The sequence below is a fragment of the Mytilus edulis genome, chromosome 4 (assembly GCF_963676685.1).
Source record: "Mytilus edulis chromosome 4, xbMytEdul2.2, whole genome shotgun sequence".
Taxonomy (NCBI): domain Eukaryota; kingdom Metazoa; phylum Mollusca; class Bivalvia; order Mytilida; family Mytilidae; genus Mytilus; species Mytilus edulis.
Window position 1 is genome coordinate 31,366,912 of NC_092347.1, and position 72,089 is coordinate 31,439,000.

At 32.4% G+C, this 72,089-nt stretch overlaps 3 protein-coding genes across 6 annotated transcripts; 2 read left to right on the forward strand and 1 right to left on the reverse strand.

Moving 5' to 3' along the window:
• Window positions 1–237: 237 nt before the first annotated feature.
• On the forward strand, window positions 238–15,166 carry LOC139519430 (hillarin-like). The gene is made up of 8 exons (XM_071311524.1): window positions 238–343; window positions 3,225–3,404; window positions 6,836–7,024; window positions 7,562–7,797; window positions 9,263–10,400; window positions 10,847–11,024; window positions 12,473–12,750; window positions 14,880–15,166. The coding sequence occupies exons 2-8, from the start codon at window positions 3,225–3,227 to the stop codon at window positions 14,934–14,936; spliced, it is 2,256 nt and encodes a 751-aa protein (XP_071167625.1). The 5' UTR covers window positions 238–343; the 3' UTR covers window positions 14,937–15,166.
• A 1,185-nt stretch (window positions 15,167–16,351) lies between these two features.
• Window positions 16,352–28,493, reverse strand: LOC139519431 (NFX1-type zinc finger-containing protein 1-like). 3 transcript variants are annotated; one of them, XM_071311525.1, is made up of 4 exons: window positions 28,078–28,493; window positions 27,390–27,449; window positions 18,771–24,797; window positions 16,352–17,984 (listed from the first exon to the last, which is right to left on the reverse strand). In XM_071311525.1, the coding sequence occupies exons 3-4, from the start codon at window positions 24,757–24,759 to the stop codon at window positions 17,281–17,283; spliced, it is 6,693 nt and encodes a 2,230-aa protein (XP_071167626.1). In that variant the 5' UTR covers window positions 24,760–24,797; window positions 27,390–27,449; window positions 28,078–28,493; the 3' UTR covers window positions 16,352–17,280. The 3 variants fall into 3 exon arrangements, with proteins under 3 accessions (XP_071167626.1, XP_071167628.1, XP_071167627.1); XM_071311527.1 differs by having other exon boundaries at window positions 28,190–28,280; XM_071311526.1 differs by lacking the exons at window positions 27,390–27,449; window positions 28,078–28,493 and adding an exon at window positions 25,913–26,088.
• Window positions 28,494–50,693: 22,200 nt separating this feature from the next.
• On the forward strand, window positions 50,694–69,228 carry LOC139519432 (G-protein coupled receptor daf-37-like). Of its 2 annotated transcripts, none has more exons than XM_071311529.1 (2): window positions 50,694–50,877; window positions 67,925–69,228. In XM_071311529.1, the coding sequence occupies exon 2, from the start codon at window positions 67,925–67,927 to the stop codon at window positions 68,978–68,980; it is 1,056 nt and encodes a 351-aa protein (XP_071167630.1). In that variant the 5' UTR covers window positions 50,694–50,877; the 3' UTR covers window positions 68,981–69,228. The 2 variants fall into 2 exon arrangements, with proteins under 2 accessions (XP_071167630.1, XP_071167629.1); XM_071311528.1 differs by lacking the exon at window positions 50,694–50,877 and adding an exon at window positions 51,901–52,101.
• Window positions 69,229–72,089: the final 2,861 nt, after the last annotated feature.

Consider the following 72,089-nt stretch of genomic DNA (forward strand, 5'->3'; position numbering starts at 1 on the left):
AAAAAATTTAAAAAATACGAAGATTTGACACAACATAGCAAAATTATTGACATTATTCATTGTATATTTAAAGTATTATACTACTGTACTTTAGCCATTCCTCTTTACATACAAAAGGCAGTAATTGTGTTTTGTTAAATGCTAAATAAATTAACGTGACTAACGAACCAATCAATAACTAAATAACCATTTATTTAAGTATGATGCACATGCTTAACCGTAAACAAAACAACTAAACAAAAAGTATAACGATTCACTGTCTTATTTATCAAGTTTATTGTGAGCATTTATACTTATGTGACTTGGTTCCAAGAACTCGAAAGAAATTTTATTGATACTGAAAGTAAGTATTTTATTTATTTATTTATTTATTCGTTTATAAGCCGTGTATAATTATTTTTATTCAGATTTACGTTTTTGATTGATACTCGGTCCTAATGGTTGATTACACTAAAATTCATGGTAAGTTATACATGTATCATGTTTTCAATTTCAGTTTGAAAAAGAAAAAAATCAAAGGATGAACGTCTAAATGACCAACCCCAAAATAAAAAAAAAACTTTATATAATGACAAGTCTTTAAAAAGACGGTGAGTATATCATTCATCTCGATCTGCTTCATTGTTCATGTATAGAGATATAAAAAGATTACATGTAGGTATGAGTGCCAATGAGCCAACTCTCCGTCCAAGTCACAATTTTTAAAAGTAAACCATTACAGGTCAAAGTACGGTCTTCAACACGGAGCAGTGTCCCATGCCGAACAGCAAGCGATAAAGAGCCCCCAGACAATTACTAGTATTAAACCATTCAAACGGGAAAACCAACGGTCTAACCTACATAAACAACGAGAAACGAGAAACACTTATGAACCACATCAACAAACGACAACTACTGAACATCAGATTCCTGACTTAGGACAGGTCCAAACAATTGCAGTGTGTGTAAACGTTTTAATTGTACGTACCAAACCTTCACGCTTATCTAAAACAATAGTCACTGAGTGTTACAACACAACATAGAAGGATACACTATAAAACATCAATGGAAATAGCTTAACTCAATCAAAAAACATAATAAACCAAGTGAACATAAACTGACCGAATAAATTTGATCTATGATACATAGACAATAATAGTGCATCGACTTGACATATCAACGATATAAGGATGAGACTTAAAAACGAGGAAATGCGAGGCTCTGCCGAGCTTTTTCTCCGTTTCGGGCCAAAACCATTTACAGTAGTATTATACAAAGATAAATGAAAATGATTTTGTTGTTAGGTATACGGTTTAAATGGAGAAAGGAAATATTTTTACGGTTAACTACTGACCCCCTACGAACCATAGAGGTGAAGTAAAGCCATAGGGGATTCGGCCTCCGGCCTCACCCCCTATGCATTTTACTTACCTTCTATGGATCCGTAGGGGGTCAGTTGCGAACCATATAACTTGTTATATGGGTAGATTTTTTTTTTAAAGAATAAGGATTTTGCTGAAAAGAAAAGCAGTCAGAGCTTTGTTGACAAAAAAGAAATTTAAATCGGAATCGTTATCCGTGTTATTTTTTTTTAGGCAAACAGAAATCGAAAATCCATGGTGACAATTATCAGAAGCTAGGGTGTATCAAGCCTCGGTCACACCTTAACGGATAGCTCGAACGGATGCCTAACGGATAACTTTTTTCAATTCGTTCATGTCCGTTAGACGTCCTTTCTTATCCGTTAGACGTCCGTCCATATCCGTTGCATGTCCGTTTAGCGAACGTTTTATCCGTCGACGTCCGTTCTGTCCGTTGGAAATTTTTGAGCATGTTCAAAACTTTGAACGGACGTGCAACGGATGAAATGTCCGTTGAACGTCCGGTAGGCGTCCGTTTTGTACGGTACTCGTCCGTTTCGTTTCCGTTTTGTAACCGTTACGTGTCCGTTATACATCCGTTGGAGGTCTGGCAGACAAAGTAAATTCTTCAAAATCTCTTTATATACTTGAATTAATTGAAATTTTAATTTGTAAGAATTGATTTCGAAACAGTTCAGTCTTCCGTCAATTTTCTTTTACGTTGTTATTTTTCTTCCATTAAATGATTTAGTTTGGATGACAGATGCATATAGTTATGCATATGATCGGTATTGCACACAGATTTTTTAATATGAATTGGTTTTTTTAGCAATTTTATCATACTTTATTGACATATTTGACATTTTTAAGAGAGATATAAAAAAAAATCATCAATAGCAGTACCTTCTGTACAATGTATTTACACAGCTAATATGATTATTCTGCTATTTGGTCTCGATCTGCATCAATTTAATGCAATCGTGACTGTTGTCAGTCTCATGCTACCCGTTTAAACCTATGTTAGCAAACATTTGTATTTGATTTGTTTTAAAACTTATCTATATTTCTTTGGACTTATCAGTGGCGGATCCAGAAATGTTCATAAGTGGGGGCCCAATGACTGCCTAAGAGGGCCCCCGCTCCAGTCACGCTTCAGTGATTCTCTATATAAGCAACAATTTTTTTTTTCTAAATAAGGGGGCCCGGGCACCCTGCACCCCCCCCCCCCCTCAAATCCGCCTCTGCTTATAGCTTGAGATATAACAATAAACATTTGGCTATTCTAGTAGTTGAAGTCATTTATATTATACTGTTGTAGGCAACATATGATTATCATACATAAACATTGGAAAACCTTACCATTATTAGTTACATAGTTTTCTAGTGACTTAATACGGTATATATGGGGTGAGTTAATTCCATATGGGATGAGACCCCATATATACCGTAAATACGTCACTAGCATATTATGTAACGAATTTAGCTTACCGACTATCTTAATATGTGGTTATTAGACTGGTTACCTATAAAAGTGAGCAAGACATTAGTCTTCAATATCGTTTATAGCATTATGAAACTACATCCATTAGTGATACAAAAACAAATTCTAACATTAACAACTTGTTAGCTTTGAGTGTGTTATATTACTTTTTTTAATATTTCATAATCAATTTCTTTGTTGGTTGAAACCTTTACAGTTTTTTTCTCAGTACTGTTTTGTTCTTATAAAGGAACGTAACACCACTACTAACCGTGTTTTGAAATAAGCCCTGCATACTTTTAACCTAATATGGGATATACACGGTCTCCACGCAGTTGCTTTTAACCAAATTTATTCCAGGAAATGCATAGGAGGAAAGATTAACAATAATATTCCTATTGCAGATGGGACACATTTTTTGTAAACCAGAGATCCAAACGCCGCAACAAGAAGAAAAAGAAGAATCTATTTTAGATTCAGAATTCATTAGGGCGCCTTCAAGTAGCTCATCTGATGATATGAACAAAACGTCAGATTTCGAGAGTTTCATTATCCCTTTTGAGAGTGACTCTGACGAGCTATTGGTAAGTATGAATTTCAAAAAAGTGTTATGGCAATTGTTATCTTATAGTTCGTTCCTGTGTGTGTTGCATTGTCGTTTGTTTTTGGTTGTACATCAGTTTTTCTGTTGTTTCCATGTTTTCCTCTTAAAGTTGATGTGTTACTATCGGTTTTAGTTTGTAACCCGGATTTGTTTTCTTGCAATCGATTTATGACTTTTAGCGATATACTACTGTTGCCTTTATTCATTCAACGACAAAACTTGATAATTTGAAAAGGAAACAATATAGATGAGGGAATTCTCAGCAGTGAACAAGTGGAAGTGTTTACAGCTTTCATTTCACTTAACCAGTAAAAAGATATTAACCAGAGTAACGCTACAAGATCGGTCAACCATTAAGTTTTACATGTTTTGAAAAAAAATAAGATAAAATAATTTAAAAGATAATATTGTAAGTGTTCTTCTTAAAACTATAATTATGAGCATTTGCATAATTCACGTATCAGGATACGTGCACGGATCGACCTATACGTATCGAACAGATTTGTTTACAATAATGATTTTGCCCCGATCTCAATTAAAATTTAATGCATTATATAATATTTTCATCGGGACTAACTTGACTTAATTTATCTTTTCCTCATATATGTGTTATACGATACGTCGATACGGATACGCCAGCAAATACTTGATTAATGCAAATGCTCTAATTGTTGGCGTATCCGAATCGACGTATCGTATAACACGCATATGAGGAAAGGATAAATTAAGTCAAGTTGGTCCCGATGAAAATATTTTATAAGGCATTTACTTTTAATTGAGATCGGGGTAAAATCATGATTGTAAACAAATCTGTTCGATCCGTATACGTCGATCCGTGCACGTATTCTGATACGTGAATAATGCAAATGCTCTATTATCCATCAATATAAATAACCAATACGAAAGTAAACTTTTATTAGACCTTTTCAACAATTGTCTACACTTACAGTTGAGCACGACTACGACAGGTAAGATGGGAGGGGTCGTCTCAAAAATAAAAATTGAAAATAATACTACACATCACTAAGAGATTTAATGCTTGAAATTTATTTGAGTGACAATGATAACCTTCCAACAGAGTAAAATGGCATTTTTAAATTTAGAAGGAAAAAAACAAGGATCAACTCATTTTCTGTACGGTGAAAAAAAAAACAGATAAAAAAAACCCAAAAAAACAACAATCTCTGATCGACTAAAAAGGAATCAAATATGAAGGCGAAAAAAACAGGCGACGGGATTTAACTAATCTAATTAGATAAAAAAAAAAAAAAAAAACTCCCTTATGCATGGTCATAGACGAAATTTAAAAAGAATCATTAGTAAAAAAAATTAAAAGATTATAAAACCGGAAAAGATTTGTCAAGGAAAAAAGAAACAGCGAAATAATTTCTGACCCGTTGACAACAAAATAAAATATAGCAATGACAGTGTAACATATAAAAACCAACGATACTTGATCAACACGGACTCCATTTAACTCTATAACTAAGCAATTCCCGCTTCTTGCAAGGAACTCAGAGGTAATTTTCGAGAACAGGGGAATGGCTCTACGATAAAATAGACAACGTTCTATAGTAACTAGTATGTTGAATTATAAATTCCATACGCACGTATGTACTGTTTAAATGTTGATAAATCTCCCCTTATTCAAGAAGGAAATACACCAACTTTAACAAGGTATCTTGATCTTTTCATTCGACTTTTGAAATCAATATGTTTCTACCCCTCCCAAAATTGAATATGTACATCGGGTAAGGTTTAGATCGTTAAAATAAGTCTCGACCGTGTTAACAAATGTGATAATAGACGGACAGACAGTCCAGTATTAATATTGTTTCAGAAATTCTCAGAAATTTTCAGAAAAACTTTTACAGATACACATTTATTCGTATTGGCATGCGGCATAATCATAATGTTGAAGATAAAGCTGATCAGGATGCGGAATGATTGTGTAGGATTTAATAATGTCCTCCATGAAAAAATGTCCACCGGACACATTTTGAAAATATTTACTTATTTAAATGTGTCCTGGACACAATTTCCTATGAAAACATGTCCTCAGGTATGAACAAGTGTCCATGAACATGAACATTATTCACTACCATAATATTGTCCAGAGGGACATTTTTTTCACAGGACATTGTGTCCGCCAGGGCATTTTTTGATATGATTAAAGTATTAAAAGATATCCATTGCCTTGTTATTACTGGAGGCATTTAACTTTAATTACGAACTTGAACTAATTGTTACTTTGACATAAAAATTGTCTCATTGGCACTCATACCATACTTATCTTCATATCTATATTTTTTTAATATAATTATATACAAGTTAGATGCTGTTCTATTTTATTTTCCTTTGAGGACACAATTAAATGACATTCACTACAAAAATTTGTTCTGCAGATGGACCATATTTCATAACTGTTGCTGTAAAATGCTGTCCACTTAGGAGACAATATTTCATGGCAATGGACAATATTTATTTTCTATTGCCTTTTTATCTGACATAATAAATATTATAAAGTTCTTCATATTTGATTTTACACTTCCTTCTTATTGTTATTCTTTCATTGTCATTACCATTTGCTGGGAATTTCTTAGAACTTAAATTTCTCTTTATTCACTTCCATCCATTATTTATTTGTTTACATTTGAATATTGATCAATTTCTCATCAATCCTTCATATTTTAAATAAAATTCAAGTATAATAAAACTTTGTAATGACCTTTGTATTACTTCCTTTGGAGGACACAATTTAATAGCAACTACTATGAAAATTTGTCCCGTGAGTGGACACTATTTCATATTGTTAGCAGTAAAAATCTGTCCTTTTGAGGGACACCATTCCATGGCAATGGACATTATTAAATACCAAATTTCAATGAAAAAGTGTCCACATAGACACTTTTTCATAGGACACTATTATGTCTTACAATTGCAGTAATTTTTTAATCAATCAACGTGAAATGTGTAAATACATGTAATAAGAATATTGTATGATAGGGAAATATTTTTATTTACTTTTTATATTTTTTATATCTTCTGTAGCTGTATATAACCGCCAAACCGAATTTATGTATCGTAATGATAATCAGACGTTTTTGTCTATGAGACGACCCCTCCATTTTACCTGTAAACTGTAGGTGTCATTAGTCGGTTTCGAGAGTTGTTGAAAAGGTATATTAGTAAAATACTTCTGCTTTTACAATTAATCATTTCCGGGCAAAACTTGATAAGCATGAAAACGGTAACAAGAAAACGTATAATAATCTACATCTGACATTCTGTAAAAAAAAATTATTGGCAAGCGTAATTAAGAATTGCAAAAAATCGCAAATTATCCCGTAAACAACTTATCAATGCATGTCTGGCCAATAAAAAAAGAAGAACAAATATTTACGTTTTTAGGTGAAGATTCCAGCCACAGAAAACGACTACCCAGATGCGAGACCAGTTAAAATTGAAAAAAAGTTAAAATTACCTGATGGAATTAAAATGTTTGATAATTGGAATCCTGATACAACTAGTGACGATGCAATCAATGAGGAGGAACTATTACCAATTACTCAGGCAGACTTGGATAGCCATGCTAGAAAGGTTAGATCATTTTGTCTATTTCACTAACTACCCTGGTGGAACTACAAAGGTCTATTAAGGTGAGATGCTATCAATTTCTCCGGCAGAACTTGATAGTCATGATAATAATGCAAGGTGCTTTTAGTCTATTTAACCAATTACTCAGGCAGAACTATATAACCATGCTTGAAAAATTTTGCGCTTTTTGTCTATTTTATCAATTTGAATACTCAGAACTAAAAAGCAATGCTAGAAAGGTAATTACATGTGTCTAGCACACAAACAAATAAGAGAAAACTACATGTAGGTAGCCATGCTATATCGGTGCTATTATGTCGATTTTTCAAAATTACTCAGCAGAAACAAAATAGTTAGTATACTGGGATTGTGTCTATTTTATCCTATATCTGAAATTTGTTAGTTTTACATATAAATGACTGGACTGTTCGTATATTGGAAGAAGTACAAGTCATACAAACTAGATTTAGTAGTATATATTAATCTATTTCATCTTTGCTGAAAATATCCAAATTGAATGTATGTGATATCTCTTTCAAGGCTCCGGCATCAGTATTGAATCAGTTTGAAGACCTTATTTCATATCTCGATAAGCCAGCACGTGGTAAGGAATCCCGAGATGAAATAATGGTTCGAGCAATTTTAGTCTGGTTAAGTAATCAGGAAGTAGAAAACTTCACATCTATGAAAGGAGATGACAACACACCAAAAGGATTTCTCAGTCTTCTTGGACATAAACGAAGTACATATCCTTCATTGTTCGCTCTATTTTGCAGGTATTTATCGGCCATGCTTATTGAATGTTACGTCATATATATACCTTTACGAAAGTATTAATTAACTAAAACTATTATTCTACATTAGGTAGAAATTGTTGTTCATTCATGATAGTGTATGAAACTGTCACACAATATACCTAGCGCTTTGAGCTAAGGAAAAAAATGTGAACAGAAAAATAAACACATAACAGGGAGGCAAGAAATACATGAGGGATATTCAAATTCATGAGTTGAAAACAAACTGACATCGCCATGGTCAAGAACTGAACACCTAAAGACAAACAGCAGTGAGCAAAACAAAACATAGATAAACTAAGGAAACGACCCGGCCACACGAACCCCACCAAATACCGGGCGTGATATCGAGTGCTCCAGAAGGATGATGAGATCCTGTTACACGTGTGGTAACTGTAGTATTCCTCATATAAGTAAAGGATAAAAATCATTATAAAAACTATGAAAACCACACCTTGACAAAGAAAATTTATAACTTAGACAACTGCAGTTTAATTTCAAGAATTATTGTTAAAGTTTGCATGCATAAATTCAAGCGTCTAACGTTAACTATATAGAAGTGGCAATAAATAACTTTATAAACTAGAACTAGTTTCAGAGAATTTTTTTTAAAAGAAATTAAATTTTTAAAACAAAAACAAAATTAAGAGCTTTTCTAACAATCTGTGTCATTAAAAAAAATCACTGTAAATACTATATAATGGTTTGGAAGCAAATATACTAATGATGTTTTAACAATACACATTTGAGTTTAGATTGATATGAACTTTCATGAAAATAGACGATTCCCATTATATTTCGAATAATGTTAACAAAATTGTTGAAATGTTTTTCATTTTTACTTCATTTGTTGATCTTTATAGTTCATCGGTGTCAATATAAGTTTTCAAAGTACACAAGTAAACACAGACAGAGAATGTTTATGTTTTTGTGTTGTTGATTTTAAATGCAGTAACATGTATTTGTCTAAATTGGTTAACTGTTTGATGTTCTTTATACTCAAAGGCTCAATAAATGAAAACACACTTTGCCTAGACCAGTAATATTTATTCATTAATTTCACTAAGTTACTTATATTTCGGACACACTCAGGAATTCGTCTTCAATAAACTGACGGCAAATTATTCATATACGACGTAATTACTCGATGCTTTGGTAGCGTCTAGTTTCAACTGCGAAAGTCTTATATTAGACATACAAGATATAATTACAGTCAGTTTAAAAAAAAAGTTATTTGGAAACAAGACTATTCTATTAAATCCCTCTGCCTCGCAAAAAGAAAGAAAAAAATCATAAAGAGCTCACGTAATGTTTACTGCAAAAAACTAACCAATCTAATCTATCAATTCAATTCGAAAAAGTACAGATTAAAAAGATTAAAAAAAAAATCCCATGTGCAATTTTGTAATATGCCGTTTGACTAAATTGAAGATTCACTTATCTGTAGAAAAGCCGACATACAGTGTGTTCGGATTCATGGTGTCTGTAAGGCTGGGGATTACCAACCTGGAGACAGAAATGGTGAAGACCTGACATGTTTTTGGAACGCTGTTTATTTGCGAGATTCATGGCATATTATTCATCCATTTTGGGTTTGTCGGTCAGTATTTGGAAAAAGGGCAGGTGGCTGGATAAGAATAGAGGAAAGTGGAAAATCCATTGGACAAAAACAAAAAGCTCATGAAGGAGTGCTTAGGAATGCCTTTAAAGAATATTATATAATGCCAGATCCAAATCAATTTATTTACAGATGTCATCCTGACGAATCAAATTGGCAATTAGTATCAAAGCCGATTTCAAGAGATAAGTTTTTTGATCAAGCATATCTTCTACCACCTTTTTGGGCATTAGGGTTGAAACTCTTAAGTGAAAATTCCTGCTCATTGATAGCTGCTGGAAACGCTGTTACAATAACATTTCAAGGGCCCAAAGAAACAGCCAACGAACTAAATTTGGACTATGACTTTTTATTAAAAGAAGAAAGCGCAAACGAGAAAGATAGAAATGAAATGTTGAAACCAGAAAATATGCCTCGACTAGTAGCTAAAATACGAAATGGGTCCGAATGGAATTTTAATATACAATTTCCTGTAGAAGGAATATATAGAATAGTAATTTATGGAGCTCCTGAAAAACAACCATTGCTAAGACTTTGTGAATTTCAAATAAGATGTACTACCAGAACACAAAATTGTCGATTAACGCCCTTCAATCCCGGTATGTTAGGATTTGGTCCCAGCCTTACAAGCGAACGAGCAGGACTGCTTCTCCCATCTCACCGTAATGGTCTTGTAACAACAGACAAAAATAAACCAACCAAGTTAAGTTTTCTCCTTGACAGTGAAATGTCAAAATCTATAGAAATAAGAACAGAATTAATTGATTCAGATAATGAAGACCAGTCATCATTAGTCGTAACAACAATTGAGAAAAAGGAACTTAAAATCACGACAACGCTTATTAAAGAGGGAGATTACGGTATCAAGATTCTAACCGGAAAACGTAGGAGTTTAAGTGATGAAAACATTTCCATGTGTGTTGTTTGCAACTACTTCGTTACAACATCGTATAAATTCTCACATGAGGTTAGTGAAATTATACAGAAATTCAAACTCCGTTTTCGTTAGTTACTCAGAACAAGTTCAGGGCTGACGTTAGTTTGTTTTCAATAATTTTTTCGTAATAACGACGAGGTGAAAATTCCTAAAGGGACATTTATATGCTTAAGTTTAACATAAACCGTAGCAAACTTAAAACTACAAAAAGATAAACTAAAGGCTATCAGTTTCCTCTTTGGAATCGGTTCGTATTAGTAACTAACTACATGTATAAGGTAATAGTTCATTTCTGGTTGATTTCGCTTTATACCTTTGTAATCAGTCGGGTTTTTTTTTTTAAGTTCTGGTTACTTAATTTATTATTGTCTTTTTTCCCCAACTATATGATTTTCAGATATACATTTGAAGTTATTCAAATTTTATTCGCGAGATATTTTTGATATTTATGATTAAATTTTATGTCGATTTAATAGAAAACAAACAAGCGTCTTGCACGACACAATCTTCTAGCTTTTATTGAAAATGCTGGGATTGCAGAAATTGGAAAAATTGAGGAAGGCATTCAAAGATGTAAGAAAGAGAAAATTCCGGAAACAGATTCAGACATTGAAAATGCAGAAAGAAAACTGCAAGTTCTACTCTTTAGGAAAGGTACGTGTGTAAAACTTAAGTGCTATACATATCAACGTCCACATACAATTTAGAATGGAAATGGGGAATATGTCAAAGAATCAACAACCCGACCATAGCAAAACATAGCCAAACGCCACCAACGGGTCTAAAAACAGTAAGAAAATTCCTTACGAACCCGGAGGCGTGCTTAAGTTGCCCCACAAAAATGTGTACTAGTTCATTAATAATGGACGTCATACTAAGCTCCGAAATATATAAATGTATATGTAGAATTATATTATAAACAAATCACCAAAACATTCACAAAAATACCTGTAAAAAAGATCACATTGTATCAATAGATAAATAACTAATTAATACCTCTTCGAATATTGCCATTTTACCTCGAGACTAGGTACATTCAAATAGAAGTGTTGGAGCGAGTTGAACACAAAGGTTGGCAGGTAGGTGCAACTTACATAATTGGAGAGATAAATGGAAAATGAACAGATTGATGACCGATTTATATAATTCCAAGGCCGCCAGTCGGCACCAGAAGCGACGAAGCAGCGCATCTATTTTGGGTGGGCAAATATCCACTTTTTGATATGGGACGAGCTCTGACGTCCCACGGCCCCAGCTTGCCTGGCAAAACAGCCGTTGGACGTCAGAGTAATCTCGGACTATTCGTCAACATGTTCTTGGAAACTATGCACAACTTCAAATTTGTTATCAGCTTGATGAGTTGTAACGTACATGAACAGATTTGTTTTTCGAATTTTTGGTAGATGCCTACTTCCTGTTTGTAACTCATACTTACTGTTTATTTAACTGTAGATTTCGAATTTAGGTACGGGCATTATACTTAGCAGAACACTATGTTCATTTTTTTTTAATTTTCAATACCATAGATATAGGAAGATGTGGTTTGAGTTCCAATGAGACAACTCTCCATCCAAATAACAATTTATAAAAGTAAACCATTATAGGTCAATGTACGGCCTTCAACACGGAGCCTTGGCTCACACCGAACAACAAGCTATAAAAGGCCCCGAAATTACTAGTGTAAAACCATTCAAACGAGAAACACAACGGTTAAATCTATATAAAAAAAACAAGAAACGAGAAACACGTATAAATTACATAAACAAACGACAACTACTGTACATGAGATTCCTAACGTAAGACAGGTGTAAACATTTGCAGCGGGATTAAACGTTTTAATGGTACCAAACCTTCTCCCTTTTTCCGAAACAATAGTATAACATTACAACATAGAAAAACACGATAAAAGATAAATTGGAAGGCTTAACTCAATCAAAAAACGTAATTTAACACGTTATGAACGAATAAATTTGGTCTTCGATGCTTGAATGCAAATACATAGTTTATTAAATTTATACACATTGTATAAAAATTATGTAGTTTGTAGAATTTAATTATTTTTTTCATCACACCTGTCTCCAACACTTTTTTTTTTATTTCAGATATCCATGATGCTTATATGAGAAGACATTTAATTACAACAGAGAAAACAATTCAGAAGCTACACAAGTCTCAATATGAAAAAATATTCACCGAAAGCATTAGGCATTTGGAAGAATTCGCCTCACAACTAAAATCGCTGGAAGGGTTCACACAACAATTACCAGATATCCTCCATGCTGTTGGTGAATTTAACCATACACACGTAACTAATGAGCAGGTCGCGAATACTCTCTGTGCTTTGTCTGTACTTTTTGGTGACAAACAGAAAGAAATAGAGGTAATTGTATAGGCAACATTTGCATTAATTTCTATAGCATTATATTATGGTACCGATTTCTAAAAAAGATACAAAGGATGTAGTACCTGTTCAATGTTGTCAAAGGACAGTCAAAAATAATAGCAGAACTCTAAAATTTTAAACAACATGGATGAGCTGACAAGATTTCCAGCTCATATCATGAACCACATGCTATTGTTATTATCATACTTAACTCAATTTTATTATATCATTTATTTCTCTCATAATACAAAAATGTTTGATAAAGTTTTAATTAGTTAAAAAGATACATATATAAATCAAGACTAATTGAGTGCATACGTGCTTATTATTACTCATTTGTAAATCCTGATCCAGTCCTCAATAATCTTCCAAAAGTTACCTAATAATAAAATACGGCAGTCGATCACAAGCAGTTCAAATGACACCATTTGAAAAGATATAAAAAAAAATTGAGTATGTGTATATAAAATCTCTATTGCTTCATATTACGACACAATTCACTTCAAATTTATCGGTTGCTCCAGCGAAACAGTTAGATCCACGTTGATTCGATATTTTGGTCCAAAACCATCATTTTAGTTTTACCTTTAATTTTCTCTTAAAATTATTGAAGTTCCATTGAGTTGTTTTAAGTGTGCCAATTTAAAAAAAAATGTACGTAAACCCTTTCATATGGGTCTTGGTCACGAGATTAATTATGATGATTACTAATGGCAGACTTTCACATGTACAATCCATTTATTTTTTGGGCCAAATTTGATTTTTAAAAAAAAGTCTGCATATTCCTTGCCAAACTTTTCCCTTAAAAACTTTTTTTTTAATATCAAATCTGATTGAGTAATAGGGTCTATGACAGAAGAGAGAAGAATACCAGGATACCAAAGGAACATGCAAACCCAGAAATCGTAAAATAAACTGGAAATGGCATGCCCAACAAAACAAAATACAATCAGACAAATAACAGTACACACAACATAAAATAGAAAAAACTAAAGACTGAGCTACCACTTTACCCAACCAAACACTGGGCATGATGATCAGACGTGCTCCATTAAGGTTATCAGATACTTCTCCGTATAGTATGTGACTTCTGTAAGATATATAAGTGGTTGTTGTTTATATTTTGGCCTTTACGTTGGTTGCGATCGTAATTAAAGCATACATAATAGTTCATTTTGACGATGAAATGTAACTGTACGATGAAAAGCAATGAAAGATATTTTGTATTTATTTTCACAGACAGTAGATGATTTACAAGCTATTTCAAGAGAAGCTAAACACAAAATTGCAATCCAAAATAACACTGGAAGTGCAAGTTTAAAACCGGAAAATGCACAAAGGGCAATGAATATTATAAAGAAGTATTCTTATGAGGAAACAATGAAGAAAAATGCAGCAGCGGCACAGATACATAAATGGATACGTTTTTATCCATTAGTCTGCTGTGCTATTTATGTCGATGGGTTGTTGTTTTATTATGCAAAATTAATTCTTTCCTTTCATTCATAATAATATCAGACAGCTGTGAAAAGTGAATGAGTCATTCGACATTTAATGTTTACGATGTTGGCATAATTTGAAAAAATATGATATTATTATAGAACTACTTTCCAATTGTAAACCCTTTTGCGTAATCGAACAGTTCTGTGGGTAGCTCGTTCGTTAGAAATTACCGTTTTAAGATAACAATTAGACTTTTATATTGCTCTTTATAATTATATTCTTATGAAGTAAGCTTCTAAAAGAGGTCTGCAGGAAATGGCAAGCATATAATGAAGAACAAAATATAGTAAAGATGAAGGCCGATTGTTTTCTCGTTTGAATCGTTTTACATTTGACATTTTGGGGCTTTTTATAGCTTTATATATGACATAAAGAGACCAAATCTTCTGCGTCATTTTGTCTCTTGTGGAGAGTTGTGTCCTTGCCAGTCATTCCACATCTTGCTTTTTATACAACTTTGATAGTGTTTAATTTTTGTTTACACCTTTCCTTACCTCGAAGAATTTTGTAATCACTTTCATTTTGTGAGCAACCTTGTATGCTATTATTATAAAAGGATATAGAAATGTATATATCATGTCGCAGAATAAAATTAATGCTTTTGTAATATTTTTGTCTTTCAGGTGACTGATGTTATCTCCAAATTAGAACATAAGAGATTAGACCAGGAGGACGTATAAATTAGATAAAAGGGGGTCCTTTAAGACATAAGGTTGCTGGTTTCGTAGTTTGCAGTTCACTCGCAGAACAGAAATATCACATGCATTTCCATTTGACAGTAAAACCAAATGCATCAAAATAAATTAAAGATTTTCATTTTTCCTGTTGAAATAAACTTCTGTGTCCTTTTACATTACTTGGATATATTTAATTTACATGTTTCTAACAGAAATAATAAATCGTGCATGGAATTGAGAACATTGTCAATAAAATATTGTTTTAAAAGATAACATCTTCAAACTGTATGCTTGGATGATGATGTGATTTTTGTTGATTTTTTTTTAGAACAATTGTTAACATTACTGAATGCTACTTGTCGTGAGGATATATCGTAAAACAAGCAAGACGATGGTTGTCCTCATGGTCACTATAGCAGAGCAGGTACCGCATACCGATTTCCCCGATGGACCTGAGTCAACCATCGTTTTTTAATGTTGTTAATGATGCTGAATGATAAGTCGTCAGCGTAGTGTTTTTGTTAACTGTAAAAGTTGATTCTTTGTCTGTTTGTTTGTTTTCCTTTTTTAAATGGTCATATCAGTCTTCCTTCGACATGTGGGATTTTTATATCCGATAAGTATCAACCCTCATTTAAAAACAAATATTTGAATACCGGAATTACAAAACATTAACACAAATCAAATAAAAGTAGCTTCAGTTATATATTTAATAAAATCAATAACAAGTGAGACTTGATGAAAATATGTTTAATGCTTGTAAACAAGATATTTTAATATTTAACAAACTCGTGTTCACAATGTGTATTGATTGTCATATGACAAAACACAATGCCAGTAATACAGATACATTGATATTTAACAAATTCAAATTGAAACTCAAATGTTCATTTTCGTTTAAATTTAACAAAAAGTGTGACAAGTGTAAACCAAGTATACAATTTAAATGAAAATTAACATATGTTTATTTCAATAAAGAGCCACCGTCCTCAGGTATAATGACTTTTTTTTTTGTAAATAGAGAACCAATTTTGGGATTCCGCTATCATGTTTAACCCCGCCACATTATTTATGTATGTGCCTGTTCCAAGTCAGGAGCCTGTAATTCAGTTGTTGTCGTTTGTATATGTGTTACATATTTGTTTTTTGTTAATTTTTTTTTATAAAAATAAGGCCGTTAGTTTTCTCATTTGAATTGTTTTACATTGTTATATCGGGGGCCTTTTATAGCTGACTATGCGGTATGAGCTTTGCTCATTGTTGGTGGCCGTACTGTGACCTATAGTTGTTAATGTATGTGTCATTTTTGGTCGCTTATGGATAGTTGTCGCATTGGCAATCATACCACATCTTCTTTTTTATATTATTTACTTGAGCATACAATCACCATTTCTTCATCAGAAACATCATGAACAGAAAAATTTTCAACTTTATTTTCAATTGATTAAAAATGTTGATAATCAGTTCCATGTTTTATTCACAATATTTTTAATACTACACTGCATATAGTATTTTAAGGGTGGTCAAAATTACGGAAAATTGAATCACACTTCATACCCCAAACATTTAACCATAAATATGAAAATACTTCTTCGACGAAACTAGTTATTGTTCAAAACCAAGTTTACGATATAAGAAGAGGAAACGAAGAAAACGGTTCTATATGTATTAAAACACCTATATCTGAAATAATTTGGGCATATTCACCAAATTTGTCATGATGTAAAGAATTTAACAGATCCATATTTGTTAAAAAATATGCGTTCATTTCAAGGGTCATTTATTTGTTACATGTACCGACAAATTTGTAGCATAATATTGATCTACAAATCAATGCCTATCTCTAAATATTTATACTAGTTCCGTTAAGCCTCATCCTAAATTAAGAACAATCTTCATCAAATGTTGAATAAATAAAATTATTAGACAATTATTTAAAGTCCTATATAAGCAAAGGACGAATAAAGTGTATCACAAGTTATTAATGGCACATCAAAACATCTTTCAGTAAGTTTTGGCAAAATAAAAATAAAAAACGAATATCTGAACCTGACCTGTACAAATAAATTGTTTTAAAGAAACCTCAAGTAACAGTAAATCTGTAAATTGTATACAAAAACATGGATAAACAAAAGTGTTCCCTTAAATTAAACATTTTAACAAATTTGTACCAATGTTCTACCTCAGATTATATGTAACAGTTGTTTTGTTTACTTAGTGGCATCACTGCGCAAGTTAAAATTGACTATAACAGCGAACATGACTTAAACCCTCACAGTGAAAAGTATTTGTTTACTTTGTTTTTCTACAGTCAATAGTATGGTTCACTTTAATAATGTGAAAATAATCATCGTCTCTTATTTCGTTTCTGTTGATTTGTGGCTGTTATTGTCGAATTGTCTTTCTTTGGACGGTAAAATTTGAGATTGCCTTCTGGTTTCCTATCAATTTTAGTCAAAGTTGGAAAGTCTTCTTGTTCCTCTGCGCTAATCTTGTTTTGCTTTGTGGTTGCTATGGTCGGATTATCTTTCTTTGGACAGTTCCATTTGAGACTGCCATTTGGTTTCTTATCAATTGTAGTCAAGATTGGAAAGTCTTCTTGTTCCTCGGCGCTCACCATGTTTCGTGATTCATCGGAAATTCCAGTTGATTGATTCGGTAGGGATTTTATTTTGATACGTTCACTTGATGACGGCGTGATAAAGTCGTTAAGTGACATTGAACGATTTCCACGTGTTTCTTCATTGGCTGAGCGACCTCGACCTCTAAAGTTACCTTTTGGTCTTCTCTGGGGTGTACTACTTCTTCCTGTTCGTTCATTAATTGCGAATCTAGATTCTTTCATTTGTCCATTACCTTTAACTGATCTGTCCCATTCTTTTTTAAAGTGAGTCTGGTCTGAAACTTGCTTTCTAACTTCGACCCTTGTATCTTTTTGAAACTCCAATTTAGTTGCATCTCGTGTCACGGACTCTTTGGGTTGCTTTTTCGTCCTTGATTCTCGGCATACACAACACGTTATACCATCGTTGGTTATAGAGAAGATGTGACCTTTAAAGGGAAATCATGAGCAAGTTATATAGAATAAATTTTTATGTTCAAATGAATTACAACAATTGAAGAGAAATCCGTCTTTCAGAATAATAAGTACGGCATCTTGTGGACTGTTACGTGTACCTTGTGTAGTACAACTTTAAAAATACTCATCGTCGTCGTCTTTATTTATTAACCTTATGTTTCCAACGTAAAAAAAAACACAAATAAAGTCCGATAAACGCGAGTTTATAGCAAAGTAAAATTATGAATATTATCTTTTTTCTTCAAAATACCCATTTTTACAAATGCAAGTGATTACCTCGATTAAATTAGGCAAAACCTTACGAATTTTAAGACCCTAAATGCTTTTCAACTTCATACTTTATTTGGTCGTTTTGATTATTTTATTCGAGTATTTTGTAGACGAAACTCTCGTGTCATACATTTTTATCCTTGTATCTATGGTGATTAAATCATAAACTCTTTCGTTGAAAGAAGTTAGAGTTATTTTCTTCTACTTTATATTCTACTTTTTGAAGGTTTGACGAATGAAATAATTTTTCAATCAATTATCTATATTTCACATTAATTATATTATAGTTCGTTTCTCTGTGTGTTACATTTTAAATTTGTGTTTCTGTTGTGTCTTAGTTCTCCTGTTATATTTTGATGTGTTTCCCTCAGCTTTAGTTTGTAACCCGGATTTGTTTTTTTCTCAATTGATTTATGCATTTCGAACAGCGGTATACTACTGTTGCCTTTATTTATGAATACGCGTATATGTGTGTGAACTGTACTGACCTTTTCTACATATGGCCCACTCATCCTGATGAACTCCCATCTTATCTCGTAGGACAGGGTATGCTTCAGCATTAATTAAATGCACATCTTCCTCTATACTCTCAAGGCTTGCGATAAGAAAGGAAAGTAACTCATCAATATGTTGGTGATCATATTCAGCTCGAACAATTTGTGCTTTTATGAAGTGAACTACATCGTTCCCCTTAATGCTAATGTAGGTCATGTTTTTCGTTTTTGTTATATCTTTAGGTCTCGCTCCTGCAGCGGTAAAGGAGTCATGTTTTATATCAAGAGGAACATCACTTTCAATCAAATGACTTTGCATTTTGCTGTCTTCGAGAGGTTTGACTCCTTCAGCAACACGCTTGTCGTCAAAGGCAGCTTCCAAAACATCCGGTTTACTTGAACATATTGTTACGACCCAAAGAGTATGTAACTTATAGATTTCCTGAAACAAGTCTTCAAAACTATGTATATCACTTAATCCCTGGTTAACAGTATCGTATATCCTATTAGCAATTGAAGTTGTGAACGATAAATTGTCAACAAAGTTTTGATCAGAATTTAAATACTTAACAATTTGTCTGTAGGTTGCAAATTTTTTCAAATACGTATTTATAAGGTTTACAATGTCTCCACTATAACAAGGAAATGTTATTTGACGATTGGTATTCCTTTCCAAAATGTTGCTCTTAGCTGCTTCGATAAACTGCTTCTTACATTTGAGGACACGGTCATATCGTGGATGTTTATGAATGATTGTTTTGCAGGTTGGGCATTTTATAACAAGAGCATCCTTTGATTTCCTCATATATGCATCTAAAATTGTATCCGTAAATGTGTGACCACATTCTTTCAGGGTTACCGTTTTGTAAAATTTTGAATACGGATTGCTACTATCGCCCGGAAACTGATTTGGTTTGCATTCTATACAGATATCTGGACAAGGCTCGCCACAATATCCAGAACATATATGTCCACATCCCAGGATACTTTTGCATGGTTGACTACATTTTTGACGGTCGCATATTTCGCTACATAATTTGGAACATTTGGAATGTGGACACTGCCAGACGCACGGTTGTTTACACGGTTTACATGGTTGACTACATATGTTGGTACACTTTCTATGGTCACAAGCGTAAGTACAAGGTTTGTTGCAAGGTTTGCAATGTAGACAATTGTAACCGATGCATTTATGTCCACATAGCTGCTCCTTTTCGCATTTTCTTTGGCATATTTTGTGGATCAAGCCGCCCTGGCATTCAATGCACAAATGCGTACAAATATGGCCACAGGAAAGCCGTTTTTGGCATTTTGAAGTACATTTTATAGGATGTCCAGCTCTATAACATTCAATTTCAATCGAATGCCCACAGGGTAATTTTTGCGAAACGTGATGACAACATAAAGGTATATCATTCGTATTCATCGGGTTTTCTGCCGTATCGATTTTATCGATTGCTTGTTTCATACTACATGGGATATTTGTTGTGTGGTTACATGACGGATAAGTATATGGAACTGCTACATTGCATTGCAAAGCTGAACCTTCTCTTTCCTCTTTGGATTCCCAACATGCAACGCTTAGAGTATGGCCACATGTTTTTAAGTATACGTCAACGTTTGACATACACTTAATACTTTCTAATGCCGGATCTACACCACATGAAATAATTTGTTCGTGTTGACATTTGGGCATTTTCTTTTGAACATCATATGAACAACAAATCTGTTCCGGGTTTTTATAGCATTCTACCTTGTTTGTATGGCCACATTTTGGTAAAGTTTTCTGTACAAATTCTAAACATTTAAATGTGTTTAAGTCCTCTGAACAAGACATTTTCTGCATATGCTGACATCCCGTTATAACTCTTTCTATAATTGCGGAACAATAACAAGAAGACGGAAAATGACATGTCCTGTTACATACATGAAGTTTGTCGCAAAGCTTCCTACATTTGTCTTTGCAAGTTGCATGTTTTGCCATAAAGCAATCTGCTTCAACTGAATGTCCGCAGTTGAACTTCTTTGTGACGGACTCCATGCAATTTATTTTATCTAAATCAGTATGACATTCTACGATTAGTGTGTGTTTGCACATCTTGAAAGTCTTTTCTGTTTGTATCAAGCATTTGATTTCATTTTCGAATACACGCTTAGATTCGTGACATTCTCTTTCGTATTCATGACCGCATTTAGATCTTGTATCGATTACATTTTCTTTACACTTATAGCTGTCAACTATTGTGTGACAACGCATTAAAGCGGTATGGCCACATTTGAGAAGTCTCTCTACTTCTGTATAACATTTATGCTCCATTGGCTCAATATAACACTTTACTTGATTAATATGCCCGCATGAAAGTTGTTTTTCTATTTTTACCCAGCATTCACATGGATTTGATTCGTGACATCTTCGAGGGCATTTGTGTTCGTTTGGACATGTCTTTGGACAGTTTTTCATACATTCGTATTCTATATGATCCCTATCAAAACTGTGACATCTAAATCGACAAGCATGACCACAATTCAACCTAAACTCACACGGAATACCGCATCCACCATCGGGGGCTTTCAAGAAGTCTGTTGGAGATATTGCTTGAATTTCCTGCTTTTCGGGGTGATTTTGACAATACAAAAACAAACCTTTGCCGATACTGTTTTTACGTTTTAGTGTATCTGATATAACCTGCCAATGTTTAGATTTCCTTGTTAGGGTATCGATGTTGCCTATGATGTACATTCCCTTTTTGGCACGAGACAATGCAACACATATCCTGTTTTCTTTATTAAGAAACCCAATCACCCCCTCCTGATTGCTTCTGACCAAGGACAAGATGATGACTTCATTTTCCTCGCCTTGATAGTTGTCCAAAACACATATGGTGACACCTTCGAATTCTGCTTTTGGCATTTCCTTTTGAATGCAATACATCTGACCCGAATAAGCTGCTAAAATTGTTATTTGGCTAGGCTTGTAACCCTGGTTCAGCAAATATCTGCATAATTCTCTTGCGTAGTCAGCTTCGAATTCATTTGAATAACTTCTCCCTTCATCGCTGTAAACCTCAGGGCTTGAATGGTTGATAAAATAAAGATTCTGTCGAATTCCTCCAACATCTTCATAATACGTTACATTTTCGTTGTCTTCCAAAGCAGGATAAATATGTCTCACCAGATCTGCAATATCAGGTCTCATTCTGTGTTGTCTTTGTAGGCAATAATAATGTAATTCGTTATTTATCATTCTTTCAAAAAGAGAGACTGACAAATTGTATTTGATTGCAAGTTCGTGAACAGCTGGTTTAGGTTCTAGTTGTTTGTGATCACCTATGAGAATGACGTGTTGACAATTTTGGCTGAGGGCTGTAACAATGTGTGCTTCCAATACTTCAGCTGCCTCCTCAATAATTGTAATTGTTGGTTTCAGTTTTGCTAGAGAATCGTAATATCGAGCTGCAGCCGTTGTTGTCAGTGCAATTACAGATGCTTTGCTCATAATAAGTTCATCAATTTGAAGTTTGGCTTGTTTGTATCGATCAAATAATGCACTGATAAGTCCCTCGGTGTCTTGCAGTTGTTGCTTTTGTGATTCTATATACTGGGAGACCCAGAAACGATAAAACTTCCATCGATCTTCTAAAGTTAGTTCCCAGAGATCTGTGATGATATCTGCTGTTTCTCTGATCACCTTTTCTCCAAATCTGATGTTTTGTTTTACCTTTTCTGCCTCATTGCGCAATACGTCACGACATCTTTCCTCAACATTTTTCTTTTCGTTTTTCTTGAGCTGTTTTATTATGTCTAAACCTAAGTTTTCGGTACTATATACCTCGTTGTATTCGTCATCTTCTATGTGTCTTTCAGCATATTCGAATTCTGCCTCACTTGTAATATCAATATATACAGCATCATCGTTAGCAATGTGGTTGTGTTTGTACCGGCCTGTTGAACCATTTTGGCGTCCTTGGTAGATTTTCTCAACTTCTTTGTACCAAAATCCTTCTGTAACTTCAAGCCATCGGTAGAAAGCTTTGTCTGGCTTTTCTCCGAATTCTTTTCTATGATCGCTAGACATGACAGTCTTTAAAACAATGAAGCCAAGAACAATTTGTTCATTTTGAATAGCTGTCAATCTGGATTTGATTTGCACCATGCGTAATTTTAATCTGTCCACGAGTGTAATGGTGTTGCTATCTATATTTTTTAAACGTTGTAGTTTGTAGGCTGTTTTACGATAGTTCGATAGGAACTTTGATCGATGTTTGAACAAGGTAAACTGCTCAACTGATGGATTCTTACAGCGGCTCCCTATTCTAACAATATCTTCCTTCGGAATTGACCCTTGGAATTTTATTATTCCTTCAAGGAACTGGTCTAAGGCATGATTTGTAAAACAGACAACCATGATAGAATTTTTACATTCATATTCAAACATATCTTCCTCATCTGGAATTCTCCTGTATAACCTACGTTCATCCCTTAAAACATTCCTATCACTCCAAACGAGCTTGTTGTAAAGTAGTATTTTAGCAATTTGAAGTCCTATGTAGGTTTTACCTGTACCTGGAGGACCTTGTATAACAACGAACTCTTTAGTTAAAGCTGCATGAAATGCTTCCCATTGAGCAGCATCAAGGTGAAGATCGTCCATACTAGGCCATTCTTCAATATTCAAAATATTCACAAAAGTTCTTTGTTCCGAGACAGGCATGAAGTCATAAGTTTGAGACCCTTCTCTTATATAACTCGGTGGCAAAATATCTCTTTCGCAATCGACAATGTATCTTTTGAATGGTATGTGCCCTTTAACTTTTTTTAATGCCGCTAAAACATGGCGATAAGATTCAAAATATGCTGATGATGACTCAATCATTACACCGTTAATGTTACGTGATATATTTTGATCCTTTCTAGTTATGAATATTTGGGCTTTGAATACACCTGACCGTTCCAAATCTTTTCTGTCAGAATCAACTATAACTGCGAATAAAACTGTGCGAAAATTATCAAATGAAAGACAGACAAGAGACCCATAAATTAGTCTTTTTGAGGTAAACCAGTTTATTTTCTTAACATGCTGATAATCGAGCTCGATTTCATAAACCGTTCCAAACTCATGTGATAACGTTGTGCCCATAATTTTTACATTACGATATAACCGTCCATCTTCTAAACGAATATGACGACAACGCGGTTGATTTTCGTCATGATTTATTTGTATGTACTCTTTCACTGCGCTTCTAAGTGGACAAATAAAATCCTCTCTGTATAATCTAAATTGAACATCAAGATAGTGTTCAAGGTTTGTATACCGTCCCTTTGATTTGTTTCGACGAAGAAATTCAGTTGGTTCAAATACATCTCGATCGCTCGGTATGATGGAAAGTCGACGAAAATCGTCTGGCGGTAACAGTTTATCTTCAAAGTCGTCTTCAACTTTTGGTATCGTCTTACATTTTGCCTTTTCTGTTAAAGTGTGAATTATATCGTGCCTTAATTTTGATACGCTATTAAGTTTTGTTTCCTTTTCGACTAAAATGTCGCTCGCTATAATCGTTTGGTTTAGAAAATCAACTAATCCAATTGTCTGTGGTGTCATTGCAGAACTCGGTGTTCTCATAAACAGCTGCTGAATTATCAGAATAAAATCATCCAATAGACAGTTTAGTGGATGGGAACATTCTAGGTGTTCGTCATAGTGTTGTATTAGGCTTAAGCCATTTAAACCAAGAAGGCTTGAATCTGAGATATCGCATAACAGCCGTAATATTAGGTCTGCATTACCATTGCTTCTAAGTGCCTTGCTTACAATATGTACAAAAGCAGAAATTGTTTCCAGCTTCAAATCAGATTTATTCATAAAATATTTTAAATTATTTGTCGATGTTATACAGACCAATAATTCCTTATCGTCTATGTTATTTTCAAACATTTCCAATATGCGTCTAGATGTCAAACAATTTCCATGACTTTTTAAAGACATCTTTACTGTTCGATTCTGACTTTTAAATCAATTAAGATCTGAAATAATAAGAAAAATAATAATGTATTTCACATTATTGAATAAGTTAAGTCAATAATGACACTGCTTTTCATGTCTATCAACAATAATCATTCGGTTATGTATGTATCTCCGGATTTACTGATTAAGATTGAATTGAAGTTGAAAGCAGGGATTTGTGGCGATTAAAAAACATCATCAGCTAAAGAATTTAGTGTAACAAATATTACTTTGACTTTGCCTATCTTTTAATTTGTTTCATTTTTCTTTGACTTTCTCACTGATTTAACTGAACTCAGATTCCAACTTGAACCCGTATCGATGGCTATCATGCTTCTTAGCAGCATACCTTTTTTAAAGGCAGTAGTTTTGTGTCTCAATTTTTATTCTTGGTGATAGTTCACCAAAGAAAACCATGGTTTCAAAGAAGATGTGCAAAAGTTACACTAGATACGGTTTTGTTTCTTTGCCTATCAACTAGACATTTTAAATATCCACTTTACTGATGGATGATGGTTCCTGTGTTTCCTGAAGTAAAATCTTACAGTTTAAGGTTTATTTGTTCTGTTTGAGTGTTCATTTATTACAATGATACTATACAACTATGTATAATTATAAATAATGAGAGGACACTGCTGCAACCTGATTCGTTCTTGTTAGAAAGAATGAAGAAAAAATATATCAGTTGGCGAAAAAAAATCGTTTTAGTAAAAGAGGTGGCGAAAAAGTTGACACAATTAAGGGAGACTCTGGACAATAAAGGTTTCACTACACGTATTACGTAAAATTAAAATTATCCATTAGCAATCAGGTACATCATGTCAAGGTCAGATCAAACACAACAAGACGTACACGAACATGTTTAAGTAATTAAGGTAAACTATATATATTTTACTACATTGCATACGTAAAATTCCAATAAAAAAAAAACCAAGTAAAATATAGAATTCTTTATTTTATGGCAAAAAAGTGATTGCTAAAAAACAAAATGTCAAAAGTTTCATTATGGCTTACAGATTTTTTTTTACTCGTAATAATAAACCCTTAGCCTTACATTACGCAGATTATCTTTGAGGTTGGTGTCTCTTTCATATCGCTCAAAATGTATATGATATATTTTTATTCAACTACATACCCAAACTACATGGTGCATCCCAGTTTGTATTCAATAAACTTGTACATTGTAGAGGAAGGCAAATAATAACAAATGAACCTTACTAATATTTTCTTTGACTACACCTTTTTATTTTTATAATTTTAACTAGTAATACCACTAAGAAATGCATCATACGATTCAAGTACTTTCTAGAATTAAAAAGTATAAGGAGTTTCTACGACCAATTGAATACTTTTGTTTTTACTTCCTGGTGAGAAGAAGTAAAACGTACAAGTATTTTCTTTGTATATTTAACCACTATTATTTTTAGATCCGGAATTTAAAGTGTATATTTTTGTCGGCTCACCTCGACTATCGTAATTTTCAAGCACTTTACTTATTTCATAGCCAGAAATTAGTAGTGGTTTTGCTAATTAATATTCATAATATGTAAATGAGAATTGTACCACGTGATAGTACTTTGAACTGGACTGATTTGATAGGCTTGATATCATTAAAATCTTTAAAACACGGATATTATAAGTTGCCCGTCACAGAGTCCTTATTTACAATCACTTTGATATTTCCGTAAAGTTGTCAGGCGGTCAAAATCAAAACAATAAACGCGAATTTAGTGAATTTTTCGTGCTTTCGTGAGTTTATTCTTCTTGAAATAGTGACATTTTAATTTTACGTGGGAACCTAGAGTTTAACGACTACACATACAAGGTTTGGACTTGCTTATTCTTTGGAAATTCAAGTTTCATATTTCACCCCGGCAACCTGTTTTTGTAATGACCTTGTAAGGCAATTTTCAACACGAAGTTTGCAAATTTGACGTTTCAGCCATTTTAGCCTGTATTTTACACTGCAATGTTAAAAGCCTCTCGCTTCGATTTTTAAAATAGCTCAGGAACCTGTATTTTTGCAACAACAGTCATTATGTTTCGTTTAAATGGTGTATATTGTTGTGTATATTCATTTTCTGCCCCGGCAACCTGTCTATCACTTAAATTAAAATTAAAACAGACATTTTTTCAAAATTCCCTATCATTTTAATGTAATTTCCGTGACCCGTATCCGATTTCTTTAGTATAATATTCAAATAAGCAAAGTGGCGTTGATTTCTGGATATGTTTTGTTTTTTTCTTTAAAACGGTATTTTAGTACATTTTTTTTAATGATGAAGGAAAAAGAAGTCAAATTTCTTTACCTTAGATTAAGATGCAATATTAACAACTAAATAGTATCATTTTCATAACAGTGTAGGCAACCGCAAGACTTTTGTTGGTTATAATACTGAACTATATTTGTCAGGCTATAGATAACAGTGATTTTACAGACGAACGTTCACCTAATCTGACCAAATCAACTGATAACCTGAGCGCCCAAATAAATGATCTTGTCTACGCTATTATGAAAATGATTCTATTCGTGCACATGGTGCAATACGAAATACTTCTATTATATAACTATTTATGCAGATTTTTTTCTTAATCCTCTGTTACTCTCGTACCTTCTGTTTTTCTTCTGGTTCCTGGCTGGTCTTGTCTTCGAAAGGTCAATATAAAGGTTACTGAAAAAGAGCAATCAAGTTACGTTTTAGATGAAAATGAGGTTTAAAGCTAAGAAATTTTTAGGGTGTGAATAAGAAGAGTCTGAGATATGTAGTGTATATCAATAAAACAGCGACCTAACGACAAATCAAATAAAACAAAATATAACTATAAAAATGTCAATAAAGAACTTTAATTGCCAACACAATATTTCAATCTCAAAATCGCCCCTCCTCTAAAACAACTAAACATACAATATACTTAAAATCTGTCTAAAAGAACAAGACAATCGACCAGAAACATTCAATATTGATTTTAAGGTAATAAATTCAAGACAATCATTTAGGTTCAGACTTTCGATATAGGCACATGAACATGTTGCACAGGTTAAAACTATGGTTGTTTTATCGACCCATTTTAACTGGGTCCGATGAAATTATAACACACATATGCGTATAAGGGAGGAGGTAGAGTGGTCGGTTGCCCCAACCCCTTTCAAAATTGAGGTGGGGGGTCTATGGTCTACAATCAAACACAAATTTTGGGCAAAATGAAGTAGTATGGTATTGTGCCGTTGTCTGTCCAGTAATATCTATTTTGGTTTGACTGATTTAAAGCTTGTCTAAGCCAAGGCTAAGCTATACTCACGGCTCTTAAATCTATACCATTTCATCATTGGTCCTCATTTATCATTTGGATTTGAAGCATACGTTGCAGTTCCTTTTACAATATTTTCTTTAGGCGGACAATTGAAACATACCTGACACCATGTTGTCCCCAGTATCATAGCAGTACAACGTTGATAAACATTTCGCAAAATCGAAAGTGAAAGTAGAATAGGAAAATTTCCCAGTAGTCAGGTGAATGACCTTTCATATATCAATAATCTAATCAAGTGATTTTAATTTAAATTACCTATAACGTGATTTTTAAAAGTCGATAACTAAAATATTATCATTAACAAAGATAAATTCAACGGATACTGATAATATTATACAGAAATCTCGACAAAGCTTTTGCACTAAAAAATACCATTACCATGAAAGATTTTAAAAGCATGTACTAAAAGGTGGAGTGAAGTGGTGGAGCGGAGTGGTGGAGTGGAGTGGTGGAGTGTTGGAGTGCTGGTGTTTTTGAGTGGAGTCACGGTGTAAAAACATGGATTTAGGAAATTAAACCAAATTATAAGATATTTTTGTATACATATGTAGCTATAAAAATCATAGAATAAATGTTTCAACAGCATCCAAAAAAATAAGATTAACAAGACACTGAAATTCAAAGACATGATTTAATTAAACAACAATTCCATTTTACTTTCATAGCTGGAATAATAAGAAAATGATTCGGCTGTGGACAATCATTTTCAGATTAACAATGAAATGTTCCAAATGATCTTGTGTTGAAAAGATATGATCACAGAATGTATTTAAGTCCAAGATCTAAAATCTTGAAACAATCTTTCTTCACAAAACACATATTTTCATTTAGATGGTGACCGTGCAAAAAAAAGGATCCTCAGTTTGAATTCAAAGATGTTTGAATCCATAATGAAATAAAGCAAGGTTTGTCAGATGAGCATTTGCTTTTACTAGAATCGCTTGGAATTCAACATTAAATGTTCAGCACAAAATATAAAGTCTTCATTTTACAATCAAATTTGTTGAAAATGTTTGTTTTTCTTTGTATACTTCTATCTGTCTTGTTTTCATAATATGCAGAACATATAATGTGTGGTTTTTACTGATTTAACATTTGTTTATTTTATCAAATTACTAAAAAAAAAAAACATTTCTCATCTATTAAAGATATTTAGTTTCAGAGGTTATAGTAATGACAGTTTTATGGGTTCTCTGAACAAACGATGGTGGCTAGATACAGTTTCCTCATCTTTTTTTAATTGGAAGAAACACATTATTTTAAATAGTACATTCATTAAATTAACATGCATTGCCAAGATAAAATCAAAGTGAAAATGTTGATTGACAATTTTATTTTATTATATTATAGTCCATTGATAAAAAATTTTATCACAAGATGTTTTTAGTCTCTGTTTGATTCTAACATATTTTGCCGGGAATTAGACATACATTTTTTTAAATTACCGACTAAACCTAACACAATTTGAAAATTATTATAAGCACTGTGTGTATTTTGATAAAAGTTTTGTGAGCTCATCTAAACTTTATTTTAACTGCATAGATTACTGGGCCTTTGCTTTCCCCCTTCTTATTAGAAATGCACTATAATTCAGGACAGTAAAATAAATTACACGATAAACAACATTACCCCCCTCCATCTAATCTGTCATAAAATGCTACCCAAAACATTGTCCAACTTTGATGAATTAATCAAATATGTCAAATGAAATAATATAAAACATCCTGTGCTGCAATTTAAAAAAAAAGCAATTATGAATTATTTTTAAATTGATATTGATTTTTTGATATATTAAGTATATTTCACTCCATGACTCCACTCCATCACTACACAACTCCACTCCACTCCACCTTTTAGTACATGCCGATTTTAAAATACTGGGCTTTTTGAACATGTAAATAAGAAATATCCGCGGTCATTCATATCGAACGTATATGTATAAGTATTATAATACTTTAAGACTGTCAGATACATAGTACTTCTACGTACACTATAAGCTAGTTATATCCTTTCTGTTGTCTATTGACAGAAGATTTCAGTTTCATATTTAATGAACCGGTATGATTGTTTGATTTGGAAAAAAAAGCCTAAAATAAAGACTGAATTGTTTCTACAAATACAATAAAAAAAACATCCAAACTAACTTGAAGATTTGAAAGCCAGGGATGTATTATTATTATATATAACCAAAATCGGACCTTATAAGAATATCCATAAATCTTCGACGGTCAACTTTTCCATTCAGTAAACATGGTAAAGAGTCGGATTTTAAGTCTAGTTAGCTTTCTAGTTTCTTAATATTTTCTTAATTAAACAACGGAGTACTCGCAGTCGGATCTGTACTTTGTTTCGTTTTAGTTGAGAGATGTATAACTTCCCTATCACGTCCGGTATGTGTTTTTGGTAGAGGTTTATTTCTGCTTTGTATCAACGCTGCCACATTCTTTAAGCGTCTATCCCAGGTCTGGGACCTGTAATTGAGAGGTTGTCGGCGGGTATTTTTTTCTTTCTATTCTCATATTTGTTTTTTGTTTATTAGTATTTTTTGTCTTGTATCGTTACTACAGGTTAGGACGAGTGTTTGCGCATTCTAACACAGTCATGTAAGTTAACATGTTTAACGCCTCCTCATTTAGTGTGTGTCTACACAAAGTTAGGAGCCTGTAATTCAGTGGTTATCGTTGGTTAATGTCTGTTATCATTTTTTTTTTCGTAAATTGTTTTGTTATGAATTAAGCCCTTAACATTTTTCATTTGGGATTCCTCATTGTTGAAGCCTGAACGGTTGCCTATAATTGATTATATTTAATTCATTATTACTTTGGTAGATAGTGGTCTCATTGGCATACATACAAAATCTCCGTATTTACTGTATTTTGCTAAATAGAAAAAAAAACCATAGAGCTGACGCAGCTGCTGAATCATGTGCATTGTGATCGCATAAAAACAGATAGATTGAAACTAGGTCACCAAAAAAAGTCAGGCAGTTGCATAATGCTTTATTGAAAGGAGTGGTTTCATGATTAATTATTAAAATTTACGAAAATAGATATTAGACAGTAATGATTTGCATGCTACTAAAGAGTTCAGATACAAACAGCACAAATATAGAAAATTAAAGAAAATAGAAGACATAATTTAAAATTTACATTTCATTGGCACGAACATAGGAAATCTGTTTGTCAAGAATATAAATGTTGTGTGGTATTAAACACTAAAGTACTTCTTGATTATCCCTGACATGTGTAGTTAGAGACAGCATTTGAATTATCTTCAATTGAGTACTAGAAGGTGTGGTAATGCAATAGTCTCTCAATATGATTATATGGTTAATATTTTATAATTTTAGCTTGAAATCCCAGTTAAATCACGTATCTCAAACGAACAAATACAGATAACGGGATGTAACTTCGCCTTTATTTAGATTAGACGTATGCAGAGTCTTTCTGAAAAAGTAACACAATCATTAAAATGTCGTTTGTGTTATTCCTTATGTTCTACGAAAATAATTCAATTTGCAATACAACATGTACATCTTCTAAGCTCAGGCTTGACTTTAAAATGTTCACAATAGTACGAAATAAAAACCCAATCACAGTATATTTAAGAAATAATTCCTTCATGTCATGCTCTATGCTCATTTTAACATGGGTAGGCATTATATTTGTCGATATTTTACACTGAGCGTTAGCGAGGTGTAAAATGTGGTCAAATATAATGCCTACCCATGTTAAAATGAGCATAGAGCATGACATAAAGGAATTATTTCGATTCTAATAGGACAAATACAGTATTTTTATAGGTCGAAGCGTACGAAAATATCGTTAAAATGTTTGGCTTTTCCTAATTTCCTCCCCGAGGAGTCTGTGCATTACATTTCATATTTGATAAGTTTAAAAATTACAAGCAGGGTAAATATATGTTGTTTTATAAAAAAAACATATAATAAAAGTTTATGTTAGCTGCTTAAATGTATATATTTTAAAGGATAACGATGGAAATAACGTTAATATACACAGTTAATTCGTGCGCATGTGTCAAACATATGTTGTGCTCATTAGAACACGGCTTTGTTTACAAAGCGTAATAAGGACGTCATATTAGAATATTAGTTACATAGTGTGCTAGTGACCTAATACGGTATATATGGGGTCAGTAAATTCCATATGGGGTGAAATCTGTTTACCAACAACCTCACATTGAATCGGTGCCTTTTACGCTTACATCACCATTCAATACACCTGACGCGGATAATAATCAAAATGATAATGGAAGTTATTTAATAGCGACCTTGATTGGCTATACTGCCCTCGCATGGTCGGTTATAATAAAAAAAAACAAAAAAACATATACATGTACCTTTTTAAAGATGTTACTCGTAAATTGATGATAACGCCTTAATTTCGACTGTTAATTTTAAAGTTTATATCATATGTGTATATATATTAATAACCGAAGGTATAATTTTATAATGACATTGAACTAAGTTTTTAAACAATTACTAGAACACACCCGTGATATCGCAGGTCCGTGACTGAATTAAAGTATATAACTATGCGTAAACCTTATTTTAGTATTGGGATTGTCATGCCGATTATAAGATGCACAGTTTTCTCTGCTTTCAAAATCATCTTTCTGTTTGAACCCGTCGACCTGGAACTAATCAATTATTGGTAATGTTAATTATTTGGAAAAACAAAAGTTCCAGGAATGGAGTATTTTTTAATCAATAGCATTGTCCTACATTAGTTTTAAATAAAGTTGAATTCTTTGATTCGCCGTTTTACCGTCATGCCCGCTAACAAATTGAAAACTACCTATACGCCTTATTTTAAGTCCAGATTTTTAGTATTCGTATTGTCATCTGAGAAATTCTTACTGATTAAAATACTACAATAGGCAATGCTTGAATTTAGTAGTGTCAACCCTGTGATTATGACCCGTGTAGATAGCAAAATCCGAAATACACCATTTGATGGTGCGCCTGTCAAATGCGGAACGTACAGATAAGGTAATAGGTAACAGGTGAATATTGGTATCGGATTCGACCCGGAACTTGATAATTATGGGCAAGTGAATGTTATTTATGTGGAAAACAAAAGGGTCTAGAGTGGTGTAATTTTTAATCAACACAATTGTCCTTTATTGGCTTTATATAAAATTGAATTCTTTGATTTGTCGTTTTCACCCCATGACGGCTGACAAATTGGACCTCTTTATTTTAGTATTATAGATATACGTTTTTTCATTGATATTAAAACATTTTGTAGTTTTGGAGAGAGAAAAAAACTTCTTACTGAGGCATGATCATGTCTTTCCTTGCCATAAACAATAATTATAGTTTTCTAATGACAAACCAAACGGGATGTAAGACATGGATTTATTATATCGTCGCTGGGCTTCTAAAATGTTGTAAATTACGATTTTTTCAAGAAAAAAATTTCTCACAAACAGGCTTTGAAAATTTTGGCAAAATGCATGCTTCCAAAATGTCGTATGTGAACTTGAACATTTTTGTAAATAGCAGTGAAATAAAAACGTTGACATTTCTGGATTAACCAAGAACTTAAATTATTTTTACAGAAATAAAGAAATGTACAATTATTTTTTTCCCAAAACCATTCTACAACGATTTTCAAGTTTTCATACAACATTTTGGAAGCAAACTTTACAAACAACTGACATTGGCAATTTTGTAATATGTCTTATTTCACACATTTTGATTGGTCTAACTGTATGCTATTTTGTGATAACAAAGATTTCCTCCCGCCCAGACCATTGGTGTCAAAAAGTATTTTTAGCAAAAAAAGTCATATACGACATTTTAGAAGCCCAGCGACGATATGTACTCTGGTGTCAGTGGCGTAGCTAGGTTATTTTTACGTGTACGCCCGAACCTTGTTGAGGGGCCTGAAGGCCCAAGCGGATCCAGGCCAAAGAACCTGTTGGTAGTAAATTAGCGGGGGTGAAGCCTCCGGAAGTTTATGCGTTATCGAGAATGGCATATTACCATTCCTGTCAATGAAAACTCATCAATAACAACATTCTTTAGATTAAAAATTGTTTCTTTTTTATGTTTTATCTATTCATTGTGTTTACTGTCAAATATGATTAAAGCCTTAGGGGGCCGTGGGGTAAAGCACTCAATCAACGAAAACACATTTTCATGTGCAAATGTCGTAAATGAGTTGTTCAGGTGAAATATTAAAATTTGTAAAGGGTTCTCTATGGAACCCTGGTTCTCGCCTGGGATTTCTCCAAGCGACAAATAATTTATCAGTCCATTACAGGATTTAAACAAATCAAATATTTTCATTAGATATTTTGTCTTGATCAGGAATATTAATTTCTGCACAAGTTTCATGACAAACTACGGAGGTTTATAAATTTATCACGAAAATTAACTCATCATAGATACCAGCTTTGAAATTTTGTACTTGCGCCAGACGCTCGTATCGTCTACAAAGGACACATCAATGTCGCTCGAAACAAACGTGACAAAAATTCCAGATCGTCTGATTTAAATTGCGTAAAGATATTAAAGTCTGTCTGTCATTATAACAGTTACACGGAAAATTGAACGAAAAAAAGTTTGCTTCTAGCTGAAATTAACCATAAAAAAAAACTTCAATAAAGTTTCATTAAATTCGACGAATGTTTAACAAAGTAATTGACATGTAACACATTTTAATCTCAGACTGTAAATGCAAAATGAATTCCTTTTATCCATAAATTACGGGAAAACTCATCATAAAATAATTTTGTCATTATACTCTCACTGGATACTCTATTGACCATCAACAGTTTTTGTCCAGCTACCGTAAAATTTTACGAAGGTTTGACAATTAAAGTTATTAATATCTTAAAACTTTAACAACATACTGAACCTAAATGTACATAGTTATAATATTGGCACCGCTGGCGAAATTTGAGGTAGGGCCAATTTGCCGATGATTTTTTTCACAGAAGGGCCAATTTCAAAAAGTGCCGAAAGAATAAAATTTACTATAAAAACAAAAAATAAAAATGCTTTTTGATCAATATCTCGATTTACATATATTATGACATGTGTGATCAAAAGTTAATTTGACTCTAAAAAAGGATGAAAGTCCAATATGCGGATTTTCAGGTGTTTTTAGGTGAGAAAAACAGGGAATCCCCTCAGAAGGACATTTTAAACCAAAAAAAAGTTATGCTTTTTATGACTGTTGTTATTCATACTACTTGTTCCCTCAAAAATGAAATTGGTTTAGAGTGTCCTTATTACATAAAAAACAACTTTTTAAAGAAAAAATTGTAACATCGATAAATTGTACCGATATAGCTGCTTAATAAGAGAGCTATGTATAAGCATCGCCGTAGCTCCATTAGTAGAGCACAATACTACTAATAAATGATGGTTTGAAAGAAAGGGTTCGAATCTCGCTCAGAATATTTGCATTTTTGTGTTGTTATATTAAATTTTAATGTTTCTATCATATTTTTTCGGATGTTTGCTTAATTCATAGAGTCATTCTGGTTCATTTTGACTATATAGTTTACTAGTTTATCATTTTACATGTATCAAAGAAAAAAATAATGTATTGCTTATTGTGTGCATTCCTAGACTATCCATACCCTTGACTTACTTTCTATCCATGTGGTTACATTTATTACATATATTCAAGGACCAACTGCCGTCAAACTGATGTAGGGGCCTGTACATAACCAATAACACGAGAATTAATTCTATAGCAATGAAACCTACATGTTGCGGGTGTTATATACACATAACTTAAAATAAGGCCATTGTATACAAGTTTCAAAACAACACAAACTATTTTTCGAAACCTTTTTTGAACATGGTATTATATGTAACAAATGCAGTCAACAACAATTTTGTCGCCAATTTACAAACTGTTTAGATACTAGTACTGATATATTTACCAACGTCCCTACACCGGTACCTAAGTCATCAGAAAATAAAACAACACAACAGAACAATCAATTACACTACAAATCGTGATTGAAGGTAAAACATCAAGAAGCTGTTGCATCTGTATCACAACGAAGGTCCGATTTGTTAAAATGACAGAAAAGGCAATATAACATGTGTAAGTAACACAGGGTGATCTATGACCAACTGACGGTAAAATGTTCTCGGGTTAAAATATATACATGTAGTATCTTATCTTATCTTATAGGCGATACAACCTTAAAAGACCAGGAAAAGTACATATATACAGATATTTAGAATGAGAAAATCAAGATTTGAATTTGTTCCATGTTATTTGGCTCCTTGGCATGTTACGTGGTATGGCACCTTGCATAAAGGATGTTAATAATAAAATAAAATCAATATTAAAAAATCAATAGCCTTGGCCTTGTCTTTGTAGGAATACCTGTTCAAGGTATGAAAATAAATGATGTGACGTATTTTCATGTACTATAATTAACATCTATCGGGCTACTTAAAGCATGATTTATATATCTAATCGAATGAAATAAATCGCCGACAAATTGGCTCTACCTCTTTAGGATCGAAATGTCTCGCTTTTGCGACATAAATGGCAATGGCTCGATAAAAATTGAAAACCGAATATCGAATCTTAGCACATAATGAATTGCTTTAAAAAAAGAAAAGGAAAGTGAGTATAGAATTCACGGTATATTAAGACTTTGACAGAAAATGAACAAAAATATCATATGATAAAAATGTTTGTCTCTTTTATTCGCAATTACAAGCCATGATTGAAGAAAGACATAGAAGGTTGATGTACTATTATTTAATTCTTTTAATTTTATTGAGATGATTTTTTTTTGCCAAATTCAAGTGTACGCCCGGGCGTTTTGACGTAAACGTAGCTACGCGCATGGGTGTATGAATTGTACTTATTTATACGTCACGATTAATAAGCTGCTAGTAATTCCTATTAGGGAATACGTTTATATGATTGGTTGAGAGGACTTCCGGTAGTGGTTTTTGACTTTATTGTTGGAAAAAGGACGATAATTACACAGTCCCGGGCTCGACGTTGAAAAATATATATTGTCACATCACTATAATCGTTAAATAATAAATTCCTTAAGAAAGGCGTTTAATCCTATAATAAATGTACAAAATTGCTAAATATAAATATTTAACTTATTAATAATTGAAACAGAGATCCTACTACTATCTATTGAGGTCGTGGAATCGACAATTTCATCAACATTTTAATGACACTTCTAAAGTTACAAATTATTTGTTTTGTATTTTTTTATACGGTTAATATATTGGGTCGAGGTTCAATTTACAGACAAACATGTTACATTATGTCGAAATTAGAATCAACAACAGTAATATTCTAGAAACGTGATAGAAACATTAATGCCAGTATTAAACTACATATCTCACGATAGTCTTCCTACATATTCGTTACAACATTGATTAATAATATAATTTTGGGCGTAACACGTCCTCTGATTACCTGCTAGGTATGTGGTTTTTTTTTTGTCTATCAGCTCATAGACATAATTTTGTCATGTGACCGTGATTTACTCTTAGAAAAGGAATTTAGAATTAAATGTTTAGATTAGAGAATTCTATCCATTTTACATCTTAGCAATGCGTGTTAAAACTCATGGATTCCAAAACTAACAAGAATGTTAAAGTAACGTAGTCCGAATTGGAATGAATATCCCCGCGTTTGTGAAGTTACAATGAAGCAATGGAAAACGAGTCGTAGAACACATGCACTCCAAGAAACCAAATTGATTATAGGAATTATAAAGACAGTCTATCGAACTAACTTGAAACGAAAACCCTCATAACAAATCATCAACTATTACAGTGAAATTTAAGTAGTGTGATCCTTGCAGATACATGTACGAAAATGGACAATTTCCGAAAACATTTGGTCTCTTGTCAAAGTTTAATGGTGATCGTACAAAACATAATGTCACAAGGTTCGAAATTATTCCTTTTATTTGTTCAGGACAGAAGTTTTAGTTTATTGAAAATAAAGAAATGGTAAGGAATAATTCTATCAAGCTCGTGCGGAGTATACAACACCAGAATTGTTATAAAGTTGAACTCTAATAACGGGTTCGAACTTTACACGATTGGAATAACAGAAGAAACAAACAACAGGCTGTATACATCAACAACTTATTTGGCAACATAACACACAATTTGTTCTGTCCATTACTGGTCAATACAATATAATTAATGACCAGACGGTCTTGGTGTTTTGCTTAGTACAGAAATTACTAGAACATGTTATGTTGTCAGTATTTATTAATGGATATAATGTCCAAGTATCATATTTGAAGTCTGATAATTTGTCATAAGTAATCCCAAAAGTGTCTTAAATATCTACATCTTAATGCAACAGCTAAAATAGGAAATCAAACAGTTTTAATAATGGGAAATTGGACCAGTTCAATTTTACACTGAGGATAAGATAATGCTTATAGTTGTCAAATTTTAATATTTGTCAAAATCTTTTAATTGCTGTCTTCTCTTAAATTATTTTGTGTCGGGAATTTACAAAGAAAGCATTGTTTGTCAAATCATGTGTAGGTAAACATTCATATATGTTTCTTTTTCCCCAGTGCGGCACATAAGGGGTCCGATCCCCGACAGTGTCACACCAAAGTAATGGATATTTTATTTACTGCTTGTCTCGCCAAGCACGCGTTATAAGAAGTCAGAGTAAAAACTGGTCGGTTCGGAGTTCGAAAAAGAATGCAACATTTTCACTTCAAAAAATGGTGTTATGGTTTTTCGTCTGAGTCAGAACATTTTTTTAACACTACAAGGTATTGGGGAAATCTAAATAACTCTGAAACCAAAGCATTTAGAGCAAATCTGACATGAGCTAAAATTGTTTATCAAGTCAACATCTATCTACCCTGAAATTTTCAGATAAATAGGACAACCGGTTGTTGGGTTGCTACCCCTTAATTGGAAATTTTGCCGTTTTTGGTTATTATCTTGAATATTATTATAGAGAGAGATTAACTGTTAACATCAATAGTGTTCAGCAAAGTAAGATCTACAAACGAGTCAAATGACCAAAATGGTCAGTTGACCCCTTCAGGAGTTATTGCCCTTTAAAGTCAATTTTACCACTTTTGTTGCAGAAAGCTCGACATAGGGATTGTGATCCGGCGGCGGCAACTTCTTAAATGCTTAAAATAAAGGCTTTATATTTTTGAAGGTCGAAGACAAGGATGCTTCATATTTTTTTTATATATATGCCTCATGTTACGAAGTTTCCGTCAGTCACATGTCCAATGTCCTTAACCTCATTTTCATGGTTCAGTGATTACTTGAAAAAAAGTTCAGATTTTTTTAATGTTAAATTCTCTCTTATTATAAGTAATAGGATAACTATATTTGGTATGTGCGTACCTTGCAAGGTCCTCATGCCCGTCAGACAGTTTTCACTTGACCTTGACCTCATTTCATTGATCAGTGAACAAGGTTAAGTTTTGGTGGTCAAGTCCATATCTCAGATACTATAAGCAATAGGTCTAGTGTATTCGGTGTATAAAAGGACTGTAAGGTGTCATGTCCAACTGGCAGGTGTCATCTGACTTTGACCTCATTTTCATGGTTCAGTGGTTATTATATAGTTAAGTTTTTGTGTTTTTGTCTGTTTTTCATATACTGTATGCAATAAGTCTACTATATTTGGTAAAATTGAGAATGGAAATGGGGAATGTGCCAAAGAGACAACAACCCGACCATAAAAAAAAACAACAGCAGAAGGTCACCAACAGGTCTTCAATGTAGCGAGAAATTCCCGCACCCGGAGGCGTCCTTCAACTGGCCCCTGAACAAATATATACTAGTTCAGTGATAATGAACGCCATACTAATTTCCAAATTGTACACAAGAAACTAAAATTAAAATAATACAAGGTTAACAAAGGCCAGAGGCTCCTGACTTGGGACAGGCGCAAAAATGCGGCGGAGTTAAACATGTTTGTGAGATCTCAACCCTCCCCCTATACCTCTAGCCAATGTAGAAAAGTAAACGCATAACAATACGCACATTAAAATTCAGTTCAAGGGAAGTCCGAGTCTGATGTCAGAAGATGTAACCAAAGAAAATAAACAAAATGACAATAATACATAAATAACAGCAGTTAACTGACATGCCAGCTCCAGACTTCAATTAAACTGACTGAAAGATTATGATTTCATCATATGAACATCAGGCACAATCCTTCCCGTTGGTGTATGGAATGATTGTAAGGTGTACATGTCTAGCTGGTAGGTGTCGTCTGACCTTGACCTCATTTGCATGGTTCAGTGGTCAAAGTTAAGTTTTTAGTTTTGGTCTTATTATCTAACACTATATGCAATAAGGCAACTATATTTGGTGTATGGAAATTTTTATGATCTTTTTGTCAGTCGCTCAGATTTAATTTGACCTTGACCTCATTTTCACGGTTCATTGCTCAGTGTTAAGTTTTTATGTTTTGGTCTGTTTTTCTTAAACTATAAGCAATAGGTCAACTATGTTGTATGGAAGGATTGTTAGCTGTACATGTCTGCCTGAAATGGTTCATCTGACCTTGACCTCATTTTCATGGTTTGTTGGTATTTTTTTTGTTTTCTGTGTTAATGTTAAGTTTATGTGACAGTTGTAATAAAGCTTAATATTTAGGACTATCAACATAATATCAATGATAAGTAAAGAAGGCGTGTGCACTCTTGTTCTTAAATGCTTGTAATTTTTTTACAAAAATCTTCTCCTCTGAAACAACTGACAAAACGTAACCAAACTTGTCCACAATCATCATAAAATAATCTAGTTAAAAAAATGTGTCCGATGACCCTGCCTGCCAACAAAGATGACAGACATGGCTGAAAATAGTTTTTGGTTTATATCTCTGAAACTGAAGCATTGAGAGCAAATCTGACTTTTGGCAAACATGTTCATCAAATTTAGATATATCTGCCCTGAAATTTTCAGACAAATCCGACAACCAGTTGTTGGGTTGCTGCCCTTCAGTTAGTAATTTTATGGAAATTTTGCAGATTTTGGCTATTATCTTAGATATTAATATAGAATCTAATGATATCTTATACGATAAAGTATGATTTAAACCTTATTTTACATGATTTCTAAAGCATCAGTAAATAAAGGGGAGCGACACAGGCTCTTTAGAGCCTCTAGTTTGAATATTAATGCATTTCAATTTTGTACATGATGTGGCATTTTCATCTTAAGTATTTCTAGCGTTACTGGATGATCAATATATCAGTTTATTCTAGACGAAAAATGTTTTGTCAGGCGTACAAAATTTTATTCTTTTGTATCTATAATGATGTTTTTTTCAGGTTTACTATTAGCAAGAAATGATATAAACATCATTCAATTTGGTGAATACACATGGTTAATACACATTTCAGTTTAAAACTTTTGACAGTCGCATACAAATGTGACCGAGCGTGCAAGGCCTGTATAGCCAGTCAATGACGTTGAAAACATCCATTTGTACAAATGTGATACTGTAGAAGGAAAACAGGATAGTGACTTTGAATCAAAGATTTCACAACTATGAAATAAATAATAACACCGTTTTAATTACTGTACTTTGATCCGTTTACTACTCTTATGGAAGATGAAATACATGTACCTTATAACTTTTCTTGTTTCTATTATTGTTATAATTTTATTTGTTTTATATCATTGAATAGATACTATAGACACGAAAAATACAGAGAAACCCGACTTGATGTATAGGTATTGTTTATTGGTATAAGTCGTACACAAACATGTAACCGCATTCAATCCGAAGAAAATGGAAACATTAGATACATAAATCATAAGTATTAGTAATAGTCTATTTGAAATTAAGATAACGGTATACGTTTAGCTGGAAAAATACTGGTATTGATATAAGTGATTAAATTTCTATAAATTGGCTTAAGCAATCCAGAACGCTTGTAAACACCGTAATATCAACAACAACACCCTTCTAATCCAAAGATAAGGTCTAAAAATTATCAAAATATTGGTACAATACATTGCATGTTGATAAGGAGGATTTGAATTTGATGAATATAGAAGCATTTCAATCGACTTACTTTTATAATAGATGTAAACTGTAAACGTATTTGATCAATGCTTAACACTGTACACTGTCAATATATTATGTCCCAGGTGAAGGAGGGTAAACGGGGGAATAGTTTGGATCCCAATAGCCCCTAAAGTCAAATAAATTAAGAACTTTTCTGATTTACAGAAACAAATGTTGAATCTGTCTGTTGAATTTTATTTATAAATCAAATGTTTACAAAATGTGCCTATATCAAAGTATAAAGGAATATCTACCCCCGTATTGGCATAAACTTTTTGAATTTCAGGCGCTCTATGCTCTTCAACTTCTTACTTTATTTGGCTTTATTACTTATTAGATTCTAGTGTCATACATGCGTAACACATCATCATATAGCACCGACCTACACCGGTTGCGGCAAAAAATCATGCACGCTGCCAATAAACTAGTAGTTTTGAACGCATTCAACTTCTTAATCACATCTGTATCGTGTGCACGAGCTCTAAGCATGTTTATGGCGTACGAGAAGCAACGTAGATGAAATGCACGCTACAAAGGAAACACGTCCTTTGAACGTATTTGAGACGCGTTCTGGTCGTACCTGGGACGATTATCCGTGCTTTAGGCGTGTCTGGGATATGTAATCATTGCGTGTTTCATTGAAATAGTACACATTTTTATTTACAGGTCAGCTGAGGCCCATCTCAGGGTGGGATTTTTTCGCTGCATTGAATACGCAGTAGTGGCCTTCGTTTGTTATCTGCTCTTTGACATATTCCCCATTTCCATTCTCAATTTTATTGTTTGTACTACTTCTGGAAAACACACATGGTCTTGTAAATTTACGGACAAGTTTCGTTGAATGTCAGGATACGTTTTTGATATGCCACGGGTGCATTTAATTCGTTCACGGAGATCTGAAACTACGCCAGGTGAATGTTACAAACACGCCCTGCACATGTCCAAGTAACCATCTTGAAGCGTATACAACGTGCTTTAAACGTGTCTCAAACTTATCTGTAGTGTTCCCGAACGCGCTTGTAACGTATGTATTACGTACATGTAGCGAACAGGTATACGCTTGACAAACGCTAGAGCTTTGATGCAAATTTTTATGTGGCATTTAAATTTCTCAGAATTTAAGCGATCACTAAGCGTATAACTTGGCATTTCGACGAACTTTAAATGTATGCAACACGCGATTGCTTAGCGTTCCTCTTAAGTGCCCTTAACGTTTACGGTACAATTTTCGCGGTTCGTCTAGTGTACGTCGGTCTATAGGCCAATGTGTGACGCCGGTATCACTTATGAGTTTTTTTAGACGATGCGTTCGTCTGACGTACAAAATTTTAATCTTGGTATGTGTGATGAGTTTTTTCGTTGTTATTTGCAGTAGGCAATCATTATGATAAAGACATCATTCAGTTTGGTAAATTTTTCACCTTTCAGTATCAATACTTAGTTATCTCAGTCGTGTACACATGTGATGCTGTTTGAGGAAAAACTTGATAGTGACTTCGAACCAAACGAACTATGTAAACACACGGACAAACAATAGAAAATAATACAACAGTAATATAAACGTGACAAGAATATATAAACATAATTATAGTAATCACGTATATTTATAAGCAAACCTTTCAATTGCACTAATACAATTTCACACATTATGAAATAGATAATCACACAGTTCTAATTACTGTATGAACCGTTTACTACTCTCATGAAAGGTGAAATACATGTACCTAATAACTTTCTTGTTATCATTAATCATTTATATTTTCTATTATTGTTATTATTTATCTGTTTTTCTTTTTAAATCTTTTAGCACAAATTCTCCTTTTATCAACATTGATAACCTCTAATCGAGAAAAAACTCAGCCTGTCATTTGTTGTGATTTAACTTTATACTATAGCATAAACCAAGTGTGTGTATTTTATTTTTAAGAGACTATTCGTGAATATTGGTTTGTTACGTAATAATACATTGCAGCATCTGAATCATGTACTTTTACAAAAAGAATTAAGAACAGTTGACAATATCCTAAGACAACTATGATTGTTGTTGCTATTTCCCTTATTTCTTTTTCCCAGACTGTGTTCTCAAGCATATCCCCTTTTCATTGACGGGATCGTTTACTTTATTGGAACAAGTCGTACACAAACATGTAACTACATGCAATTCGAGGAAAATGGAAGCATTATATAAATAAATCAGAAGTAGTCTATTTGAAATGAAGGGTATTGATATAAGTCATAATATTTCTAAATTGGCTAAAGCAGTCCAGAACGATTGTCAACACCGTAATGTAAACGTAAACAACAACACCCTTCTCAATCTAATTAAAATATTGATCTCTGATTACGTTATACTACTTATGATCAGAAATCAATATTTTAATTAGATTGCACCCTTCCATTCCAAAGATAAGGTCTAAGAATTATCAAAATATTGGTACGATACATTGCATGTTGATAAGGATAATTTATAAATTTGATGAATAATATATAAATAAGCAGTTCAATCGTCTTAATCACTGTATAATAGATGTAAACTGTACACGTATTTGATCACAGCTCGGAACAGTACTGTCCATATATAATATGTCCCAGATCAAGGAGGGCAAATGGGGGAACAGTTAGGCCCCAATGAATAACACCTAAAGTCAAATGTATTGGGTTCTGCCAAGTGTCAAATGTATTACAAACTTTTCTGATTTTCAGAAACAAATGTTGAATCTTTGAACATTTGGTTTGAAAAATCTTATAAGTTAATCAAAGTTTATACAGCCACAAATGCCTTAAAATTCAGGTAATTGGCGAGATTAGGCAAAATCTTAGAACTATGTTATACAGAACAATTGTGTTGCGCTTTCTTGTTAATTAAGATTTTAGTTAAGAATTATATGGAGTTGATGAATTCATTTCTGTTTATAAAAGAATACTTTTGTTTCCTTTAGTTTTACGTTTTCTTGCTTATATCTAAAAAAAAAATTTAGTTTACGAAATAAGGAATTAGCAGTCTTTGTATAATTACGATTTAACCACATGTCTTGAGTAAAAATGGTCTTTGATTCGTATTTAAAAGCCTAAATTTCACACTGCAAACTGTACACCTTTTCTTTCCGACTTCGTCCATGAACTTCTTAGGAAGAAAGAAAAGAAGTTACTGTTTACTTTACTCTCCGCTATATAGAGGATGTTCTTTCACTAAATAATTCAAAATTTGGTGACAATGTTTAAGGCATCTATATCATCGAACTTGAAATATAGGGTACGCCAGATACAATTAAGTCTGCTTTATATCTTGACTTACATCTAGAAACTGACAATGAATGTCGGTTGAAAACAAAACTTTATTCGACAAGATAGATGATTTCAGCTTCAGTTTCAATTTCCAGCAACACCTGCATACGAAGTATATTTCTATCATTTGATATGATATTCCAGGGCTTGTTTTTCTTACTAGGATTTCAATTATAGAGAGTTGCTGCTCACAATGAAGCGTTTAAACCAAGAGTTCGAAGTTATGAAGTCATCCCTTCGTAATAATTCGGACGCCATCACGAGTTTATTGACCGTTATGGAATATCCGTTTTACATATGATAGCGGATATGTTCCTTTTATCGTTACTACAATACCGTCCCCTTTTCCCGAATGTGACCTATCAAATAAGACTTATTACTGGGTTTGTACATTGTAGTAGCATGAGTAACACGATGGGTACCACATGTGGAGTAGGATATGCTTACCTTCCAGATCACCTGGGATCACCCCCAGTTTTTGGTGGGCATTCGCGTAGCTACGTTTACGTCAAAACGCCCGGGCGTACACTTGAATTTGGCAAAAAAAATCATCTCAATAAAATTAAAAGAATTAAATAATAGTACATCAACCTTCTATGTCTTTCTTCAATTGCTTGTAATTGCGAATAAAAGAGACAAACATTTTTATCATATGATATTTTTGTTCATTTTCTGTCAAAGTCTTAATATACCGTGAATTCTATACTCACTTTCCTTTTCTTTTTTTAAAGCAATTCATTATGTGCTAAGATTCGATATTCGGTTTTCATTTTTTGTCGAGCCATTGCCATTTATGTCGCAAAAGCGAGACATTTCGATCCTAAATTTCGCCAGCGGTGCCAATATTATAACTATGTACATTTAGGTTCAGTATGTTGTTAAAGTTTTAAGATATTAATAACTTTAATTGTCAAACCTTTGTAAAATTTTACGGTAGCTGGACAAAGACTGTTGATGGTCAATAGAGTATCCAGAGTATAATGACAAAATTATTTTATGATGAGTTTTCCCGTAATTTATGGATAAAAGGAATTCATTTTGCATTTACAGTCTGAGATTAAAATGTGTTACATGTCAATTACTTTGTTAAACATTCGTCGAATTTAATGAAACTTTATTGAAGTTTTTTTTTATGGTTAATTCAGAAGCAAACTTTTTTTCGTTCAATTTTCCGTGTAACTGTTATAATGACAGACATACTTTAATATCTTTACGCAATATAAATCAGACGATCTGGAATTTTTGTCACGTTTGTTTCGAGCGACATTGATGTGTCCTTTGTAGACGATACGAGCGTCTGGCGCAAGTACAAAATTTCAAAGCTTGTATCTATGATGAGTTAATTTTCGTGATAAATTTATAAACCTCCGTAGTTTGTCATGAAACTTGTGCAGAAATTAATATTCCTGACCAAGACAAAATATCTAATGAAAATATTTGATTTGTTTAAATCCTGTAATGGACTGATAAATTATTTGTCGCTTGGAGAAATCCCAGGCGAGAACCAGGGTTCCATAGAGAACCCTTTACAAATTTTAATATTTCACCTGAACAACTCATTTACGACATTTGCACATGAAAATGTGTTTTCGTTGATTGAGTGCTTTACCCCACGGCCCCCTAAGGCTTTAATCATATTTGAAAGTAAACACAATGAATAGATAAAACATCAAAAAGAAACAATTTTTAATCTAAAGAATGTTGTTATTGATGAGTTTTCATTGACAGGAATGGTAATATGTCATTCTCGATAACTCATAAACTTCCGGAGGCTTCAGCCCCGCTAATCTACTACCAACAGGTTCTTTGACCTGGATCCGCTTGGGCCTTCAGGCCCCTCAACAAGGTTCGGGCGTACACGTAAAAATAACCTAGCTACGCCACTGGTGGGGTTAGTGTTATTCAGGTTTTAATTTTCTACGGTTGTATATTGTGCGTCTGATGTTCTTTATTTTTCCTTTTATACATGGCGTTGTCAGTTTATTTCGACTAATTAGTTTGAGTGTACCTTTGGTATCTTTTGCCTCTCGTATTAATATACTCCCTGGTTGGACAACTTTCCTTAACTAGTAATACTCCTTACAGCTTATTTATTCTTATATAAAGCAGATTAGTATATGTTTTATTAAATCTTGTTTTACATTGTAGTTAGAGACAGTGACCTGACACAGACTGGTCAACCCCAGTCACATTTGGCTCGACAATTTTTCAATTTACATTTTTAAAGCATCCTGTTGCCTTTTTTTTCGCCATGCCTAAAAATCAATTATTTACCCCTAATTCTTTAGCTGTAGCAGCTAGAACTATTTCAATTTTAGAGTTTTGGGAGTAAAAAGGTTTGTTGTAGAATTAACTTTAACAATAATTTGGATTTTCCGTTAAAGCACAATACTACAGTATTCATATGATTCGTTTTGAATGCATTGTTTATAGCAGTCTGCATATAAGCGATTGGTTGTCATTTTGTTATTAAACGTTATAATGCTATTGAAGTTAATGCTAACCATTTGTTAGACGAAATTGTTGATCTTTCTCTGAAACATCAGGGAATTTAACAATAATGGTGATGTCTTTTTCAATTAAGTGTGTCTTGCTGAATTGATATCATAAGTTACACTGTGCCATTGACATTCTATCAACTACAGAATAAAGGGTTTGAATTATGTTCTGTGTGTGATTTTTAGTATAGCGTTTGTTGAACCAATAAATTTTCCATTATGAAATTAATATTCTACCCAATAGAGTTCTATTTTTTAATACCAAGTTGTAAGTTGAAATGACGCTTTATCGAAAACCCAGTTAGTTCGGCTTCAATGACAAGTTGTACATTAAAAGAGCAGAATTTTAATGCCATTTGTTTGTCTTTTTTTATATTCCGTTTATACTTATTTTATCAGTTCATACAGTTATAAACCTACTGCTTTGTAATATATGTACAAGTACTAACTTCAACTTCTTACTTAGTAGGCCTTTTTAACTTTTTTTATTCGAGCGTCACTGATGAGTTTTTTGTAGACGAACGCGCGTCTGGGCCAAAATATAAATCGTTTAACCCTGTTATCATGGATCTATGGTGAGTTTATTTAATTGAATAGAATAAGACATGCCGGTTTCTCACTTAAATTTTAAGGATATCATTAAAAACAATTTCTTTCTAATAGGAGTGATCTACGTCATTATCTTATTTGAATAATGCTTATGTGCTCAGTCCTTGAAATCTTTTGACATATCTCGGCTCAGTGTATACGAACTTGATATTCATATGATATTCGCCTCATATTCATTTGATGAAGACATAATCTTTCAATCAGTTTAATTGAGGTCTGGAGCTGGTATGTCAGTTAACTGCTAGTAGTCTGTTGTTATTTATGTATTATTGTCATTTTGTTATTTTCTGTTGTTACATCTTCTGACATCAGACTCGGACTTCTCTTGAACTGAATTTTATTGTGCGTATTGTTATGCTTTTAATTTTCTATATTGGCTAGAGGTATAGGAAGAGGGTTGAGATCTCATAAACATGCTTAACCCCACCGCAATTTTGCGCCTGTCCCAAGTCAGGAACCTCTGGCATTTGTTATTCTTGTATAATTCATAATTTTAGTTTCTTGCGTATAATTCGGAGTTTAGTATGACGTCCATTATCACTGAACTAGTATACATATTTTTAAAGGGGCCAGCTGAAGGACGCCTCCAGGTGCGGGAGTTTCTCGCTACATTGAAGACTCATTAGTTGCCTTCGGCTGGTGTCTGCTCTATGGTCGGGTTGTCGTCGCTTTGACACATGCCTCATTTCCTTTCTCAATTTTATTTATCAATCTTTTCAAGGTGTTTTGTTTGGGTTTTATGTCAAATGTGTTGTCATATCAACCAACTTTTCCAAGTATAAAAAGGGTATCTATTTAATTTAAGTAAAAACCATTAAATCAAACAAAAGTCTAAAAGCTTTAAGAAACCTAAGGATGCATAACAATACTATGATAGCACATATTAGATAATAGTTATAAAGATGTATTATTATAGAAACTTCCATATTTTACCATAGAGTTCGATTTTTTTTTACGTTTTGAGAACATACAATATAATTCGGAAATACCTAAATTTTGAATTCTCAGATTCGTCACTGGTAAGTCTTCTGTAGACGAAACGTGCGTCTGACATAAAAACAAAATTTAATCCTGGTATATATGATGAGAGTGTATTTGCTACATATAAACTATCGTACTAACCAAACAATGCGACTTCTTCTAATAAAAAAAATTCTGACAAATCTTTCATAAGTTTTAGAGACTCGGGATGGTTAAGAGACTAACTCATTTTATAAACACCTTTCTGATGCTGAAGAGTAGATGTTTCGAGGTCTTTTTTGTTTGTTTTGTCATTGGCGTATAGGCTAGCTTGTCATGCATAACAGATTGTTTTTATTTAACGTCATTGATATTTCTCCTGCAACTGACCTTTCTATTATACAAATACAGGGTTGCAGATAACATGTGACGTCAACGTACTCTAGACGTTTATTGTGACTGCCATAATTTCCTACTTTAGTTGTGAGAGAACAGTTAATTTCACATTTCTGCCGACATGAATAAAATCACGCTAAATTTTTCGTTATACATGTTCCTAAACGAACCCTGAAACAGCGATTACGTCCTCTTTACTACACTACGTCGACTTTGATAGTTTAGCGAAGCAACGTCACCACTGTTTCGAAGTTTGGTTCCTAAAGTTACCTTATATCCTATTTATAAAAAAAAATGCTTTTTAGATGGGTACTGGTTATTCGTGCGCTGCATAACATGCTTTTTTACCTTTGATTCTTTGTAAATGATTTTATCAATGTGTTTTCACAATATCTATAATAATGGTAAAAATCATAAGTTTGGAAACGTCTTTTATTAACATACCATGTTTTATGTGAACATTGCGTCATAATGTTCAGAACTTGAAACTGCTATTGTATACAACCATTTTAATTAAAATGATCATTTATATTAAATTTTTCCGGATTATACATATGGAATTATTGTAATCTTGCTGGATATTGATAAAAATCGTCTGTATTGAACAATATATATCTTTATTCTAAACAAACCATGATATCACATGCAATATAATCTACTGAAAATTCAGCTATAACGAATATTTCCAATACTGACTCAGTTAATCACGTGGTTTTTCCGATAGTTACTTTGCTTATGATATAAAGACTACGCTAATGACTAATTGTAATAGACTATAACTTGTTTCTGTCTTCAAGTTCATTATTCCTGTAGTTAAAGTATAGATAAACGTTTCTTGGTTGGTTTTAAATTTGAAATTTAGGAATTGATTAACTTTGAAAAGTAGTTGACTCCTATGAAACGCTGGAAAAGTGCAGCAAATTCACAATGTGATATTTATACATAAAAACTTTTGCTTTGGATAAAAATCTAATAAAAAGGTAAGTTCTTTTACTTACTTTCTGTTTACTTTCATGTTATAAATTTTTAACACTATTTCTTTTTTATTCAATTATTTTTTTTAAAGTAGGCATATTATATTTGTTCATTGATTTTATTTTTAAAAAAAATGTATTATTTTCAATTATGATTTAAAAAGTTTGGATGTACAAAGGAAGTGAACTTGAAGATGGATTCTCAAAATATTGATGTTCAATGTAAATGTCAAACAGGTGAAATAGTCATACAGGTGGATTATTCAAACAGGTGAAATAGTCATACAGGTGGATTATTCAAATAGGTTAAAAAGACAAGTGACAGAAATTGACAGTCAAATATCTAGCCTAGAGAAATAATATTTCATCTGAAGCACTATATAACATTTTACATCATTTGTTAGCTTTATATTTATTAACCCGTGTGTACAATGTTTTCAAATTATTATGTTTTAGATTTTTTGTTTTACTAAAGGATTTTTTTTACTTTCAAGGTCAAATAAATTATACTTATTTTAAATTTAACGACAGTCGCATATCTATCGTAGAACAGTCCCTTTCTATATGTGAAATGTTATTTCAATTGAAGAAAATTAACAATATTGCATCACTATTTGACTTACGTAATTATTAATCTTTGTGATTATAATAATGGTAAAAATCATAAGTTTGGAAACGTCTTTTATTAACATACCATGTTTTATGTGAACATTGCGTCATAATGTTCAGAACTTGAAACTGCTATTGTATACAACCATTTTAATTAAAATGATCATTTATATTAAATTTTTCCGGATTATACATATGGAATTATTGTAATCTTGCTGGATATTGATAAAAATCGTCTGTATTGAACAATATATATCTTTATTCTAAACAAACCATGATATCACATGCAATATAATCTACTGAAAATTCAGCTATAACGAATATTTCCAATACTGACTCAGTTAATCACGTGGTTTTTCCGATAGTTACTTTGCTTATGATATAAAGACTACGCTAATGACTAATTGTAATAGACTATAACTTGTTTCTGTCTTCAAGTTCATTATTCCTGTAGTTAAAGTATAGATAAACGTTTCTTGGTTGGTTTTAAATTTTAAATTTAGGAATTGATTAACTTTGAAAAGTAGTTGACTCCTATGAAACGCTGGAAAAGTGCAGCAAATTCACAATGTGATATTTATACATTAAAACTTTTGCTTTGGATAAAAATCTAATAAAAAGGTAAGTTCTTTTACTTACTTTCTGTTTACTTTCATGTTATAAATTTTTAACACTATTTCTTTTTTATTCAATTATTTTTTTTAAAGTAGGCATATTATATTTGTTCATTGATTTTATTTTTAAAAAAAATGTATTATTTTCAATTATGATTTAAAAAGTTTGGATGTACAAAGGAAGTGAACTTGAAGATGGATTCTCAAAATATTGATGTTCAATGTAAATGTCAAACAGGTGAAATAGTCATACAGGTGGATTATTCAAACAGGTGAAATAGTCATACAGGTGGATTATTCAAATAGGTTAAAAAGACAAGTGACAGAAATTGACAGTCAAATATCTAGCCTAGAGAAATAATATTTCATCTGAAGCACTATATAACATTTTACATCATTTGTTAGCTTTATATTTATTAACCCGTGTGTACAATGTTTTCAAATTATTATGTTTTAGATTTTTTGTTTTACTAAAGGATTTTTTTTACTTTCAAGGTCAAATAAATTATACTTATTTTAAATTTAACGACAGTCGCATATCTATCGTAGAACAGTCCCTTTCTATATGTGAAATGTTATTTCAATTGAAGAAAATTAACAATATTGCATCACTATTTGACTTACGTAATTATTAATCTTTGTGAAGGCTGTTATTAAATGACTTTTTATATGTAGAATTTCACTAAATTAGATATTTTTTACTTTCAATGCAAAGAACTTATACGTATTTGAAGTTATTGATGTTTCTATGAAAGTGACTAATTATTAATATTTACAAACTTATTAATATATATTATATATATATATATATGTGAATGAATAGAGATGTTGGGTAAACTGATGACAGCAAATCAACAAAAAAAAACATTTTAATAAGATTTTTGAAATGTTGTCTTTATATGAAATGTTGTCTTTATAGGTTATACTATTGATTTTGTTTTTAAGAATTTAAAACATAACTAGATAAGTATTACTTTAAAGTTGCTGTCCTTAGTATTGGGTTTTTTTTCTGAATTTTATGACGACAGATAATAGTTTAATATTTATAGTTGAAATTTGTTTATAATGAGCTTTCGGTAGCTACAATGATTCCACGTCTTTTTGTTGGTTTCCTTTCTTCTCTTTTTGTGATTCTCGTCGATTTGATGAGTTAAGACCTTTCCAACTGATATTCATAGTATGTTCATATTGGACTTTGACACCACTGCCACAGGTTAGGTAGAAAGGGGGAGTGCATACATACATGTTTAGCATTACTATATTCTTTATTGGACGGTCTAAAGTCAGGAACCAGTAATCTAACTATTCTTTTACTATACGGTATGCATTTTGCTCATTGTTGAAGGCCGTTCTGTAAACTTTTTTGTGTTTACACCCTTGTTCTTTGGTGTCTGGCTGAGAGTCTCATTAGCAATCATAATTATTATTATATATAATCCTTTTTTATTTTTATGTCTAAGACATTTAGAGAGCAAAATGCAATCTTCAGACATGGATTATAGATGGAAAAATACCCCCATTAACGCGTATCATGGCGAAGATATAATAATGAAACAATAATTGTTTCAACCTTTTGTAATCGTTTTTCCAAAACTCCAATGATTGGGCATTGAAATGAAGTCTGGAATAGTTAATTTTTGTCAAACTACAACAGCGTCAAAGAGTGTGTACTTGCCTTTTGTGCGTGGGTATATATATTTTTTCAATTATGTAGTCATATCTTAGCAGAAATTTGGTAAATTAAGGGAGAGGGATGTGGTGCATATTTACTGCTGTTTTTACGTGTTTTTGTTTACGTCACACTATCTTCAGAGGTTGTTTCTGTTATTACTATTTATCGAACATTAATAGTTTCGCATATTTTTTTTTAATCTTCTTATCGTACATGTATCTCTTTTATCTTTTTGTTTACTAATACTTCTATACTGGGCATATTATATTTGCATATTTTTTCATATTTTTATCAACATCATTCTATGTGATTATTTATCAGTTCAGTGATAAAAGTTTTTATATCGTTATTGTAAAAATGTTAGGGCATTGAGACTTTGTCATATAGTTAAAGTCCTTGTACAATGTTGTAACTTCATCTAACAGTTCGGGTCATTGTGACTTTATTTTGTACGTTCAAAAGAATTGTATATAAATATAAAACGTAAAATTACAAAAATACTGAGCTCCGAGGAAAATTCACAAAGGAAATTCCGTATTCAAATGGAAAAATCCAATGTTTAAACACATCAAACGAATGGATAACAACTGTCATATTCTTGACTTAGTACAAGCATTTTCTAATGTAGAAAATGGTTGAATAATCCTGGTTTTATTGCTAGCTAAACCTCTCACTTGTATGACAGTCGCATCAAATTCCATTATTTTGATAACAATATGTGAACAAAATAGACATGGTTGGTAAAATGTCAAAAATGGGGGTACAACAGTTAATACATTGTTATTACCGTTGAACATTAACGATACACAATAACACAAAATTAATATATACAAAATTAAAGTTACAGAAAGCAGCTTCGGATGAACAAATTTAATTTCCTAGCGCTGGACACAACGGTGACGTCATCAGCTCGGTAGCCAGTGCTTCGGTACTTACATGATTTTTATCATGTATTTTGTTTCTTATTCTCTGTTGACAAAATTTATAAATATAAGAAACTTAGGTTTCAACTACTTCAGGCAAAGATGAACTTAACCCTTTTAACGTGTGTTTTATTGGAGCATCACTGATAAGTCTTTAGTGGACGAAACTATTATGAGTTATTTAAGTGGTTATTTCGCTCCTTTCGTATTTAAGTTTTATTCATTCAATGATTTCTAGTATTTGGTTCGAGCCTTCTTGATCATGAAAAGTTTATCAGAAACGCTTAGTTCTTAAAGTTTTATTTTCGCTATTTCCAATTTGAAAATTGAAAAAAAAAACGCTGTGTGCAATATTTGTAAACTAGTTATAATAAAATATAAGCAAGACAAGAAAACAAATTGGCAAAATATAAATATCTGGCGTCTGTTACTTGCTCTGTTTTCTATTATTATTATGAATTTGGTTTGATATTTTTACAATTTGACCTATTTTTTACGTTGTTTTTTTTATGTGTGCCACTTTTCCAAATGCATCATGCCCTGTGCTTAAGACAGATAATTAACACAAGAATCTGTATCTCATTATCAAATCAATGTTCATTTATGAATAAATGTTTTCTAAATTATTAATAACTGTCATATTATTTTAACGTAGGTAATTATAGTCAGAATGTCTGTACGGAAGCTTTAGGCATGTTTATTAAACCTTCCAGAATTATCTATCCCAATGTGTTTATGTTTATACAGATTTTAAAGATTAAAATAACTGGTTAGTTTTCTTCGACTTCTTGTGTTGAATAGCTCGCTTGTTATCTCCCCTTTTTAAAATAAATCAACGCAAAGATAATTGTATAGATGTAATATACAGAGACAAAACAAGGCAACTGGTCAGATAGTCCTACATTTTATTTTGAAAAATTAACATAATCTGTATATACTAGCCTGAAATATCCACTGTTAATATTAACTGAAAGCTTCTTGACCTTGCAAGCAAAATGTTTTAGAAAGCATGATAAAATAGTATCTTGATAAAGCTTTACTAGTATTCACATTTGTCTTGGTGTTCATTTCTTTCGTTCTTTCGTTCTGTATTTCTTTCTTAGAACATATTGGTGTAAATGCCCAAGTAAGGAAGAACAATCAAATCATAGTTTTTGCTATGAAACAGTACGGTAAAGATTGGTTCATAATTGATATCCATATGATTTTTGTTTTTCGATTTACTGTAAGATCCGTTCAGATCATAAGTCCTTTTTGCAATTTTGTTAGGAAATTGTTGTCTAGCTTATAAAACAAAATATCAAAATATCTATCAAATTAGTAAAATCTGTGGAATTCCATTAAGTATACTTAATACTTATTTTTAAGAATTATAAGACAATTATTCTACATTTATGCATAAAATTGTATTATTAACACAAAATTAAAGGGAAATTACCTAATCTTATTGATTGCAAGGGGTTGCTATCAAACACGTATCACCATAAACGTGTTACCAATGACGTACTGTTATCAAAGACGTAAAGTTATAATTGACGTATGGTTATCAATGACGTAGAGTTATCAATCGCGTATCATCAAAGGCGTGTTAGGGGACGACCATTTGATATTCTCGGGAGGGGGGGGGGGCAGGAGGATTTGTTTTTGATAACTAAGAGAACAAGTTATCTATTTTCTGCACTAATGAAGCAAGATTTTTCATTTTTATTATAGCAAGGGACTGATTATTTATTTTCACAACTATGTTTATAATATTCGTAAACATACAATTTTTAAACTATTTGTTTACTATAAATAATATATGTATAGTCAAGTCATTATGTGCCATTTGATCAGAATTAGTCATCATCCTCTACAGAAATGAATCTTCTATATCCCCAACTGCATACATACACAGTGTTAAAGTTTGGTTGAATCTAACTTTTTAAAAGTATTGGTCAACATGTTTCGCAAAGCGGAGCGAGTCCCAAAAATATTTGAAGGGTTTTGGAGCCACTGAAGGCCCAAGAAGCTATAGAACAAATGATGCAAAATCATGCTTTCTGTGTGTTCCCCAGACCCTTTCTTAATCTGAAAATACAAGTTCTGTTTTAATAATATTTTGACAATATTTCGGTGTCAAAGCAAAATGTATAGATTCGGTGTAAGACTTAAGGTTCTAGGGACAACATCAAAGATCAATATGCATGATAAAGCAAAAATGTAATGCACATAGTTAAGTCTGTGGCTTCTGTTTTTTTTTTCTAAACTCATAATCAAGTTAATAACAAAACTTCTAAATTACAAAAGGAATGCAATACTAACAGAATACAGAAGGGCAATCAATGAACACATGATGAACAAAAGACAAATAAATAAGAAACATTGATCCCGAAAAATCAGGGGCTATGTCTGAGGGAGAACAGAACTTGCTTCTTGCAAGGCACTCGCCGTGAACACAATTTGATATGGAGACAAGCGTTTGGTTTTGAAATTTCCTACATGAGGCAACATTTCAAAAGTTTTGCCAAATACAGCAAAGGTAATCTATTCCTGAGGTAGAAAAGCATTAGTATTTCAAAAATTCAAAATTTTATAAACCGTTAATTTATAAATACAACCATAACAATGATAATTCATGACAGTCAAAGCGCTGACTACTGGGCTGGTGATACCCTCGGGGAATTAAAACGCCACCAGCAAAGTTACCTTTAAAGTATTGATGTATTTGCTTTGAAACAGTGTCACTGAAAGTAGAACTAATAAAATATACTGTCTGATCAAATAATCAAGGATGTACTCTAAACATAGCTATAGAATGATTTTTTGTAAAAAAAAGCAAGACAGTTGTTGATTGGTATCAGGAAAGGAGACACATAATTGTTTTTACACAGACGTTTATGCAGATACAAACTTGATATTTCCTCTCTAGCATAAAAAGTGATTTATTTCCCTGAGCATGAACCCATTTCAATCTTGCTTAGAATACTATTAATTAGTAAAAATTCGATAACTTTAATTACTTTGAAACTGTATCATCTGTGTAACAGATACACTATTGCAAAAAACTGTAGACGCAATTATAGACATGTGTTGTTTTTTTCTTTGTTACAGTATCTTCTGATTGGCTGACGTCGTTTTGTTCATCAGCTCAAAGACATAATTTTGTCATATGACCATGACGTCATCAACGTTTTTTTCATGATTTACTCCAGTTTAAAATGGAATTAAGAATTAAGTTATAAGAAATGACTGTGATATTTTTTCTGCTATTCTAAATAACAAAAAAATGTGGTGCAGACTTCAAAATAACCCGCTACGCGAGTTATTCAGTGTGCACCGCATTTTGTATGTTATTTTCTTCATAGACAGAAAAAATATTACAGTCATTCCTTAAATAATATAAAAAAGAAGCTGTGGTATGAGTGTCAATTAGACAAATCTCCACCCAAGTCACAATGTGTAAAAAGTTAACAATTATAGGTCAAAATACGGCCTTCAACAAGAATCCATGGCTCACACTGAACAGCAAGCTATAAAGGGATACACTCATTACTAGTAATAAACAATTCTAACAGGAAAAACAACGATATAGTATAAAGAAAAAGAAAAAGAAACGAGAAACATCTATGAACCACACCAAATAACAACAACCACCGAACAACAAGGAACTGAGTTAGGACAGGTGCATACAAATGAACCGGGTTTAAATGTTTTGACAGGCGCCAACCTTCACCCTAACCTGAATCAGTAGTGTAACATTACAGCATAAAAAAACACATTTCATATAAAAAAAAAACACACACAAAGCTGAGAGGGTGATATAGCAGATTGTTATCCCGTGAAAACATTGTCAACCTCTCAGTTATGTGTTATTCAATGTATTATACTGAATGACCTATCATTATTGTCTTTAACTGTTGAATTATATTTTTTTTAAACTATAGCAAAACAACGTTAGACAAATCAACAGAAGTGAAACAAGGTGGTTTATTTTCATTATTTTGAGTCTATGAGAACATTCAGAGCCAAAACGTAAAACTTGAGCATTGTCAATAATTATTTGATGTAAATTCAATTAACTGTCCTTTTAACTATAGATTTTTCATTGGTCTGACATTCAAAAAACTTGTCTCCCGCTCAGCAAATGGGATAGAGTAAATTTTCTCCCTCGTATTAGCCAATCAGAATATGGCATTTTAACGTGAAGTATAATAATATGAAATATCATTTGATGTGGCTTAACTCGACCAAAAAGACAACTTAACAAAAACAAGTAAACAGTTACACACAATCATTCGCTGAACGAGTAAGTTTGATCTATGACACATTATCAATACAATATCAAAACTCAGGAGCCTATAATATATCATAGACGTTACAGAATGTTATAAAAAAAATGTAGGAAGAGTGTCAAAAAGACAATTTACTCTTATCTTGGACAAAATGGCGTTAAAATAAAACAACGTGCACAGGAAGATTTGAATATAATATTTTTGTTGTATTGAGTACGGAAGTAGACTTTTGTACAAACTTTTAAAAAAAATGGTGTTCAGTGTACAAGTAAACAAGTTAAAAATAAATCGTCATACTAAATACCAAAGTTGTTACATATTAAAAATAGTGAAATGAGTTATAAAACAAAACATGTAAACATTGAATTACAGAAATGCAATCCAAATTGTGCCAACAGATCAAACTAACACGAAAGTACGATTTGAGAGTACTCAAAGTTACTGAAAGCTAGTTAAAAGTAAAAAAAACAATTAACAATAAAAAAAAATCATGCATTAAGGGTTAAAGTCAATTGAAAAATCCCAAGGATTCAGTGTTAAAACACCACGAACAGTTGAAGAAGACATAAATTAGACAATACCAATATGAAAGTATTGACATGCAGTAGGATCGTTAGGATTAAACCTTATAATAAATATTTATAATATTAAAAAAGTTGAGAAAGGAAATGGGGAATGTGTCAAAGAGACACAACCCGACTAAAGAGCAGAATGTATATAAATAAAGCAATCTCTAGTAAGAAAATTAACGTGGATGTGTATTAAGATATCCCAAAAAAAACATTCGAAAAAAATCAAATTTAGTTTTAAAATGCTGATGACAAAATCGATGTTAGTGACAATGTAAACAATATCCAAAGATCTTAATACAAAATTGATACGATAACCTTTAGGATTAAGTTTTACACTTTCAGTACACTATCACCGTAAAATTTAGGATATGAATAACCGTTTTTATTAAATATTCAACAGGTACATTTCTTAAATTTTTTCCAGATGCACAGGTTTGTCTGTACGCAGAGTAAACTGTGAGATGAAAACGCAGCCATTCAAGCCAAATGGTCCACATGAACCTTAAGAATATTCAACACAGGTCAATCACTTGACCTTTAGTTAAACGAAAAAGTCCTTTTCAGTCATAACCATTTGGGCACGCTACCTTGGACACCTTTTTGGTTTTAATTGTTTGTTATCGCTCTTTTTATATAAACAGTATTTAATAGTATTTAAGAACCAATTCTTTGGCCATCAGTCTATTAAGTAGCATTATAAAGAAATCACTCGGATTTTGTTTTGACGTCTACTTCTTTCCATTAATTATATATCTAAATGAATAAAGTGATTCAGAAGACAGTCATTTCGACACATTTACTGTCATTTAATGACCACGGATCTAATAAATAACTTAAGAACGACAGGTCCAGCTAAGTTGGCAATTCGTTGCAAATAAATTTCAATATAATGATTCGTCTTTTATTATTACGTAGGTTATATATTCACTTTATATGCAATGTTAATAGATAACTGTTAGAAGACCGGGAGAAGGTCGTCAAGTTTAGGTTTAAAAGGAAATGTCTTCCGAGAGATGTTGACAGTTTTGTTTTATTTTAAAAAAAAAAGAAATATGTTGCTGTAGTTGCACCCTTTTTTAACAAGTCACCCTGCAGAAGAATATTTCGCTAAGTGTTGTGTTTCTTTGTTTATTTATATGTTTTACCATATATATCTATTTACCAAAGAAATGCTTATTTACCCAAGGAAGCCCAAATTTAAAACTTATCTCTATTTTCTCCGACATCGTAGCAAATTAAAGGAGAGAGGGAGAAGTACTTTGTATGACAAAGGCGACTTTTTGACCTCTGAAATTGAAAATTTGGTTAATTTTTTCAAGCCTTTCGATATTAACAAATGTTTGTGCTTGTTTTATTGACAGATGAATGAGATCATCTAGTGCATACCAGTCACTTTGATGTAATGAACCTATCTAAATCGACATATTCGACTTAAAACGACCAGTGTACACATAGTTTTGGAACAAATAAGAACGACATTATCCAATACCGTTATATGTTTCAATCAACATACACAAATTCGTACAAAACATTCTGTTGCAAAAGGTCTTTTGGGAAATTCGGTCAATTTAAATTATTTATGATAAAATTTTAAAATATGTTTTGTTATTTTTTTTTTTTAAAGTTGTCGTAAAATGCAACAGGTTTAATTTAAAGACTTGCTACAAAAACGTATTCAAATTCAAAATGTTTATACATTTATAAGAAACACAAATTATTCATTATTATGGGAAGGATGTTAATTAATTTTTTTAAGTCCCTTTTCATTCATCTACATGTATCTTTTTAAGTCTTGATTTGTTGAATCATTGCATAACTTATGCAGTGTATCATCAAATAAGTTATCTGCAAATGTATTATTATAAGAGGCCAGCTGAAGCCCGCTTCCGAATGAGGGATTTTCTCGCTATGTTGAGGACCCATTGGTGGCAATCAGCTGATTTCTACTCTTTGGTTAGGTTGTTGTCTCGTTGACACACTCTTCATTTTCATTCTCAAATAAAACTGCAATATATGCCAAAAGGTTTCATAATGATCTACTATGTTGATTATTATCGTCTAAGATTATGTAATGCATTCGATAGACTCAAGAGTATGTCTAATTATTTCGGTAGAATTCCATAGTAATTATAGAGATAACAAGGAAATCTGCACCTCATGCTTGGATGATAACATCGTTTATAATTGAACTTCGCATACTGATAAAAGCATAAATTGAAAACTTTTAAACATGGGATACATTTCCCCCAAACATACAGTGTATACTTGATGGCAATGTAGATAAGCTAAAGTACAGTAGGAAGAAGCCTTTCATACGTTTGGTTAAATAGTATTTTGTCTAAGATGCTTACGATAATTTTACATTCAAATATCTTAACACCTTTTCGCACTGGTCATACATAAAACAACATCTATGAGCAAACTTTTAAATGTGCTTCGGTAAACATTTACACCAAAATGGAACTATTCATAAGAAACAATCAATTCTTAGATAAAAGTTTGCTCATAGATGTTGTTTTATGTATGACCAGTGCGAAAAGGTGTTAAGATATTTGAATGTAAAATTATATCTAAGAATTGATTGTTTCTTATTAATAGTTCCATTTTGGTGTAAATGTTTACCGAAGCACATTCTCGCGCTTTTCAACTAAAAAAATCAGGAATGGCATCTTTCGAGAGCTTTACTATGCTACAATTATTACCTAGAGTTACCCTCTAGCTCGTATCTTCTTGTATAAAATTTAAATCGTAGGTATTCTAGAATCATCACTATTACTGCTTTCAGTTACCCTGTAACTCGTATCATCCTGAACAAATTTCCGACGTAGGTATTTTAAAATTTAACTACTACTACTTTCGGTTACCCTGTAGCTGGTATCATCCTGTTCAAATTTAAATCGTAGGTATTCTAGAATTGTAATTATAGATTATCGTTGATCATCTCAACGAAATTGTTTTTCTCGCTTGAGCCGGTACGGCCAAAGCAAGAAGCAATCGAGTTGAGATGACCAAAGATAATCTGTTGATCGCTATTTTACCAATAAAGACGTTGTCAATTTCATGTCAATTTCATTAGCAACGCCACGCGCCTCCTTAGTTTCTAACGATAATTTTCCATCTCAAGCGAGTAGCATGATATGAAAAATTATCAAAAAAATTAAAGATCAAAGGAAAAATGCACAAAATAGTGATAACTACTTTTATTGTTTCCTTGGGATACAAAATTGATCGCTATTGATTGTCTGTCTCATGAAGACTTTATTAAAGATCATATGTCTCTTAATTAATTTCTTGGTCATGTAATATCATTCTTAATAAGGATGTTCTGAAATACTATGTCCATGCTTTCAATTAGAACTTGGTCAATAATAGAGATATGAATATATACTAGGCTCTGTTTTTTATTTTTTTTTTATTTCAAATAGAAATCTAATCAAAGAGAAAGAGGATAAAATATTGATTTAATCTAAAATATAAATCTTATTATAGAGAAAGATGATAAAATGGTACTCTTTCTAAGGTTTTTAAATTATATAATTATCTAATTAAAACAAACTCTAGTAGGTCTTTTCGTGTAAAAATATTGACACAACTGCAATGACAGATGGTTGTTAAAACCTTTGTAAGGTGATAGCTGTTAATTTTATTTTTATAAGAGCGTGGAGCAGGTGATTCAAGCCTTTTAGAATTACTTTTGCAAGTCTTAATCAGATGAAAATTAAGCTTTAATACACTGCCTGATTAATGTGAAATTTAATACAAGTTATGGTGTATTGTATCGAAGGTCTATGATGCAAGGACATGTCAAACCAAACGCAGAACAACACTTTTACTAAGCTGCAGATTTTTTTAATCGTATGCTTTACTGAAAAATTACAGAATCAAAATTTAGAAGCCTATTCAGTTCGCACTTCCAATCGTAATACATATTTTTTATTTGTAAACTTAAATTTTCTTAATTAACATGGCTACTACAAAAGTACTCGTTTCCAATACTGTGCATGTAATTGTGAGGCAACGACCATTCATTTCTTGTGGGGATATTACGCTTTTTTCTTGGGTCAATAGCAAACAGGAAAAAGGAAGCAAATACACCCATGCTCCCATAGCCTTCCCTACACACACGGGTTGAATGGTCAATGCCTTAGTAATACATGGTATAGTCATTCATAACAGTTGCACGTCCCTAGCCTTCCCAACACACACGGGTTGAATGGTCGATGCCTTAGGAAAACATGTTATGAAAGGTTCAATATAACCTGTCTGTGATTGAACTTACGTATACAGATCTGAAGCTGTTATTAAGATGAACTCTTCACGTCATTAACATTAACTTCAAACTGTAAAAGCATCATTTACATATATGTTTACACGATATTTAAACAGTCATATCATTGATATCCTACTTAAAAGTTCGTGCTCTTTTAATAACAATAGAAATCGCTGTAATTGAAAATGTAATCTCTTTTCTATTAAATGTTACCTTAAATAATCACTATGAAATGAGACAACGAGAGGGAAATGACAGTTCGCTATACTGCATATTCCTTGTAATGTGTAAATGAAGTAAATAACGATCACTAGAGAGTTGTGGTGAAAGTTTTAGCAGATGAAAACGACACGCAAGGTGCCAATCAAACAAACAAAGCAAGTCAAGATTAACATGACTACTTACTCATGATTTTTAAAAAATTAAATGTTTGTAGTTTATAAGCTGAAATTCACCACAAGTAAACAAATATGTAATCTAGTGGTTTCCTTTGTAAGCTGTGCCAAAATTTATTGTAGTTTAAAGCTGTAGTTACTTTGAACTGCAATTGTGTTGTTTTATGTTTTGTTATCCGTGATCTTTTATAGCGTACTGTACTGCGTGAATTTTGTCATTCTTGAAAGCAACACGGCGACCTGTAGCTGTGTATATACTTGTGCTTCTGCTCATGTGGATACTTTATTTTCATGTGTATATTTATCTGCTGGTATCGAGTACGAACAGTTGAATGTTTTCTGTAGACCCGTTGAATCATCATTAATTATTATCACAAAAATGTAGTGCTAAAAATATGAACACAAACACACAGGACTAAAACACCCGATTGCATGCTTTAAAGATCTAAGAATTTACGGTGCAAAACCCTTCGGACGATTCTTTAATGTGTAGAACTTATTTCTGTAGAACATTGTTCTTTTAAAGAATGTCCTATCCTATCGTTTGTTGTGTTTTGAGCTTTTATTTCGCATTTGATAAGGGACTTTCCGTTATGAATTTTCCTTGGATGTCGGAATTTTTGTTATCTTACTATTTTCAGCATTATTATTTGTAGTCATATAAGTGTTTCGAAATGAATTTTGTATACGTAACCATATTATGTCTAATATGAATACTCACACATTGTAGTATACAACGTAGTTTCGTGCTGTTTCTTTTATACAAATAAATTCGATTCTTTTCCTATAAATATGTAAATAGGAAAAATAGTAAAACAATAAGTTATAAATTAGTGATGAAATCTTAAATAAAAATATATGCATCAACATTCCTGATTAAGGAATGGTCTCTGCAGACCTGGCAATGCTATAAAACGATTAAATCTAACATCATTAGTAAATTAATGTGACCTACCGAATTAGACTATTTATCGGGTTTGTAATAACATGAGGTAGCAATACACAGTTAGGAAAAAACTTCAAATTGACACCCATAATTTTTAAACACCCTCTTTTTCTTCTTTTCTGACAAATAAGGCTTAATGTTTGTGTTATGCATGAGTATATTTATAGAAAGATATTTTTAATGGTTATAATGATAAAGTATAATCTCTTTTTGGTATAACCTTGGCAACAATCTGCATTTATTTGATACAAAATATTGAAAAAAAGGGGGGTGAACATGCCACAAATATCTCCAAAATTTGGCCCAAAGGAAAATTTCAATCAATTACAGTGATACTTTTCCTGAAATCATAGGCATATACCTATCAAGAGGGCCAAAAAAATCATATGCATTTCTGCTAGTTTTTCCATAAAATTGAATTGAAAAAATCGAGCATCAAATCTTTGTTGATAAACACTCCAATAATTTATGGACTTATGTGCGGTATGGATAGGAAAATACGGACTGGTAAAACGATAAATGCCCTATTAAACATGCTAAAAACAATCTAAATGTTCATATTAACCCACTAAGAAGGCTATATTATTCTTTAATTATATAAAAATCAATTTTATTGTACTAAAACCTTCATATTTCAAAAATTCATCATGGCCATAATGCGAAATTAAACGTCTAACTATGTATTGCTTCCTGAGCAACAGGACGGGTGCCACATGTGGAGCAGGATCTGCTTACCCCTCCGGGGCACCGGAGATCACCGCCAGTTTTACTGTTTGCAATAGCATTAATTGTTCTAAATAAAAAGGATGTTCTTATCCCAAGCATAAAAACATAGCCGTATTTGACACAACCTTTTTCAACTTTTGATCTTCAGTGCTGTACAACTTTGTACTTTTTTTCACTTTCGATTTTTTATATCTAGGCGTCACTGGTTAGTCTTGTGTGTACGAGGCGCGTTTTTGGCGTATTGAATTTTAAACCTGATGCTTTTTGTTATCCATTAATTATGTGTTTTTTTGTCTAATACGTTCTCCTATTTATTTGTATTGTAGGTGTAATATTATGTTGTCATTTCAATGATATATTTAACATTGCCATTAAAGTGCGAGGTTTGGCATGCCACAAAACCAGGTTCAACCCACCATTTTTATCCTTTAAAAATGTCCTGTACCAAGTCAGGAATATGGCCATTGTTACATGTCACGGTACTTGTCTATCCCAAAGTCATGTATTTGGTTTTGATGTTATATTTGTTATTCTCGTGGGATTTTGTCTGATGCTTGGTCCGTTTCTGTGTGTGTTACATTTTAGTGTTGTGTCGTTGTTCTCCTCTTATATTTAATGCGTTTCCCTCGGTTTTAGTTTGTTACCCCGATTTTGTTTTCTTTCCATGGATTTATGAGTTTTGAACAGCGGTATACTACTGTTGCCTTTCTTTAGGTGGGGTTCGTTTTGCTAAGTTTTTAGTTTTCTATAACAAACAAATGGAAGTTTTAACGACCTTGACTGGAGTTTTCTATGTTGTATCATGTGTACTATTATTTGTATGTTTGTCTTTTTAATTTTTAGCCATGGCGTTGTCAGTTTATTTTCGATTTATGTGTTTGACTGTCCCTTTGGTATCTTTTGCCCCTCTTTTTAGTGTCTATACTTATTGACCGTTATGGAATAACAGTTTCACAAATGATATCGGATATGTTCTTTACGTCGTAACTACAATCCCCTTCCCTTTCATGAATGTTACCTACCGAGTTAGACTATTTAGCGGATTTGTAATCACATAAGCAACACGACGGGTGCCACTTGTGGAACGTGATCTGCTTATCCTTTCGGAGCACCTGAGATCACCCCTAGTTTTTGGTGGGGTTCGTGTTGTTTATTCTTTAGGTTTCTATGTTGTGTGTGTACTATAAATTATTGTTTGTCTGATTGTCTTTTTCATTTTTAGTCATGGCGTTGTCAGTTTATTTTCGATTTATGAGTTTGACTGTCCCTCTGGTATCTTTCGTCCCTCTATTTTAAGCAGAAAGCGGTAGTATTAATCTGTTCAAATATAAAGTGGTCTGTTTTGGTTTTACTTGTCTGCTATTACATGTTGTTTATGTTGTTCTAATATTATTTTATTGGTCTTTTTTGTTTTTGCTCGTTCTTTTTTTCTCCTGTTGTTTTCGGATTAAATCTGATTGATGTAGTCCCTGAAGAATATGATAGATCATTCGTAGCCTTAGTTTGATTTATTAACTGCTTATGCTTAAATCAAAAGTTTAACATTACATTGTTGAAATACCTGCAGACCATATTGTAGACAACGTGTCTAAAAAATAAATGTTTACAACAAAAACAACTTGATTTATATCACGGAAATAAGTTGCAAATAGTTCACCAAAAGGCGATGTATTTTGAATTAAGTGTTAAACTTTATGATAAAGATTTAAAAAAAAATATTATACAGAACAAGAATGTTTTAACTAAAAGCTATGGACTTTAGATACTTTTGACATGCTTGTTCTTTTATTTCCGGCATGCTTCCTATATATTTGTCGTTTGTAATAGTATTTTCTCTTACTGCGACTTTCTTCGTTGAAAACTATAATTTGCAAATAGCAATGAAGGTACATGATATCGATTGAATGAGGAATACTTCCCTTCGAAGTTTTAAAATAAAGTCATGGATGTACATTTAATACCATTATATTAAACCCAATGTAGTTTATTTCTGAAAGACTTGCCTCGTTGCTTTCATTCAATAATAATTGTAGATTTTTTTTCTATTTGCAGATGAATACGACGGAGGAATTCAATGTCAGTTTTATGACGACGTCATCGACAGTACAACCAAGTCCAGCGTATTCATCAATAATAGATATATATGAACACCATATACCAGTACTTTATGTTATCTCAAAAGCAAAGATTCTCCTCTACATATTTGGATTTCCTGCAAATGTTTTGTCATGTATACTTTGGTTACGTTCGCCTTTACGTCATTCATCTGGATGTTATTTTGCCGCTCTCGCTGTATCAGACGACATTTTTTTGGCTCTGTCTGTTGTCCTAGAGCTTCAAAACACGTGGAAAATAGACACCCTTAACCTTCCGATTGTATGTGAGATGTTTCCGGTATTCTATCTGGCCGTTCAGTACTTATCTCCGCTTCTGACGTTGGCATTTACTGTTGAAAGGTATATTTCCATACGTTTTCCATTAAAACGTCGAGAATTTTGTACAGTGAAAAGAGCAAAGTTGGTTATATTTTGCCTAGCAGTTTTTGTGGTATTAGTTTCACTAATACAATCATATTTTTGGAAGTACATACACGGAGTGTGCGAGCTTCGTGAAGAGGTGAATGATTTTAGAACAAACTGGAACTGGGTAACGGAATCCACAATGTTCATTATAGTACCTTTCCTCATTTTAATTTTTAACATTATTGTTATTTATACTATGAGACAAACAAAGAAAAGAGTTAAAAAGTTATATGGACCAATTCCTCCGCGAAAGCGAACAGCAAATACGAACACGTTGTTGGTTGTTTCTTTCTATTTGATCATAACGACTCTGCCTGTGAGCGTAACATACATTTTATCCGACCATTTTCTAGTGTGCTGCCTAAAGCAGTTGAGTTACGAGTTTATTGAAAATAATATTGTATGGCAGCGACATTTAAACTTTACTGTCGCCAGGGAAATAGTATACCTCTTTGGAATATCTCATTATGCCTTTAACTTTATTCTATATTTATCAACGGGAAGAAAATTCAGACGAGAACTAAAAAAACTATTTAGAAAACTCACAAAGTCTTGTTCAAAATCTTGTTCGTCACGAGATAGTTAGTACATCATAATCGTATTGCATTGGAATCGTATGTATATTCATTGGTCAATTTGATGTTATATATAGGAACTTTCACAGTTTACACGTTCAAAGTGTGTATTTTGTACATGACCTTATGAATTCATCTTCTAGATAGTAACAATTTCAACGATACACTTGTGTGATTAAAAGATGCGTCGAAATTTAAACTTTTGCGAAAGATACAAATCAAACAATAAACATATCGTTGCTTTTAACGATTTTTAGTACACACGTGTTTTTCATTAAATAATGTATGCAACTTGAATTGAAAAAAATAACCCATATTTGAAAAGAAACTTCAAATGAGTAAGTTGTCACTACACCATTAATTAATATTAACCCGGATTTGTTTTCTATCAATCGATTTATGACTTTCGAACAGCGGTATACTATTAAGTCCTTAATTTAATATCAATATTTATATAAAAGTCTAGCGCTGCTTTACCGTTTCAGAAAAGACACATGGAGTTTAATACAACACATCAGAAGACTAGTTTTCAGTTCTTCAGTAACGACAAGAATTATAACAAAGATATCTTAAATAAAACAAGAAAGTGATAAAACAAAAACTAAAGGGTCAACTGCCTCAAGCAAAATTGACCGGCGTCAACAATGTATTAGTTTGTGATTAGGTCTAGTTTATGGTGAACCACATGTGATAAGTCAAATATATTTGGTATGCAGTTGTGTTAGTATTGACATATCTCTTAACCATGGAGATTATTTGATCCCGCCTCCTAGTTATAGTCTATTGATTTTGAAACTTTTGCTTAGTTTTCATGTAGTTGTTTGTGATTAGGTGAGTTATATTCATGGTAAACCACTAGTGGTAAAAAAATGATAATTGGCATGCAGTTGTATACGCATTTGCATATATCATTGTCATGGAGATTACTTGGCTCCGCCCCTTGAGTCATGGTCTATATAAAAGCGAGACATATCTCTTCGATAACAGTCTATGTTAGGTCTTTTTGGTTATATTACTCTACAATGGTTTCGGTTCTTACACATCCTTGGCGTCAAATATTTGGTGGTGAGCATACCTGATGAAAGTAAATACAGAAAAGTTCTTCGAATGCATGAAGTTTTATGTTTTGATTTTATTTTTTCAGCAGTCTTATTGCAGTCTTTTATTTTATGAATAGCCTATTCAAAAGAGAAGAATATTTATATTACAGGCAAAATTAAGGCAATCCATGTACTGTTATCATTTGTCAGTCGTGATTTCTAATATGTTTATCTGCTTTATTTAAATTATTTGATCGAATTCGACAATAATGTTATAAAATGAAAATAACACTTAATAATGTGTGTGCGTCCTAAGCGTTTTTCTATCTGTTCCTTCAGCAGGCACCCTCACGCATAAAAAATTGAAAGCGAAATATGTAAATGAAAAAAGTTTTTACAAAACAAAATCGATTGAGTGCACAACTCGTATGCATACATGTACGCCTGGAATAACCCGTAAAAAGAAATTGGCTGGAGAACAAAAGTTTAGAAATATGAAATGTTTGAAAGATCATAAACTAACAAACGAAACCCGTCCTAGGAAAAAAACCTGAAACTGTGACAATCTTATACTAAGTAAATTAGTACGTTTTAAAACAGAAACGGATATATCAGTTGAAAAACAGAAAATTTAACGAGAACACGTATAACTGAAATCCTGACAATATTGCGCTTAAAAGTGATCTGCAGATATTTACTTCTGTGATATATGACCGAAAACACGCTCTTAATTGTTTTCTAAGGCAAGTTGTATTTACGCTTGCTGACATTTTATAAGTTTGGCCAACAAAAAAAAATCATTTCTAGCGTACCTTATGATCTTTAAAATGTAATTTGAGCTAAGATATCTTATCATATAAATAAGAAGATATTTATATATGATTTATGAGTGCCAATGAAACATCATACTTGTTTTACCTGATAAAGCATAAAGTTATTAAATATTAGTAAGTAAATTCGTTAGTTTTACGGACGCCATCACTAAGTCAACTGTTGATGACCGTTATAAATTATCCGTTTTACAAATGACAGTGGATATGTTAATAATGTCGTTACTACAACCTCGTCCCTTTTCCCGATTATGGCTTATTGACTTATTGCCGGGTTTATACTAACATGAACAATATTAGGGTTGCAACTTGTGGCGAAGGATCTGTTTACCCTTCCGGGGCACCTAAGATCAAACAAGTTTTTGGTCGTGTTCGGATTGCTCAGTTTTGAGTTTTTTATAATTTGTTTTGAGTACTACTGTTTTTTGTGTGTCGATGTTTTTTTCGTTTTAGGTCATGACGTTGTCAGTTTATTTTGACAATTTATGAGTTTGAATGTTCCCTTTGTATAGTTCGCCTCTCTTTAAGAAAATGTCAATTTTTGAGGAAGTAAGTTTGGATTTTTAGTTATAAATAGATGTTTCATTTGTGTTTTTTTTCTTTGTTGATATCATAAAACTGTGGACTTCAGGATGTTGAATGTTTAAAAACAAGGATAGAACATCTCAGAAGAACACGCGTGAGACATTCATTCATCGACCTGCATTTAAACGTTAACATGTTAGGTGGGCTTGATTTTAAAAAGAAAATTTGAGACACACATTTGATTCTAATATCCTGAAAAAAACTATGAAAAGTACTGAGAATACTAATATACATTATAGTAAGAAACAGATATTCCGTAATTCCTGTCACTCACTAATGAAATACACATACTAAAATACTGACTATAGAAAATGTTTGATTAAAATCTAATCATTATAACAAAATAACGCTATAATGATTGTTTAACCTGAATTAATCGTGGGTAAATAATACTACAAAGTTAAGAAAAGTTAACTCCATATATTTCCCTAAATTTTACGTCCTAGAAAACTCAAAATAAGAAGTAGAATTTCTCTATCTTCTTAGTTCATATAATTGCTAGACTCAAGTTCGCCTTTTTTATATAAAAGTATTGTCCAAAGCCATGAAAAAGAAGAGCACAATTTTTACTGTACAATTTACTCAGTTGCTATCATAAACTGGTCGATCTTTACCGTGAGTTGCGTTCTAGTATTGTTACTTGATCTATCAGTTGTCTGTCATGT

Bases quoted from the DNA above. Each gene is read 5' to 3' on its own strand.
- LOC139519431 (XM_071311525.1), bottom strand. From the start codon at position 24,759: ATGTCTTTAAAAAGTCATGGAAATTGTTTGACATCTAGACGCATATTG. The intron at 17,985-18,770 runs GTCAGTACAGTT...TTCCCTTTAAAG, and splicing joins GTGGGCCATATGTAGAAAAG to GTCACATCTTCTCTATAACC.
- LOC139519430 (XM_071311524.1), top strand. From the start codon at position 3,225: ATGGGACACATTTTTTGTAAACCAGAGATCCAAACGCCGCAACAAGAA. The intron at 7,025-7,561 runs GTTAGATCATTT...ATCTCTTTCAAG, and splicing joins TGGATAGCCATGCTAGAAAG to GCTCCGGCATCAGTATTGAA. The intron at 12,751-14,879 runs GTAATTGTATAG...TTTGTCTTTCAG, and splicing joins ACAAACAGAAAGAAATAGAG to GTGACTGATGTTATCTCCAA.
- LOC139519432 (XM_071311529.1), top strand. From the start codon at position 67,925: ATGAATACGACGGAGGAATTCAATGTCAGTTTTATGACGACGTCATCG.